Source organism: Rutidosis leptorrhynchoides, chromosome 3, assembly GCF_046630445.1.
Source record: "Rutidosis leptorrhynchoides isolate AG116_Rl617_1_P2 chromosome 3, CSIRO_AGI_Rlap_v1, whole genome shotgun sequence".
In the NCBI taxonomy this organism is placed as follows: domain Eukaryota; kingdom Viridiplantae; phylum Streptophyta; class Magnoliopsida; order Asterales; family Asteraceae; genus Rutidosis; species Rutidosis leptorrhynchoides.
In genome coordinates, this window is record NC_092335.1 from 589,722,148 (window position 1) to 589,794,236 (window position 72,089).

At 33.1% G+C, this 72,089-nt stretch overlaps 3 protein-coding genes and 1 long non-coding RNA gene across 8 annotated transcripts; 2 read left to right on the forward strand and 2 right to left on the reverse strand.

Moving 5' to 3' along the window:
- The first annotated feature begins 6,521 nt into the window (after window positions 1-6,521).
- LOC139898753 (uncharacterized) lies at window positions 6,522-18,955 on the forward strand. The gene is made up of 8 exons (XM_071881521.1): window positions 6,522-6,700; window positions 8,629-8,739; window positions 9,242-9,489; window positions 12,958-13,116; window positions 13,207-13,354; window positions 14,041-14,180; window positions 14,536-14,571; window positions 18,029-18,955. Exons 2-8 carry the CDS (start codon window positions 8,661-8,663, stop codon window positions 18,704-18,706), a joined length of 1,488 nt encoding a protein of 495 aa, XP_071737622.1. The 5' UTR covers window positions 6,522-6,700; window positions 8,629-8,660; the 3' UTR covers window positions 18,707-18,955.
- A 3,579-nt stretch (window positions 18,956-22,534) lies between these two features.
- On the forward strand, window positions 22,535-24,415 carry LOC139898754 (LIM domain-containing protein WLIM1). The gene is made up of 5 exons (XM_071881522.1): window positions 22,535-22,815; window positions 23,087-23,183; window positions 23,274-23,317; window positions 23,426-23,515; window positions 24,002-24,415. Exons 1-5 carry the CDS (start codon window positions 22,681-22,683, stop codon window positions 24,203-24,205), a joined length of 570 nt encoding a protein of 189 aa, XP_071737623.1. The 5' UTR covers window positions 22,535-22,680; the 3' UTR covers window positions 24,206-24,415.
- Window positions 24,416-24,955: 540 nt separating this feature from the next.
- On the reverse strand, window positions 24,956-27,173 carry LOC139898755 (F-box protein At3g12350). The gene is made up of 2 exons (XM_071881523.1): window positions 26,207-27,173; window positions 24,956-25,633 (listed from the first exon to the last, which is right to left on the reverse strand). Exons 1-2 carry the CDS (start codon window positions 27,092-27,094, stop codon window positions 25,184-25,186), a joined length of 1,338 nt encoding a protein of 445 aa, XP_071737624.1. The 5' UTR covers window positions 27,095-27,173; the 3' UTR covers window positions 24,956-25,183.
- Window positions 27,174-27,452: 279 nt separating this feature from the next.
- Window positions 27,453-30,289, reverse strand: LOC139898756 (uncharacterized). Of its 5 annotated transcripts, none has more exons than XR_011777129.1 (6): window positions 29,843-30,289; window positions 28,672-29,245; window positions 28,383-28,582; window positions 28,138-28,299; window positions 27,871-28,041; window positions 27,453-27,718 (listed from the first exon to the last, which is right to left on the reverse strand). It is a non-coding gene; the product is annotated as an uncharacterized lncRNA (long non-coding RNA). The 5 variants fall into 5 exon arrangements; XR_011777131.1 differs by having other exon boundaries at window positions 27,454-27,718; window positions 27,871-28,000; XR_011777132.1 differs by having other exon boundaries at window positions 27,871-28,299; window positions 28,672-29,230.
- Between the last annotated feature and the right edge of the window lie 41,800 nt (window positions 30,290-72,089).

Below are 72,089 nucleotides of genomic sequence, written 5' to 3' on the forward strand. Positions count from 1 at the left end.
TGAATTAGTAAAAAGAAAATAATACTTATCATGTAGTAAATGTAAAAAATAATAATAGTAATAATAGTAATAATAATGAGACTAAAGAATCTTAAACAATTACATCCTTATGTTGACTAAAAATTAAAATAATATATATATAAACTAGTACCACCTATTGTTGACTAAAAATTATAAAATAAAATAAAATCATTAATTAGAACATCCTTATGTTGACTAACACTCTAATACTTGCACTATATAAACTCCTAGTTTCTCATTCACAAATCACACCAAAATCCTCTCTCAAAAACAATCTCTCCCTCTCCCTCTCTTGTGGTATTCGGATCTTCAAGCTTGTTCTTCGTGTTCTTCAAGAATCTTCAAGGAGTTCTTCAAGATTTTCAAGGCTTTGATCTTCCATCTTCATCGTGTTCATCTTTTCTTTGTTAATTATCTTGAATCTTCAAAGGTATAACATAAACCCTAAACTATTTACATAAACTTTAATCTTTGTTAATTCATATTCATATTATAAACTTGTTATCCATAAACACACCTAGATTTATATATACATATATACATGTAAAAAAAAATATATATATATTTTTATATATACATATACATATTAAAACCTTAAACCCTAATACTACTTATACTAGTACTTAACATGTATATACTATTACTATTACTAGCACCTATAACCTACTACTTATATTGTAGCACACAAACATTTTGGGATATGTATTAGAGATGTATAGATCTTCGAACTTTCTTGACGAATGGTTTCTACGAGATTCTAGGCAGAGGGTTTGGACTTCCGATTTAAAGGGTCCTATGGCTCAAGCCCCTAGATCTAAATTAGCCATTCGAAGGGAAAGGGGTGATTGGAAGCTTATCTAATACGGCAAGTATCCTAAAATGGAAACACTCATAAAAGTAGAAACTCTCTAGTCATAGAAACTTAGTAAAATAAGAAACTTTCTAAAAATAGAAACTTTATAAAAATAGTAACTTACTAGGAATAGAAACTTAGTAAAACAAACTATACTTAAACACATACTTAAACTTAAACATGGGCAAAACACTTAACTACTCTTAAATGTCAATAGGTTGACTTTCCTGCTCACTCGTTCAACTCTCTATTCTGAGGAATAACTCTCTCTCTACTTACTAAGGTGATTTTTATAGCCCCACTTTACTTGAGCTCAATTTACTTTTTATACTTATTGGGGTGAGACACATGCTGCTTTTACTATTTACAATTTAGACACAAGTACCAACTAAAACTATGCTATACCCGGCTATGTCCGACTAAGTCCCTACAGTGATATTTTTAGGTGCTGCGGCATGCTTAGTTATTGGGGGTAGGCCTATCGGGAGTAACGTCCCCGATACATTTGATGTTATCTTTGTATTGCTTGATAATGAAATTAAACCGACAAGTAGAACTAACTTGTCATGGGGCAAACTTGAACGTTTAGTCTAAATATCACGCACTGGCATAAATTTTTGATCCTGCGGGAGATCAACCTTACAAATTAAATCTTGTGGTCTAAAACAAACGGTCAAACTTATTTGTTAAACCTATGAACTTCACTCAACCTTTTGGTTGACACTTTAGCATGTTTTGTCTCAGGTGCTGTTTGATTCAAGCTCTTATACTTACTGCTTATGTGATGCTACTTGGACATAGGATCAAGAGATATCGCATTTATTACTTCTGCATGTGAACATTTCCATTATTGTTATTCCTATCATTGTAACTACGTTTCATTTTCCGCTGCGTGCTCAATAAAGTTTGTTTTATCATTTAGTATTGTTCTCGTATATTATAATATGTTGGTTGATTTGATATTAAGTCACATTTCACCCAGGCCCTAACTGGGGGTGTGACAGATTGGTATCAGAGCATAACCAGGCTGTTATAGAGAACCAGGATTGCAATTTTATGTGTGCCTTACTTGCTAGCTAGGGTGCCTTAGCAATCTAGGAAACTATAACCTTTCCTGCCTTACACTTAAAGCACTTAGGATTGCCTTATAATCTTAACAATCATGCTTTACCAAACTTGACTTAAAGATTCTAATCAAAGTCTCTTTCCTAATGTAGGACTACAACTTTTCTTGACCATAGTGCCTTTAATTGTTGCCTTTATCTGTTAAATGCTACACTATACTTTAGAAACTTTACTTATCTTAGAATGATGAGCTAATCTAAGAACTCTGCTCACTTTCCTGAGTACTATCCAATTACACCACCGCATCTAAATGCGACACAATGATTTCAGAAATTCTTGACATTCATAAGTCATCTATCATGGTTATGTGTATTACATATGTATTACATGAAATATTATCCATGATTTTGAAACTTTTATAATTGTTACTACTCACACACAAACGTATATAACTCCCTGTTATATCACGTACCTATATGCCTTATGCCTTTATGCATCGGTTTATGAATCGAAAAATGTCATTGGGTTATCACAGTATACGAATTGAAAGTCTTTAATCAAAAGATTATTAGATTACATACTTATCACTTTATGATCTCGACACGTCATACTGCCATTATTAAAGTATAGACACATCATATCTTATTATATCTTATCGTATCTATCCCAATAGATTTTGTCTAACACTTTTCCTAAATTCCCTCCATAAATTACGGAAATCTTTTTGCTAAATACACGTATTCGAGGAGACGAATATATCATCCAGTATTCAACACTAATCTCATATCAAAAACCCTAATTCCAAACACATAATATGGATTCCTCGAACTCTTCGAGCTCCAATGGCAGCGTAACCGGAATGAACCAACCAATCAGCCATCATCTATTTTGGATGAATTGGGGATGGGTTCGTAGTAAACTTAATCAATGGAGACAAGAAGAAGGTGATCCCTTCCACCAACCGAATTCACCTCTTGGTGAAGAACCTGAAGCACTTACTGGCGAACCCGTTCGGAACACTATTTTCACCCTCATTTCCAGGATATCCAGTCACGAATATATAATATCTAAAATTTTAGATCTTATTCATCCACTTGTCCGAACCGCCAATCATCCCGGAATAATAGAAGAAGTCAACGAGCTTCGCGCTCGAGTAGTGGCTCTGGAGAATATGGTGCGAAACCTACGAACACCAGCAGCAGCACCAGCAGCATAACCAGTACCATCGGCATCACCACCAACATCACCAGCTTCACCAACGACAACATCCGCATTTCACGCCTCAACATCGCACTCAGTACCTCAAACATCAACATCATACGCCCCATAGATACCAAGGAATATTATTAATAATGAGTTAAGATGTATTGACTCATTCTTCCTGAAGAATTACATATGTATACTTTATATATATGGATTGGAACAATAATAAATCTTTTCGTACTAAGCTATTACGTGTGAATCTTAACTAGTATGTACTACATGGTTAATTCATATCACAATATGCTATGATGTACATCTTTTGTTAATAACTTAACAATCGTTAATCATTGCTTCAATACAATAAACTCCATTTCGTAATAAACCAAGTGTATTACTCAAATATATGATTGATTGTATACTTTAATTTTCGATGTACTCGAAACTTTCTAGAAAATATCATTAGTGCCTTATGAATTTCACAAGAATTCCAAGAGCACCAACATCATATACCGAAGTATATCAATAACAATGAACGATGAAGTATTAATTCATAACTTCATTAGCGAAATATTTCACGACAATTATGAAATCTCTAAGGTTTTGGAGATTATTTATTCTCGTTTCAACAGCAAATCAAATGAGTTTAATATTATATTAGCTCATTAAAACCATGATTACATCTGAAGAATACATATATGAACGTATATCTTCTCTTTTGTACAAACTGTTAATTGTAAAAAATATTTTAACGGGTAGGTAAAACCCGAGAGATATTCATATCTCATATAAATATGTTACATTGTACATTCTTCCATTCTGATTCAGCAGTTGTTAACTATACTACTTACATTCACATGATATATGTATATGTTCACCAAAGAAAAACCATTTTCATACAAATTCAGTTACATACTCTGATTTTGACATATCGGAACTTAAGTAAAGCTTTAGCAAGTGTTATCTTCCTAAAGATCACTACATTCATGAATTATATTCATTCGTATTCTATGATGAATTATCAAATCAAACCACCGAACTTACCATTCCTTACTTTTGAAAATCACAACATTTCTTCGTCAACCGTTAGATCCATTGATGGATGCATCTTACGCTTAAACACTTCAAATTTAAAATTCTTGAAAACATCCTTTGAATCTATCGCAATCAGCGTTTAATCATCTAAAAATGAAATTTCTTGAAACCATTTCGGATTGATAACCGATGATTCAAATATGGCTGCATTAAATGCAGAGGAAACAGAAAAATTGTAGATGGTCTTAAGGGCCAACAGTTTGATAATAAAGAATGGTACGTTGGAAAAGCTCAAAAGAAAATTTGGAACTGAAAAACGGATTGAGCTAACCATGGAGGAGACCAAGGACAAACACAAGGGCCAAACCCTATATTCAAAGAATCCAAGTAATTTTGGATCCGGTGAAATCTTTAGAGAATATCTTGCTCCGAAGTCATGTTAAAAGCTTGCGGAAAATTTTTCTTCATCAACTTTCGAACTTAGAAATTCCAAAATATCATCATAAATATCCTCTATATTTCGAAAGATATCTTCATAACGATTCATGTCGGCAATTAAGTATCTCTTTGCGATATCTTTATAAAGGAAACTGTTTTAGTTTCTATATTCTGTAAAATTCGAGTTTAAATTATAAATGCTTTGAAGAAGTGTTGGGAATTGAAGCATGAGTTAGTATAATATAATGACGTCAGGCCAACGTGATTATATTACAGTAAGTCATGCTAAGTTTTTAATGGAAGATGATGATTCATAGATTTTATAATCATCATTTTCCATGTTACACGACTCTTACATTCTATTTAACCTCTAAATATATCAAGAACATATTTTTCTTGATGATTCGGTCTTTTCCGGATATTCTGGTAATATGACAAATCAAATCGTGCTATTACCTTTCCTTTCTACTTTATATATTATGATCATTCGAAACTTCATACCTATGAATTCTGGACCATTACTCGCTTGACTTGAAGTCGGGAAGAAGAAACAAAAGCATAAAGCTCCGACATATAAGGGAAAATATAAAGCCCGATAACGACTCCGAAATTACAAACCGTGTATATCAATGCGTATAGCAATATAAAGACACGGGATAATTAAAAACACTATAACCCCAAGAGCATAGTAGAAGTAAACAGATTCCTCTGGCGGTAAAAGAAAAAGAAGAATGACTGCATAGATGGTCAATATAATAACCAGGATCAGAACTGGATTAAGCATTTTCTTAATCTTTTGGAAGTTTGAATTGAGAAAGAAAGTATAGAAGTGGTGAAGATAATGAAACGAAAGAAGCTAATTTATAGCAAAATTCCAAACACATCAATCGAGGCAAATCACCGCATTTAATCAAACAAATCTCAAAATTTCGTAAATACCGGAGAATCAAATCTTATAGATTACGAAGATTTCCTTTAATTCTTTGAATTTCGGAAATCAATCGTGACTACGTCAAAAGTTAAGGCGAACATTTAATTTTCTCATTTCACTCTTTTATGATAGCTTTATTTATACTCTTCCTATAAACGAATCGTTTTATCCATATTATTCAATAGTGGTAAAACTTTATTTTTCAACTTATATTCATCATTAAAATATTCTTGTTGTAAACAATGAAGATCTCTATCAAATTTCATGACTGTGATTTTCACGAACTCCTCTTTGTTTGTCTGCCCTAATATTGTGGCATAAAATGCTCAAGGTTTTAAATGAGCTCAATACTATTCATAACACATTTCATGTATCCAATTTACTGAAATGACTTGTATAACATCATCATTTTGAATGATCTTCGCATTAATGATAAAATGCACTTCGTTGAATAACCTATAGAAATCATGGAAGGAGAGGTCAAACAAACGCGTAAAAGCAATATACCTATCGTTAAAGTCCGTTGGAATTCGCGTAGAGGCCCCGAATATACCTGGGAACCCAAAGACCATATGAAACGGAAATATCCCCATCTCTTCTCAACTGCTGATGCAAACGAGGAAACTACCTAAAAACTTCGGGACGAAGTTTTCAATAACGGGGAGGTACTATAACGACCCTCATTTTTCCATTCTATATTTTTCCAATATTAAAAGCCCAAACAATATAATTAATTTGTTAAATGGAAAAATAGAATTATGTGGACAATATTACCTTCACATGCGTGGCACATGTGAAGGGTTAACTGATGTAGACTAACGGACGTTAGCTATGGGTACCAACTACGTACACTAAGCCAAGTATAGGTACCAATCATGCAAAAAAATAAAGTATAGGTTTTGTGATGCAAATTTATACAAACCACATCTACCAAAGACTTAATTTTTTCAAACATAAACATATAAACATATCCAACAAGGAAAATCACAAACTAGCCCTAATTTTATCAGCTTCTTCGGTCTTTTTATTTCCCCTTTTTTCATTTAATTTGGTCGCGTCTTCTTCATTTGAAGCCCTAACTCAGCTTATTCTTCTTCTTCTTCTTCTGCCATTGACGAAAGCAAGCCCTCGTATTTCAATCTTGTTACATCTCGTATGTGCGCTCTCTCTCTCTCTCTCTCTCTCTCTCTCTCTCTCTCTCTCTCTCTCTCTCTCTTATGCAAATATATTAAATTCACCTGCTTGTTAATTTTTCTCACACTTTGCTACTTCATTTGTACAATTTCCACTGTATATGTGTTAATAACATTAAACAGTATATAAACATAACCTAACACTGTACCTGAGCTGATTTTAGGCATTTATATACTTGTAGACTTGTAGGACCTCTGTATACTGGATTTTGAGGTCTATTACTACGATTCTATATTATTTATTTAAATTTAATAAAATAAATGTCAGAATTTGTCGTTTGATGTAATAAACTCTTAAAGCATAACTTGTTATGTAATGAAATTACATTAAAAGATTAAGTTTTGGAGTTCAGTATATATTATATTTAAAGGTGAATTTTTTTGGAGTGCGATACATACAAAATTAAAACATGGGTTGTTGCTACCTATGACTCTAATGGATTTATAGATGTTAGCAATACATTTTGTAAAGTATATTATGCATTATGTGAAACTGATATGAGTTTTTAAGCAGTATTAATTGGTAGGTGTGTATAAGTAAGTTCTTTAATATGAATAACATACACACATTACTTGCCTAGTCGTTTAAGGAAATGTTTGCTGATAGACTTTTGTTGTTGCAAGCACACCGATACTCGGATACTAGCAAACATGTTATACGCAATTTTTTTCCCTAGATTTGAACACTGTATATGAATTCATATTAAAATGTTATTTACATACTCGCTTCTATTGCAAACATAAGCATCTGCTTGTCTTTTTTTTTTTTTCCTTTCATTAAGTAAGGTTTTCCTGTTCACGCTACCCGGGGGATGGGGGAAGGGAGTGTATTTTTCTCAAATGTGCGAGACCTATTTGGATAGTCAGTGACCGTTTCCGACCCTTTTTCTAAGCCTCCCCAAGATGAAACATTAACATTTACATGTCTTCAACCTGTGTAAAAAGAGAATATCGGTTATTCAAGAAAGAAATTATCTATTTGGTAGAATTCTATAGTAGAGTTGGATATCGCTCATCATGTGCTTATATACTTGTAAATGACCTAGTTTAAAAATCCAGTGTGAATGTATGATCTCAAGGATACGAAAAGCCATATTTTTTTTCAAAAAGGAGAAGACTGACACTAACACAACTGTTATACATCAACATACGCGTGAACTGAGACTTCAACCCACAAACTTATTGTTTTTTTATCTGAAAACTAGGCCAAAGGTTATTCCTTATAAAAAAAGTTCACAAATTGAAAATTTAATCTGGATGAAGTAGGATTAGTTAAAATGCCGAGACCCCTTACACAAGCATATAAACTAGGGGAGTCCATTTATGTGGAATGAGTAGAATAAGCATTCCCTGCACTTCGAGAGTAAGAAAGATCAAGAATATTGTGGAATGAGACCTTTATTAGAATGGTTAATTCCATTGCAAGTGCTTGAACATATGGCATTTTCAGTTGTTTCGAAATGTTTTTACCCCAAATTTTACTGTATCTTACCAAAATTCATCTGGTGCATATATACATCTGGGTCCATTGTTAGTGTGTGACTAGTTTGGATAGAAGACTTCTTTTGGCTTCAAGTTGTCATACATTTTTTGGTTTCATTGTGATGGTAGTACACACCCGTGACCTTTTTCTCGGGTAAGGCAATTTTGTAACTTTGTCAAATGCTTCTACTCTTAGTGTGCTTCATGAGACTGAATGTAACTGAATCTGCAGTGTTTTACAACCCTAGGTTATCTTCTTTTAGTGTTTGACAAGCTTCTTAATCAGTAGAGATTGTTATATTAATGTGTAGAGATTGTTATCTGTTTGTGTTGATGTTGTCATTGGCGTTGCTTAAATTAAGATAAAATTTTTTTATTTTTTTTTTTACTATTATATTTATGTTTTACAGGGATCCTAGAATCTAATTACATAGTAAGCAGGATGAGTGATGATGTTTTTGATGGAAAAGTGTTGGCAGACAAGCTGTCTAAACTCAACAGTTCTCAACAATGTATAGAGTGTATCCTTTTTCCTATTATATTTATGCCTTTTTAAGGTCTTACTGAGCCTGATGGTGATAATTATTATTTTAAGATTTACTCATTTTGTCGATAGGGTTGGAAAAAACTCTACTGTCGTAAGCTATTATCTTTGAACAAATGCAAGAATACACTGCACTAACAACTTCCTAATGAGTGAGTGCACGTTTATATAATTATGTGCCTCTATATGATATATGTTTGTCGCTATTGAGTATATTCGATGACGAGTTATTATATGTTTTACACTATAAGAGTAAGAGCCCTTTCTACATTTTATGCAGCCAATAATAGTGCTTTCACTGTAAAAAAAAACACACAAAACTACAGATTTTTAAGTAAGGAACAACTTTATATGTCCACCTCTTTGTGTTTATTACTCATATACCTCTACTTTGAGTCACACCACATATGCTTGTGTCAATTCTTTGATGTAACACCTTTATGATTTGGCCCATTGGTTTTTCCTTAATATTATTTTAGCAAGTTCTCGTTTGTGTATGTCACATAGAAAGAAAGCCAAAGAAATTGTTGACATATGGCATAAATCATTCAAATCTTCTCAACTGGATCAGCACGTTTCGTTTCTGTATTTAGCAAATGACATTTTGCAAAATAGTAGGCGAAAGGGAACTGAGTTTGTGAATGAATTTTGGAAGGTCATGCCATCAGCCCTTAAGCATGTCAACGAACATGGTAATGAAAATGGAAAGAAAGCAGCGTCAAGACTGGTAATCTCTGTTACTAGTCAATTTTTATTGTCTATTCTTCTTTCAAGTGTAATTGCTTTAACAAATACATAGCATAAGCATATTATACTGTGTCCAATTTGTTGTGTGTGAAGTTAGGGTCTAAATATGCCAAGGCATATTTAGAATACGCGTTCTTTCCTTTTTCAATTTAATATCTACTTTTGGGTTTAATCATCAAATCGTCGGTGGAGTTTGAGATAAGAAGTTTTATGCTTATATTTTTATTTTACACATGCAAATAAAGATTATTATCTTCCATGACTTCTGTATGTTTTTGCATCGCAAGTATATGATCCCATAGCCCTGTTGAGCATACCCCCTTGATAGAATGCATTTCTGACTTTAACAGCTATATATGTTTTTTTGGTAACACCTATAAATATTTGATTCATAATGTTATTCTCAGGATATTTTTGGCAGGCGGTTCTTGGCTCTTACAACCAATTATGCGAATAATTCCTTGCCATTGACCTTTTTAATTGGTGAAAAATCCTTTTAGCCACTTATTTTATAGGATTTTAAATGAGTTTGTGTAGCTAATCTGCTAGTTGGGAATGCTCAATATGTATCATATTATTATTACTATTATTATATTATTATATTATAGGATATACGATAAGTTTATTGTATTTATTAGTTAATTAGGGATATCATTAGTAGGGAGGTATTGTTATTATCTAGTTTAATTAGGGTAGTTTTAGGGATAAAGTTAAGTGAACTCTATAATTAGGGCTTTAGTATTGTAATTGGGATTATGCTGAATATTATTTGGCGATTTGATATCAAGTGAGAGAGTTGGTTTACCTTTCAAAAGTTAATCATAGGAGAACTTACCGACCTCTCGAAAGTCGGCTGTCTATATGATTTTACCATTTAATTCGTTATTATTAGTTGTTCCTATCAATCCGAACCCAATGCTCGTATCGTGGTAAAACTAACAAATAAATAACATAGATAGTCGACAAACTAGAGATTGATGAATTCTCCGATGATTTACTTTCGAGAGGCAAACCAACTCTCCAATGGGATTAAAATCATCAATCCTGATGAAATTACGAAAGTAATGCCCAATATATAGGTAATTGATGTTCCAAAAAAATGCCCTATATATAGGTAATCCCTAACTTGGTTCCTAAGAAATACCTAATTAAAATATAAACCAATAATACTTCTCTAATACTCCAATAAACCTTGTTAGAAACCTAGAAATCTAGAATAATAAATAATAGACCTTATATAATTTCTCAATAATTAATCTGAATCGTAACATTACTCCCGTCCCCAAAAACACCTTGTCCTCTAGGTGTTTCTTTGAACATTCATGATTCCGGGATCCCAAACTTTACCCTCGTAAGCATCACAATTATTTCGAAAACAGGTGCAAAGTCATAGCTTATATGCCAAGTATATGACATGCTCTTCTAGGTTCTCAAAACTTGCTCTAACAGTACGCCTATATAGTTGGTCATATTTTGCGTAACACATGGTCCCATGAATTAGAATTTTTGAATGATTCAATCGACTCTCTTTGTTGAGTATTCCAGGGCCTAATATTGGTACATTATTGGACCATAATCATGTTTTATAACTGCCCAGCTAGAGTCTAAACCAAGCAACTCGTGAGCGCCAAAGGACAAATCGTCTGTGTTGTGCTCGCAGCTTACCTGCTGTACCAATTTATGTCAGCTCTATCTGGTATTACTCTTTTTTGTATATACTTTGGCAATATAGATTTGGTAGCTTCATCACTGCCAACATTGTCATCTTTCTCTTCCTTTATTTTAATTTCTATTGATTCCATCAACATCTTCAAATTTCTCATGCCGCCTATTTGATATAACTTGATATTCTGCTGGAGGAGAACTAAGCTTGCCCTTTCAAAGTCTTGAAGCCTAACTTCTACATTATTTTGAAATTTATCAAGAACCGTGTCAACATCAGCATTCCTTCTTGTATCATGTCAAAACTAACAAAACAGTAAATAAGATAGATAATTGATATTCGAGAGACCGATGAACCCTCTAGCGGTTTACTTTTAAGAGGTAAACATGGTTATAAAAATCCCAATTAGTTCAATAAATCCCTGATTTGGCGATTAATTGCTACAAGATTCTGACTGATTAGACGCTGATTAGCGATTTTACAACCTTCAATCTCCATTAATATTATTCTAGGCACAAGAGTTGGTATTTTCTAGCTAATGGTGCACCCTATGGTTTGCGCGCATAAAGACGCATAAAGAGCTCAACATAAGACGGAAAAGACATTCAAAAGACATGAAAATAACATAAAAAGCAATTTTTTAGTATATCGTCATCAAGCGTTCTCCGTCTAGAAAAGCATTCTTAAACATAAAGCAGGCCTCCCAATGTTTTGCGTAAGCTTTGCAGGCCACTACTTATGCTTAAGCCCTAAAAAGTGCACGTGAGTAGCACACATGCCACATCAGCGTAAAGCACAAAGTCGGTTACACACTTTTCGCATAAATCAATCAATCAATGATAGCGTGACACGTGTCTCCGAACATTACGGAACACTCACGCCTATAAATAGGCCACTTGGGCTAACACTTTTTAGACACTTGAACACTTGAACTTGTGGCTGAGAACTCACTTTCTCACTCTCACATAGTATTTTTTCACTCTAGAACCTGAAGACTTAGCCACAAAGCGCTGAATGGACCAATTCTCAGTTTGGCTGTGTAAGATTGATAAAGCCACCCCACGGTACTAGACCGTGAACCGGGTCTGCAGGGTACTATCCGAGGGTAAACATCAATCGGCAATCCACTCCATCACGCTCCATCACGCGCTAAGGAGTTCTAGTAGATACTTATAAGCCGCTCACCAGAAATAGGTATCAACACTAGCCGTGCTGAAGTGGCTTATATATTGTACAGATTAGCATTGAACGAATTTACAAATTGGTGTTATTTATTTTACAGATAAGTAAATATTAAGATATCAAACGAACGTTTGACGTTTATGTTGGTAAGTTTCTGTTCTATTAGACAACACTTAACGCTTTACGTTCCAGTGGAGATACCTCACCCAAGCATTTGATTCCTTCACATCCCAAGAATCAGGTGTTTTATGAGTGTGTCATATATATGTATTCTTTCTGAACGAGTGGTTCTTCGATTCTTGTGAGCCTTCTCCCATTTGGGTAATTTGAATGTGGTTGCTAATATCTTAATCAATATTCCCTAGGATTTTGGTTTTATGTTTCAAGTTGGCTCTTTCCAAAGTTATGCTCGAACCTGAGAAGTTTTAGATACAATTGATACTTGGTATTTATATATTGAAGGTTTTTTTTTTTTGTTTGCTTCTGTTGCATACATTGTAAATCTTCAATATTAATATCTGATGTTGCTGACTGAGTGACCGTTATTCTACAACTTCTTTTAACAAATGTTATACTGAAATGTTGTTGGTTTTACTTTGCAAGGTTGGTATATGGGATGAAAGGCGGGTTTTTGGATCCCGTGGTCAGAACTTGAAAGATGGAATGCTCGGTAAAAGTCCTCTTCCTCAAACTCCTAACAACGGGAAGACTTCATCTAACCCTATCAAGATAGTGAAGAGGGATGCCAACTCATTAAGACTTGTGAGTATTGGAGTTTGCGTCGTTTATATACGCTCAATTCTGAAATCTCATCTTCCTAAGTTGACCTTTCTTTATATTCTTGGCATTCAGAAATTGGCAGTTGGTTGTACCCCAGAAAAGATAATTACTGCTTTCCATTCGGTACATGATGAGAATGCTACTGAAGATTCTGCCATAAATAATTGTGAAGGTGCAGTTAGACGAGTTGGAGACTTGGAGCGAGAGATTAAAAGTCAAGGTAGAGCGTGTATTTTATACATGTTTTTCTTTGTTGTTTTATGTCTCGGTGAAATTTTTTTTTTATCTAAGTAGAATTCTTAGGGGATGTTTTTATCATCTACCATAAAAAAATTTAGCTAGTAATTCAGTAATTCCTCAAAATAGAGACTGTATATGGCACAAGCTGTCTTATACTAAGTTCCTTACAGTTTTATATACTATAGAGGGCCACAATTTAACAAGTGGCTTTATTTTCTCCATGTTTCCCTGCATTCAGTTCCTTATTGTTTGTTTCAGTTGCTCCATATTATCACTTAAATAAAATTCGTTCTATAATACTCTGTTTTCTTTAGCTCTTTTATAATCTTTAAAGACATGTTGATGTTTTGTTTACATGAACACAAGCTACATATATTAAGTTAATGCCATTGTATAAGTTCTTGAATTGGTAGGGTAAGTTCGTTGTTTATCTTTACATGTCTATGCATAATACTATCACTTATCTAAGTTCGTCTAGTTTGTGATCTAGACTGTCCAGTTTTTTTAAATGATATGGAGTATTGTGCAATCATCTACATAAACATTTAAATCTCAACACCTATAGTAATTTTTTTTTAAACATAAAATTGTGACTTTCTTTTGGAATTAAAATGTATGTATGCTGACTTAGTTATATTTTTAAATCTTGTGTTTTATGTTTTTCAGGAGCTGTACCGGGTTCTTCATTACTGGATGAAATTCAGGAGCAAGAAACTGTACTTCAAGAATGTGTCAACCAACTTGAAAATGCTGAAAGGGCTCGAACATCATTAATTTCCCTACTTAAAGAAGCCCTCCAGGAACAAGTATGATCACATTACTTCTTCGTACCATAACAGATTTCTGATCTAAACCTCCTGCTTCGAATGACTTACTTCATACTTAATCAACTTCTTTGAGACTTTCTTTACAATAGATAAAAGTTTTGTTTACATGAAACAAATCATAGGGTTAGTGTATTACAATAGATAGCAAATTGAAATTCAAAAATCTAAAATGTCTATATCAATTTCAAATTAGAAATGTAGAAAGTTAACATTAACAAAACTTTAATGTTTACTTCTATTTTTGTGGTGGAAGGAGCTTTAGCATAGATCACATTTTCATGTAGTGCCTGTATGCTATAAATGATGAGTTAGTTTTTTATAATTTATATTTCAGGAATTGAAGCAGGATGCTATCCGTACTCAGTTGCAGGTACTTGTTAGCTCTATCTCTCATTAAGCATGATTTGATGTCGGAGCGTGAACATGATTTTTCATTAAAACCATTATGATAATACTTGAAATGGGCTTATCAACAACCACAAATAAATATAAGTCACCAGTTTTAAACGTTCTTTTTATAAGTAAATGCTAAACTATCTTAGTCGTCTTTAATTACTATAGAAAGAGTACCATATCTGTAGTTATCAAATCTGGATAATCTGTAGTTTTTTATGTTCAGAGACAATTGTTACCCCTAGTTTGTTTTTAGTGTCCGGTTGTATTGGTTCACCTAGCACTAGTGATTGATTTAAATCCTTTTTTAGCGCATATCATTAGCGTCGTTTATCAATACAAAATGAGCACCCAAGTTGAATGAATAGGTTATTATTAGAGAGACTATTAATGAGTTGTATGTGTGAATCCTAATTTTGCGTGAATATAATAGGATTAGGACGTTATCACTAAAATGAGGCCCCGTCTTTCATTAGATGTGAAGGGGCTCATGTTGTAATGAGACTGTTACAGTAGTGTTGTTCATAGATTGCTCATGATATATGTAGAAGATAAGTCAATTTTGTAGATTATCCTACACCGTAGTATGAGTGTCTTTTCATGATTTTCATCTAAAATGTTTGATGTTCCAATACTATCTCTAATTTGGTGAGCATTGTTGATATATTTTAATTATAATAAGATTAAAATATAAGTGGATTATATAACTATATTACTATCATATTACAATTGTGTATTAGAGAAGATAAAGGAAAGATATTAAAATTGTTATTTGGACCGGGTTTTTATTTGTTCAGCGTAACCAAAGTCATACCGACTGCTATTGTCTTTTTTTTTTTTTTTTTTTTTTTTTTTTTTTTTTTCATGACTGTAAGTCTGTAATAAAAGAACTGACACTTTTTTAACGTTTATAAAACATATAAAAAACTTTTTTTTGTACATGTAAATTTTACAATCAATAACATTCTAAATAATGAACATGTAATGTTAATTTAATAATCAAGAAAATACCAATTGGTACAAGGTTATAGTCGGTGAATCAAATTAGGGTCATAGGTGGTGCATTGAATTATTAATATTATTTTTTATTATATATTTAATTAAATGTAAATAAACTATAATTATATATACACACACTTAAAGATTCACCTGGCACCTGTAACTTCTACAAGAGGTACAAGATCACTAGAGTCACTAGACGTGTCACTATTCCCTGAAGATGGGAGTGAATGGATCCTAAATTATAATTCAAACTCTTAACTTGCTTAAATCCTTAAGTGTGTGTATTTATAATTAGAGTTTACATTTAATTAAATATATAATAAACAAATAATATTAATTATTACGTTGTTATATGTAGAAGATAGAATAGTTACGTTGATTTGTTGCAGGATGTAATATCTCAAATAATAGAAAATATGACCCACAAGGAATCATGAATTGGCAAATAAGTAAGAATAATAGTCATGTAGGGAGTCTTTTAATTTGATGTTTATCATTAATCATCAAGTTGTCTTGTTAGATTTGCATTAATACTAGTATTAGTAGCCAAACTGGTTTAGTACGTCTCTAGTATTTGAATGTTTAGGATTTCATTTGGTTGATTGTCTTAACATAATGTGATATATAAAAAGAGTCGTTATCTCAACCCTCATGGGTTTTATGACTTTTATCTTCATCCGGTATATGATAATCCTCCTTTTCCGTCTAGTAGCATGTTACTTATTATATCTATTACGCGTGACAATACGTGAACTGTCTAGTTTGTAGCTTCGTGCTACTTCAGTTGGTATCAAAGCCTTACAGGAATTTTCTAATTTATAGCTTTGTGCTACATCAAGAAAATACTGACCATCTTGTATCTAGAGCGTATATTAATCTATGACGATACAATACGATACTACCTATAAATCGGTGACTACTCTCGTATGTGATGATAAGATTAGTTCATTAGTTATATATTTGTCGATATTACTTTCAGATATCTTTAAACCGTATCTTAAATCATGTGTTATTCTCTGTTGTCAAATAGAGGGAAAAAAACGTTTTGAGTAAATTAACTCTGGAGGGCAAGTTAGTCACTTGTCCCTACAATACTTTGTATGTTTTCTGTTATAGATAGGGATTTAGGCTTATATTTTTACTAAGCTTAGCTTCATATAGTGACTTCATGTCATTGGGAGAGTTGGTATGTTACTCGAATACAGACCATCATATTTAGTTATATTTACTTGTTTTATTTTATTTTTTGGTTAATCTACATATTATTATCAAGACGTGTCTTATCAAATCAGTATCAGAGTGGTTTAATGAGAGAGAGGTAGCCAGTATTAGCGAATTAATACTTCAAACTTGTACCGCAAACTTGGTATTGAAGAGGTAAGGTGGGGAAATGAGTGACAAACTGAAAAAAAAAAAAAACTGCAGAAATTGTTCGTCGGGGTCTACTGCAGCCCATGGCTTCAAAAAAAGTATGGCGAAGACGGTAGTTTTCAGGAAAAATATACTAGACGAACCTTCAGCGAATGAAAGGAGGGTAAGCTCACGATTAGGGCAATGGCCAACATGCTTCAGAAGAAGCGTGTAGTAGGGCACAAACGTAATAGTCGGTCATAGTGCAAAGTGAAAAGTAAAGGTTCAAAGAGGAGCTTGTTTGTAGGTATAAGAATTAGTAGCCTCGGGACAAAGCTTCACATGAATGTGTATGGACCCAATAAATGTGCTTGATTTTTTAATAATTAAGCATAATTAAGTATAAATGTGGATGATTTTAAGAAGATACTAGATATAAATATAGTTATAGTTACCCCAAGGGGTTGGGTGCTTGGTAATCTTCAAACAAGACCAAGGTTCAATCCCACTAGCTGCACTTTAGGCCTTGTCTTTAAAGAAAAGGTTATAGTTGTGGTTATAGTTATAGTTATTACATGTTTAGATGTCCTTAGAGAATCTGAAGTCAATACCTAATTTTGAACATTATATATTGTAAAATTGCAATACATTTATAAAAAGGATGATTAATATGTGTTACTGTATAACTTATTTTGAGTGACACTACATTTTTTGAAATCACCTTAAATTTTATGTTCATGTATGTATTTTGTTTAGGGCTGTGTGAATGTGGGCTTTGAAAGTGGTTATGTCAAATTTGAAAGTCATAATTGAGAGTTGTAAATAAGCATAGTATTATAACATGCTGAGTAGATGGTCTTTGGATGTGCTTCTGTCACTTTTTTGTGTGTGTGTGTTGTGTGTGTAGCATTGGGGCAAGTGTTTTTGAAGTTCTAGATGACGCTATTGGATGATGCATGCATCGAAACATAGTCATGTCTTTTTCAATCTTCTATTTGAGTGAGAAATTATTTTATTGGTTTGGGGATAATATAAAACTTTTTTGCTCAACTATAACCCTAAAGTTACTAATAATATTGCAGGTTGCTCGTAATCAAATCGATCATACTGCAAATTTGAAGAAGAAATTTGAATCACCAAGTGAAGTCAAAAGTGTTGAAAATGTACCACCAACTCAATCAGTATCTATTGAAACTACAACACACGTTACCGATGAAGAAAACACAAAGACCGCTGCCGCTGCTATTGCCGCCAAGCTTGCCGCCTCAGCATCATCAGCACAAATGCTTACATCCGTTCTCTCGTCTCTAGTAGCTGAAGAAGCCGCCTCAATCAGTAACGGCTTTAATTCATCTGCATTCAAAAGACCCAAACTCGAAACTCCCATGTCAACCTCAGATTTAGCGAATTCTAACGCTGTTAGTTCAGGTTATTTTACTACCAACCAGACATCGTATCCACAGCCGCCACTTCCACCATCATCTATTGGCGGCACAAGTTCTCCGGCGAACCAATTTGTGCAGCCAATGATGGGTGGCATGCCGTTTGCATACGGTGCTACCACCCTACCGCCGCCACCACCGCCGCCGCCACTCCCTTTGCCGTCACATATTGCAATGAGTATGATGAGGCCGCCGCTTCAGCAACCGCAACAGTCTCAGCCACAACAAACTGGAAATGGCGGGTATTACGGGCTGCCAGGTGTCGGATTTTATGGGCAAAACAATCAGCCGACCCCACCACCTGTTTCCCGCCAGTGATAATGATAAGTCGTTTTGTATATTAATAGGAATCTAGACATGATTGAAGCTTTAATACTGGCAGTTCATTTCCTCTCCTGACTTGTCTGTACTTTATTATGTTACCATATTATTTTGTTAAATGTAAGGTGAGGTTTAACTGCAAGTCAATCATGTCTTATAACTTATATAAGGTTGTATGTCTTACCTTTCATAAATTTGTTATTACTTCCATTTCATAGAAGTTGTAGCCTTACTTATTACTGTACTATGATGTCACTTAAATAAGTTTCAGTGTTGTGTTTATTATGTCAGTTTTGCTCTATGATATTCTCCAAATGCTTCCTTGTGAGGTTTTATTTATTTATTATTTTTTTTAAACAAAATCAAACTCCATATTCATTTTTGACACATATTCTGAATTTCATGTTAATAAATTATTACTGGTCTTTCTTTTCTTTTCTTTCTGAATCCAATTTAATAACATACAATACAATAATAGATCATAATAAAGTCAAATACACCTAATAAAATCAATCTTGACCACTTCATATCCTTGTGCTGATAGAAGGTCTTCATATTACCGTTTTTCACATTTCCACTTTATTGTATGAGATGCAAAACATGCACATAGAGATACTTATGTAATTCTAGATGTTCAAGCACAATGCGTCGTCATCATAGGAAACTTGAGATTTTGTTTTAAGATCTGGAAGCGATTTGCAAATTGGTAAAAGGAAAGCCGAGATTAGAAACTCGATTCTTGTTTAAATTACTGATTGATATGATAATTTGAATTGTTGAGTTATTTGCTAGTGCAGCCTAGCATTGATTTATAACACTAATTGACTAATACCAATTAGTTGAGGAAACCGTCCGATCCCGAATAAGATTGTGTATGTTGGAGATCAATTATTAAAACTTGCTAAAGAATAGTGAAAGGCTCTCTGCTAGGGGGATTAGCTTGTTATTCCTCTTGAGGGGAATAGTTCTTTTTTTAGATGAACCAAACCAAACAGAAATTATACAACTTCAAGTATAGGTACAGAAATTGAGCCAAAAAATAATCCAAACTGGGCCGACAACTTTGGATATCAAATTAGTTCTAGTTTTAATGGCGGTGGAGTTGCGTCCCAGAACTCTATTGGATCCATGAGAAACAACCAGAGTGGATCAACCGGTCCAAACGCTACAGACCTTGGTTCGATATTTGCATCGACCACGAGCCAGCAGGCACCACGATTGGCTCCACCTCCACACAATGCTGTTGGTAGAGGGAGAGGAAATAGAAATCAAGGGCAAAACCGTTAAACCCGTCCAAAACCATCATCTGAGCAACCACCACTACTGGATTTGCTCTAATCTGTATATCATTAATTAAATTAATAGCATTGTATATATGTTTTATGTGTTGTTTGTATTAGTACAGTAAGTAGTTTAGTTTAGGAATATTAGAATTCTTTATTAAAGTTTTAGTACAGTAATATTAGGAATATTAGTAAGCACTGTAGTAGTTTATGTTTTATGGTATGATACTGACTTCTTTGTCAAAGTAGAATCATAAAACACTGAGCTTTATTCTGTCACGTATTGGTCTTTACAATTGAGCTTTGCTGCTCTATAATTAATTTTATGATATTACCATTTTAACTTTTTTTACTTAAATTGCAAACTTATGGTACATCTCATACAATCACTAAAGTGAAAAAGAAAAGGTAGGTGGTTGCATCATGACCAAGTGTGTGTCGGCAACGTTTACTTATGTGCCTTTGTCCAAAATTACAAACAAGACAACATTCAATTCAACTACATTACTATTTTTAAACCAGATCTTGGTCTTGACCATGTATATGCACAAATATAAAATCCTTAACAAGAATTAGTCCAAGTATTTTAAATACTCAGTACTAAAGTTATTAATTCTATATCTACTTTTTTTTTTGTTTTTTTTGTAAAAGCAAAAGCAGAGGTTTTTTTTTTTGGGTGAGCGAGGAAACCCTCCTATGAACGAGCACATTGGCTCCCCCATAGAAGGTAAAACCTCGGGTAATCAAGCCCCCCGAGCGCGAGACCTGGTACCGGGTGAATTGCGCATTATGCGCACCCTCTAGTCACACTCCCTTTTTGAACAATTTGGCATAGCCAGGAATTTACTAAATAAAGTTCTTTATTCATGTGAGTTTGGGATTGCGCTTGATGAGATTATTATATTACTTATTTTGTAATAGTTACTACAAGGTGTAGGTACTACATCGTTTACAGGGGCGTCCTGTCAAATTTATGGGCCCTGTACGTTAAATAAAAGTGGGCCCTTATATACATAAAATTTTCAATTATATAATAATAAAGTTTAATAATACTAATAAAGTCATAATTACTACGATCAATCAAAATAACGGACGTAGAAAACGTAGTATCAAATCCAATAGAAAACGTAGCATGGTGTATTATTTTTTTTATTTAAATTCTTAATTATCAAATGGACTCATGCATGGATAATGAGTCAATGTATGTAACATTATACTATATTTTTGGGCCCCTAAAGATATTGGGCCCTGTACGGTTGCATGGCCCAATATCCGATCTTGATCGTTTACTCATTTTTTCTTGCCACCACAGACTTCAAAGAAAGTGAAGTTTGAACGATGGATGCATGAGATAAAAGTTTGTTGGACATAATGTACTTTACCTATTATATTACTATATACGTATTAGCTGCTCAAATTTATCACCCACCATCCTTAACTTTGAGTACATAGAAAATGGGTCTAGTGCTTACTTCCTTTTTACCTAATTAGTATCTTTAGTTATTACTATATTCGATAAATAATAATTGATAGATTAAAGATAGATCTAATTTTAAAAATGGTTATTTATTATTTACTTTAATAAAGTGACCATGACATTTCCAAAATCAAGTATGACCCTTAAACATATCTTTGTTTTCATTTTTGCTAAAATTATTTATGAAGTTCGTTTATAGTAAATGGTAAATGAACTCTTATTTACCGTTAACTTATATATGTTGTAAAAAAAGTACTATTAATTTAGTTATCACACCGTGAATAATTTTACTCGAACCAAGTCTATGGTGATAAACTCTACATGAAATTTTTTTTTATTAACGGCATAATAGTATATACTATATATTATATATATATATTTTATATATGAAAACGAAACATTTACAAGGAATTCCAATTACATAAAAGCACATACATCTATAGAACCAAAAACGAGAAAAATTATAGAGACCGAGATGAAAACACTCCACAGATGGCAGGAAAACGCCTTAGTCCGTTCATTATCATTAAGGGCGAGATTGGACTTTAAAAGAATTAACTTAACAAGCTAAAATGGTAACGGGTCACAGTGTTGGCAATTCAACGACAAAGCACCCCTAACCATCCCAAATTCTCTCGACCAAAACGACTACTCTCTACATTAATTTTCATCAAGTTGAAAACAAACTTACTTTGGTTTACCTAAACGATAGATTCTCACCGTTCAAACATTGAATAAACCTTGTTTTATTACTGAAAATATAAATCTGTAAATTAATAAGATTTTCATGTTCAGACTAAACGGACATATATACGTAGACTAACCGAGTTTTCTTTAATCATTTCAACCCTTTTCCCGATATTCTCAAAATATGCTTTTATTGGATTTAAACACGAGATCTCCTATGTTATATATAAAATACAAATTCGGATATTTTATTATTTATTGATGATGCAACTCCATAATAATGAGTGAGTATGACAGGTAGTTGCTTAGTTGGATTCATTTACAGAATGAGTGGTTACATAAGTGACAGGTTGTTGCTTCCTTAGAAATTCAGACAAAATAATTGTCATGGATCCCCTTCATACATATCATATGTTACCACTTTCATTATTTTCCTAACATTATCTCCTAAATTCCTCTACACCTTCCATTATTTACAACTTACTCACCTTTGTTTTTCTAAGCTAAAAACAACATCACCAAACATGGCATTTGCAGGCACAACCCAAAAATGTATGGCTTGTGACAAAACTGTCTACCTTGTCGATAAACTCACCGCCGATAACCGAGTTTTCCACAAAGCTTGTTTTAGATGCCACCATTGCAAAGGCACCCTCAAGGTTGTTTAGTTTCCTCCCACACTTTTTTTTTTCTGTTCATTTTTTATAGAACGAAAAAAAAAAAAAAAACGTTATCCGTTTACCAGTTAACGTAGCCTTGAACATACAACTTCTTGGTTGATGAGTTGGTTTCATATTGCTATACTCCAAATTTAAGGGTCTTTGGTCTTCTTACATATTTATAAATTTATTAGATCTAGTTGTTTGGTGGTCAAATGTTTGAATCTAAATCCAGGCTAACAAATCATGATCAAATTTTGGAATTTTGCAGCTTAGCAATTACAACTCTTTTGAGGGAGTTTTGTATTGCAGGCCACACTTTGATCAATTATTTAAGCAGACTGGTAGCTTAGACAAAAGCTTTGATGGTATCTCTTTAATTAGAGTTTTAATTGTAGTTATGTTTATAAGTTGTAACAACAATTTTAATTGACTAATTGGTATTGATGTTATTTCAGGCACACCTAAGATTGTGAAGCCACAGAAAACCATTGATGGTGAGGTAATAACAAGAATAAAAGGCAACCATAAATTGAATCTAGATCTGATTTATTTATTTGGAATTTAATGCTGCATTTTTAATAATAAACCTTTTGTATTTATCTAACAGAAGCCAATGGCTAATAAAGTGTCAAGTATGTTTGTGGGAACAAAAGATAAATGTTTGGGCTGTAGCAAGACTGTCTATCCAACCGAAAAGGTAACACTATAGTTCACATCTTACTAGTTTAAGGGTGCGTTTCATAAAACAGAATGATTAAGGTGTTGAATGATTCAAAGGTTGTGATTGAATTTAGTTCTAAACAACAATAATGCATTCTGAATGAACTCTATGATGTAGATTAATGTATTAACCTATTAAGTAAATACTTAAAAGAAGATAATTGTTTAATAAGTTTTCTAGATACGGAGTATAAGTTAAGGAAGATATTGAAGGAAATGGAGGCGTTGAATGGTTAAGAGAGTATTTCAAACCCTGAATGGTTCAACATAGATTGTCGAATGATTTAGCATCATCTGTCATTCAGATGTCACTAACATACACAATGAATGCTAAACGGTTTAACATTCAGCACTGAATCATTCTATTAAAAGACAATCAAACGCACCCTAAGTCATTATGTTAAAATATTAACACAGCATAAGATATTGAACTGCATTAGCTGATGCAACATTTGTAATACAGGTTTCAGTGAATGGAACTGCATACCATAAAAGCTGCTTCAAATGTAGCCATGGAGGGTGTACGATTAGCCCATCGAACTACATCGCACACGAAGGTCATCTATACTGCAGACACCATCACACTCAACTCATCAAAGAAAAGGGTAACTTGAGTCAGCTTGAGGGTGACCGTGCTACAAGGGCTGCTGGACATGTGGCACCTTGATCGATCGTAACCTGTTATTATCATCTTGTAACATTTTACAATTTATCTTTTTCGTATTGCTGTTGGGAATAGTTTATGCTTGATAAAGAGATCGAAGTCCGCTTTCCTATTTCATAATCGACTTTATGAGATTGTTCTGTCTGTTATTGTATTGATTTGGCTCATGTAACGGTTTATATGAAATCTATTGATACTAGAATACAAGCTTCATACTAATAGATTTCAAGCTATGTTAGCCTGTTTATTATACATAAAATATGATCCTGATACAACATCAAAGAGAACGTCGGGACTTTGAAACGGACTAGTCAGTCGAGCCGGACAGTGACTGACGTTGACTTTTAGTAACATATATATTTAACATGTATATATTTCACATAAATGTATCAAACATAAATATATCAAACGTAAATATTTCAAATATATGTATAGGGCAAAAATCTGAATATAAAGATATTAAAATTTTGACACCAACCTTTACTTTGACCGACTTAGACCGACTTTTTAGCATTGACCGACTCATTAGACGTTTTGGGCAAAACGGGATGGGCTAGTCACCGAACCGCCTAGTCAGTCGAGACGGCTTATGTTTAAAACACTCGACTGAGTACTTAAAAGATCTGAGTAGTAATAAGGGTGAAGACATCTATCAAGAAGTATGGATTTGTAACTCAGACACAAGAAAATCATCAAACAAGAGCATTTCGATAACTAACTAAAAACTACAATTCAATTACATGAATAGGCTTAACTAACACAATGTCATATCCCTGGACCTGGAGTCCTTAACAACAATTTTTTAACATCATACAATGAATATGAACAAATAAAGACAACTTTTACATAAACACTGAAATTGTACATAATGTTACAGACTTTATTATACAAACAAACTAATTTAAATCCATACAGATTGTATCCAAGATCTAATTTAGATCCATCAACTATTACACTAATAAAGAATAATCAAATCAAATACTACAAAGGTTGCATTGCATCTAACAAACATCCATCCACCACAATATGCTTCAGATCGATAATGTGATTATCACGAAGAAACCCAAATCCAAACGTTCCATCACCATATTGCCAAATCCTACCCTCGCAGTTATGAGGATTCACAGTAGTCGGACCCACCAATCCCGGTAACACAAGATCATAACTTGAATTAATGTAACAAATTCGTGACACAGGCTCCATCTCTGAGCGCAGTAGTTGTCCAGGTGGCAGAAGATGTTCACGCGTATCGTATATGTCTTTTTCTTCAGACGAAAAAGGAGATTCGAAAAACGTAGTATTTGAGGTCCAAAACACTGGTGCGTAGCTAGAAAAAGGTTTGCAAGAATCCCCAATTCTTCGGCACGCTATGCCACCAATGTCATCATATACCACAAGATAAAAGTCCAAATTTGCATCTTCACAAATGCCCTACAATAACAAATTATCAATCCCATTTCATTAAAGTCAAGTTCCATAATTTTGACAAATTCAACAGAAATCGTCGATTAATTTAGGGAAAACTTCAGAGATAGTAAACACAAGTTCATTCTGAAATTTCATGATGTAGGCAAAACAAATCGTTTCACGCATTAAAAGGAATAAAGGATTGTATGTTGAAAGTTGTCAGCAATGAAATTGTAATATCAACAAAAAGGATTGAACTTTCTCCATAATTTTGACGAAATCAACTAAAATCATCGATTAATTTAGGGAAATTTTCAGAGATAGTTAACACAATGTTCATTCTAAAATTTCTAGATGTAAGTAAAACAAATCGTTTCGCGCATCAAAAGGATTGTATGTTAAAATTTGTCAGCAATGAAATTGTATTAACAACAAAAAGAAATGAACTTTCTAATCTAGATAACCAAATTACCGGTTTATCTAACCTTTTAGATGATAAAATTGTACTTTCCATCCCATTCAGTAAATAAACAATGTTTGAATACCTACATTTTGGAGCTTATGTTACCTATTTTTGAAATGAACACATAAATTTACCTTCCAAAGACCCTGCAACGGCCTTAAATCCGTAGGACAGTAATTCACAATCTTAACAAAATGCTCAGATTCCCATTTCTTATTCCAATTTCTCTCTTTTTCTCTTCTCCTTTGTCGTCCAACGGGACTCGTTCTATTCGCGAAATACTGATAAACTTCTGTGGGTGGAGACCCACTTTCGAATCCAATCTCTTCATTTGCAACATTTAAATTACCAGATAAACCAAACCCAACCCTTTCTTCAATCACAATATGATACTCACCAATATGATTAACATTCACATTAACCAAATCGATCCCTTCAAGACTTGAAACCAACCCATTTTCGACAATCGAGATCAAACTAGAATCCAACTGAAACCCACAATAAGGTTCAAGATAATTAACAATTTCACCTTTTGGTGAAATACCCATCAATAAAAAAGGTGACTTTATGACGTCATAATTACCATTATTAGAAGGTGAAACCCTAGACCCGGTAATAAAACAAGAACCCCATTCAAAATACACCAAAGCAGGTGGCTTGCTTGAAATCAAATTAGGGGTAGTTCTAATTTGTGATTGTGTTTGGTTTCGAGAACTTAATCGCCAGAACCCAATTAGGTTTTCGTATTCATGTAACGTTTTGTAAAGATGTCTGTATGCAATCTTACCGGAGCCCCATTTCTTGATATGGGTCTTGGATCCCCACCGGCGATCGCACATTGAAAACCATAATTTGGAATCGGTACGGCAGAGGGAAAGATTGCGTTTTGATGTGCAGGCGAATGATGAAATTTCAGATGGTGTGAGAAATGATAAGATGCAGAGCTGAACGTCTTCTGGGAAATCGGAAAATTGTAGCAGCTCCGGCGACATGGGTGTATCGACGGCGGTGAGATTTGACATTTGTTAAGAAATTTGGTTGAACAGAATGATGTTTTCGTGCATAAATTGGTGTTTTCTGGAGAATGAGATGGGAGTTTGATACAGATGTACGGATCTCTGATTCTAAGGATGAAAAATAATTAAATTAAATTAAATTATTAATATTAAAATTAAAATTAAAATAATAATAATAATAAAAATAAAATAAAGTTGGCTGTTTGTTGGAGGCTAAACATTTTGGGCCGTTTGTTGGGCTTTTAAGCCTTAAAAATGGTGGATCTAAACACTAGTAATTTACACTTATTTAAAGACAAGTGAATTCACGGTCAAAAATATACATTAATAAAATAATAGAGAGTAGTTATATTTCTTTAGGACATTTTATCAAACAGCTTTTATGTACAAGCCTTGTGCCATAGGCCCATGATTTTTGATGCAACCTATTGCATAAATTTACATAAATATAACAATTTATCGCTTAATTATCTAACATGTTTTTTATAAATAAAGAGAGAAAAAATAAACATTCTTAACATGCTTTTAACCATTGAGAAGTAGGCATGTAGCCCATGAAAGTATTGAATAAAGACATGAAATCATGCTTGTTGAAACAAATAAACAATAACAGTCGTCTATGTAAGAGGCCTGCAACAAAAAACGAAAGTATGAGCAATTGAGCATCTCAACATGTGCATCGCTACACAAAATAAAATTAAAAAGAAAAAATTATAATTCAAACATGATAACATATACAATGAAAATATAACGAAAAAAATAGTCATCGACAATAAATTTACCTTGTACGCTTCCATAAGTTACCTTGATTCCCACACAAGATGTGTTTTGCTTAATCATAACCACGGCAAAACTACCACTGTACCACATATGATCTTGTATCTAAACAAGCAATTGGTCGACCGCGCGTTGCTGCGATTTTTTCCGTTGTCGAATGGTTTTAAGTTAACATACTGAGCAGACAATAATTTATTTACATAATACATAAAAGTTTATATACAAAAGTTAACATACATATAGTAATACAGATATAAGTAAACATTACATACATATTGCTTGCTACAAAAGAGGTTGCAAAAGATGATAGAAAGTACACAATGTATTGCTGGCTACGAAATAGGTTGCAAAAGATGATTGACATAAGGCCTATGTACAAAGTGGGCGTCTTATGCAACGTTACTCCTCTTTCTTTTGTTCCTTTGTAGGTGTATCTGTTTGGAGAAGTTTTTGTTAGGGTGTGATTGTTGGTATTATAGATTATTTTGATATGATGTGTATGAAAATCTGTATTTACCTGGCTCAAATGATAGTTGCCGTTTGGTTGGTGTGTCAGTTTCTTGTGGAGGATATGTAACGACTATTTAAACGTTTTGTGCGAGTGTAGATGTTTTTAGAAACTTTTGACTGAACAGCAGCAACAATAGGATTTAGCAGCAGTAGCAGTAGCACTCAGCAACAGATTAGCAGCAGTAGGGGTAGAAACAAAATGTATAACTACATAAAACAATAAAATTATATCAATTTAAACAAAAAAAGTAGCCCTATGTGTTAGAAGAAATAGCAAAAGTTTAACAAATGAATACCTGGGCATTATACTCTTCTTTCACCGACTTGAACAACTCATTTGTACGTTGTAGCCACTGGAATTCAAAATCATTAAATCGAAATCTAATTCTATGTATAAATCATTAACATCCACACAGCTGACTAACATAATCATTATTAACAATATCTAAATCATTAAAAGGTTGCAAATATTCAATAGTTCTAACGATATAGCTAACAGTACTATCGAGTGTTTATATTATAATCCTCAACTATAAATTTGTAAACCAAATTCAGCATGATCACAAAAAATCAAAGTTGGGCGTTAAAATTGTACGTTACACATCTATATGTTCTCCGTGTTGTGCAAGTTATCAATTAACCAACCGTAACCTTAAGTACATCATTTTTTTCATAAGAGTTGTAAGCATCATGGTGACAGGAAAACAAAACTGACAGTTACTAGTATCGAAAACTTCAAAACTTTTTGAACTAACCTTTTGTATATCTTTAAGCTGAAATAAAAACAAAAAGGCAACCCAACAGCAGTTGTCGTGACAGGAATGCACGCTTATGTCAACTCGTCACTTGAAGGGCCTTCCCTGTCAGACTCTAAGTATAAACAGTGAGTAAAATCTATAACCCGGATTATGATTTTACATGTAAATTAAACTTGACTAAATTAGAGCTGCTCTCAAGTTAAATACAGTGTTACACTCAGAAAAGTGTTTGATTCAAGCTTATGCAGTTGAACTTATTTGTAATTAGATGAAAGTTGTGCAAGAAAAGAAAACTGAATTCACTTTCCATGCATTTAGGATCACCCTTAATCCAAGAGGTCAATATATCCTTAAATTACTTATGCAGATCATCATTAATAAAATCACACATAAAACCCTAGTTCCAACAGTTAAATTTTACTAAATGTTACATTAATCCAAATTAGAGCTAACCTTTAATCTAAATTATCAGAAGAACATTATGAGCCAAACATGGTTAGCCCGTTTATTCAATTATTAAAATTACACAAACCCTAATCAATATTCTCACAATCAGCATCCAAAATCAACAAAACCTTAATTTAAAGATTACTAAAACCCACCGAAAATCAGAAACCCAAAAAAGTCCATGAGCTGATATCACAAACTCAACAATCCCTAAATTAAATTTAATATTCATACAAAAGAAAAAAAAAAAAAAAAAACTTACCACAGCTCTTGATTGAATCATTAGCATCAAACTCAACTTTCGCATGATAAAAATGGAAGATAAGACGATAGCGTGAAGAACACGATGGTGGTTGCGCCGTTGACCATGAAGGTATAGCGTAAATCAATAAATCCCTAAATCAAAGTTAAAAAAAATTAGCAGCGGCAGCGATGGTGGTAGGAGAAGCGACGAAGGTGGTGGTTGCAGTAACGAAGGTGGGCAGCGATGGTGGTAGCAGAGACGACAGAAATCCCTAAATCAACGTTAAAAAATAGCAGCTGCGGCGATGGTGGTAGGAGAGGCGACGGCGGTGGTGATTGCAGCAACGACGATGGGCGCCAATGGTGGTAGACAGACGACGGCGGTGGTGATTGAGGCAACGACGATGGGCATCTTTGGCGGTCTGTGGAAACTCCTGGAAACTTATATGGTATGTTGTTTGGTAGTTGAAGATAAAAATATGAAAGGAAAAAAATGCCTCTATTGTTGATGAATAGTAAAAAAATTTGCTCAAATGTTTTTTTTTTTTTTTTTTTGGGTAAAGGGTATCACCCGATGAATCTTATAAAAATAATGAAATAATCGTTACAATGAAGGACAACAATGACTATAGACGACGCTCTATAGCCTCTCAAACATCCAAACTAGAATTACACTAGCCAACATGAGCAACAAGCTCAACACAAAAAAGACATTGAAGTTAATAGATCTTCCAATCTGATTTTAGTTTCAATGATTGAGGCGTACTCTTCCATTTTAGACTCATAAGTTTCATCCGAACCGTAGAGTATATAGCTTCATAAACCTGAAGGTGTGATCTTCGTTTCTTCTTAAAAACTCTATTGTTACGCTCCTGCCACAACCCGTAAACAGAGGCTGCATATAGAAGCTTTACCACAAGAATCCTACCAACATTTCGATTTGCAAAAGGGGACACGAGCAACATGAAATCTTTCCAATGATCACTAAAAATAGGGAAATCCATATGCTTCTTTACACAAGACCACACTTGTTTAGAGAAAATGCAATTAAAGAACAAGTGCTCGTGTGAGTCGGGGACCTGATTACATAATGAACACACCAAAGGACTACCTGGTATTCTCTCCAATTGATTTAATTTATCCTGAGTTTTGAGTTTCTCACCCATAACAAGCCATAAGACAAAGGCATGCTTCGGGATACATTGGGAAAACCAAACAACCTGTGTCCACGGAAGAACAGGTGCTCTTGTTCGAACAAAATCCCAAACCATATGGACAGAAAAATCACGCAAGGATCCTGCAGTATCTTTCAACATGACAATATCCTTACCTTCTGAAAAATTAGGAGGTTCAATTGCACTTAACTGAGGGAACCGAGATACCCATTCCAAAGGCCACCCCCACTGTTGGTTATGAGTTATTTCATGCACAGAGCTAGCGATATTAAAACCTGCACCATAAATCATTCGAGAAGTTAAAAAAGAAGATAGAGGTCCAATATCAGACCATATATCAAACCATGCAGAAGTAGTATTGCCATTCCGAATGACATGGAAAAAGTTACCCTTTAACTCATCCCGAATACCCAAAATTTTCCGCCAACTCCAACTAGCATTTACCGGAATATCAATATCCCAGAAATTACGTCCAGCTAGTTTATAAGAGTGTATCCACGCCACCCAAAGAGATTCTTTATGAGCAAGAATACGCCAAATGTGAGTTGAGATAAGAGCAATATTCCACTCTCCCAACCTCTTTATACCAAGCCCACCTTCTTCTTTTGGGACACACACCTCTTTCCATTTGACTTTCGCCTTACCTTTCTTCATCGCTCCCTGACACCATAAAAACCCCCTCATCAAAGCTTCTATATCTTTTATAATGGCACTCGGGAGCATAAGGACAGATTGCCAGTAGACTTGCATTGACGAAAGAACTGAAGTAATAAGTTGAAGGCGACCTCCAAAGGATAAAAACTTGTTTTTCCAATTCTCAACCCTATTGCGCACATTGTCAACAAGGATCTTGCAATCCTTATGGTGCAAACGAGTTGAAATAAGGGGAACCCCAAGATATTTGACGGGAAAGGTGCCTTCTTCAAACGGGAGCATAGAAAAGATCTGGTCTTTTACAACTTGCGAGACATTTGCAAAGAATACCATACTTTTCGGCAAACTTGGAACCAACCCAGACCAATTTTTAAAATCTTCCAACGTAGCACTAATCACCTTTACAGAACAAACATCCGCATACGAGAAGATAAATAGATCATCTGCGAAACACAAGTTAATAATCTCATGTTCATCACATTTAGGATGGAATCGAAAATTATCCGACTCATGGGCATTACGAGCCAACATAAGAGTAAGCACCTCCATTACGAAAGTAAATAAATACGGGGATAGGGGATCTCCCTGTCTTAACCCACGCTTACCCTGAAAGAAACCATGAAGCTCTCCATTTATATTAATTGAGAAAGAAACAGTGGTGACACATTTCATAATCCAACGAATCATGACTCGGTGAAAGCCAAACTGTCTTAAAGTGTACTCAAGAAAATCCCAACTCACCGTGTCATAAGCTTTTTGAATGTCCACTTTAAAGGCACAACGAGGCGTACCTTTGTCTATATGATAATTTCTCATCAACTCTTGAGTAAGAAGGATATTATCCGAGATACGTCTACCAGGAACAAACGCCGACTGATTAATATTTATTACATCCTCCAGTCTACCTTTGATGCGGTTTGTGATAATTTTGCTAATGCATTTATAAAGGACATTGCAACAAGCTATAGGACGAAAGTCAGTTACTTTACTTGGAGATAGAACCTTTGGAACCAAAGTAATAATCGTGTGATTGAGGTCCTTCAGGAGTTGGCCATTCTTAAAGAAATCCTGGATTGCAACCGTCACCTCTTCCCCAATAATATCCCATGACGATTTAAAGAATTCTGCGGTGTAACCATCCGGCCCCGGAGATTTATTATTTCCAATATCAAACATTGCGTCCTTTACCTCCTTACACATCACAGGACGTATCATAAAAGTAGCTTGATCTGCACTTAATTTCCTTGTAAACATCTCATCAGGCATGTTCAAATTTGTAGTATCAGATGGTGTACCCAAAAACTTAGTATAATGCGATACAAATAAGGAAGGCACTGCATCACCTTCCACCAAGTTTCCCGTGTTGTCCTCAACAACAGTGATTCGATTTCTTTGCGTTTTGCCCTTTACAACTTTGTGAAAGTAGCTAGTATTTTGATCCCCTACTTTTAGCCAATTAATCTTAGCTTTTTGGTACAGGAAACGCTCTTCATCCAGAACCGCGGCATTGTATGCTCGCAACAACACACAATGATCTTCTCTTGCTTCTATCGAGAAAGGATTTTTATCCAAATTCTTCTGCACCTCTTCCAATTCAGTCTTTAATTTCTCAACCTTAGCATGTATATTTCCTTGCTGCCATACTAATTTTCTAAGCGGTCTCTTGAGGTCACGCAGTTTCTTAACCACCTGGAACATATTATACCCCACAAGAACTCTCTGCCACCCTTTCTTTACAATATCATCAAAACCTTCTTTATAGACAATAAAATTGGTGAACTTAAACGTTTTATGTCTCGTTAAACTAATCGAGGGAATCTTTAGGATAGCAGGACTATGATCAGAAATCCGGTAAGGCTGGAAGACAGCATATGCTTCAGGAAAATCATTAACAAACACATCGTTAGCCATTACCCTATCAATCTTTTTAAGAATACCATCTAAGGAGTTTGGACGCTGGTTCCAAGTATACTGTAAACCAGTGTGGTTTACATCAGTCATACACATTTGATTCACACAAGCACGAAACTCCCTCATAGCAATGGTAGGATATGAACCCCCTGTAGTAGAATCTTCAAGGTTTAGGGCTACATTAAAGTCACCCATCAATATCCAAGGATGATTACCCACAAAGGATGTGTGTAAACACAGATTATCCCATATAGTACGCCGATGGATATAGTAATTTTTGGCATACACAATAGAAACATATATCCTTTTACTGTCCCGAATCATATCAACAAGACAATGGATGACCTGGTCAGATGTATCAATGATCATTACATTTACAACCATCGGGTTCCATCCAATGATAATACGCGTACCACCATTACTCACGATGTGTTTGTTAATGATTACTCAAATGTAATATTATTAATATTAATTAGTTGACAACAAATATATGAAAAATTAAATAAATTACGGAGTAAATATTCTAGACACATGGAGAAACTTTTCACATATGAATCAAAATTAGTAAATTCAAAACTCTAAATTTAAAAAGATCTCGAGTGACGAAAGATGAAGATGAAATATGAGATGTGTGTGTTTAATTTTTAAAGAAAAGAAAGTGTTGTAATTCCCTAAGTTCAACCAACTTTCTTCTTGGACAAGTATATATTTTGTAATTAGTGTTTCTTGGACTTAAAGTCGTAGTAAATATTAACCATATCTACTAATAACAATCATGTTTTTGGCCGTTTCTTCTTTTGGTCAATGTAGTTTCGGCCAAGGGAAATTTTTGTCAGATGGATAACACATGAGAGTAGAAAATATAAATATTTAAGGGTAGAATTTTTAATTGTTTAGGGAAATGAAATGTAATTTTAGGGGTTAAAATTTAACTTTTTAAATTTAATATAATAATAATAATAATCATTAAATAAAACTCACTCAATACTTTAACGCGATTTTTTTTTCGCCGCGAGTTACGTTGTTTCGTCATCACCGTTCAACTCGAAATAATTTTATGAACAAAACGTAACTAATTATATTCGAAACAGAGTTCATTTTTTAAGGGAACATTATATATATAAACTCAACTAACTGTATCAAATAGGTGGCAAGAACAAGTGGTAAGTTAATGAGTTCTTAAGGGAAAAGACAAGAGTTCAAGTCCTCATGCCCCTTTTTTCTTTCTTTTTGTTCTTAATTTTTTTTTATCTCAGTTCTCCCCCAACAATAGTTTCATAAAAGACGTTAAAGTGTTCTACCGCAATGGGCGGACCATTAGGTACATTTGTTTTCCTTGGATAGAGTTAAGAAAACACTATAACCGATCATGTTGTTAGTATTTGCTTTTAATAAAAATAAAGAAAAGAAATAATCAACAAAACGAACGTTACTTTCGATATTATTTTTCTTTTCTTTAGATATTGTGTTCTCGAAATTTTAGGTACCAATCAACGTATATCCATATGTAACCGCAGCAACGCACGGTCAAAACTCTTTCTAGTTTACTACTAATATGCCGATTTTAAATATATCAATTATTTATTAATTTTTATTTTGTGTTTTTTAATAAGAATAATGACATCATGTTCAAGTAAAATTAAGGGTTAATTAGTTAAATGATTACATTATCATTTTAGAACTTTATATATTATATATGTATATAGATAGAAGTGCTACTCACATGTCTAAATCACAATGTTTGTGCAGGCATTAATCAAAAAGTAAAGAATCTTATTAGGTCTCATATTTTGATTTTTCCTGAACATTTTTACCGTAAACTATTTGTTTTCATTATTCAGCAGCATACAGACTTTTTGGTGACATAACGTGGCATCGGAGGATCCCTGGGTTCCAGATGTTCGAGGCTAACCTGTCATGGGAAGTTAATGTGCTCGTTCATAAGATGGTTCCTTGTTTAAAATAAAAAGACTTTTAGGTCAAATCTTTTTTACAGACATGGTTCGCAGATCTTCAGACAAAAAATGCCTTAAAAACAAAAACACCTTATACAAATACGTTTTCTATTATTTTATCGCGTTAATGAAAATCTTTAAATGTATTTCTTTTTTAGAAAAATTATTATTGTATTATTGTATTATTATCATTATTACAAATACTAATAATAATATATAAATGTATATGAATAAGGAAACCCGAAAGAGGGCTAAACTCGAAATGAATTCACGAAGTACAAATGCTAATACCATAGACTTCCGTGAGTCCGAATACGTTGGTCAACTCCTCGACATCATCGTCGTTCTCATATGAATTCTTCATCAGACCATCAATAATAACCCTCTCATACCAAGTACGTTCCACACAACACCACTTACGCTTTCAATGGCAGAACTTGGAGATCGTAACATGGGGGCGGATATTGAAACTTAGGGGCGAATAGTATATAAACAAATTACCTTCAAAAATTATAATAAAAAAAAAGGTTTTGTTATAATAACATGTTTTGAAAAAGGGTTTTTTGGTTAATATATCTATATAAACACCAAACAATGATTTATACAATCTTGGTTTATAAAGTATCAATATGGTAGAAATTTTGGCAATGTAAATAGCTGTGAATATAGAAATGACCAATAACTACTAGTATGATGCTAAATATAAATATTAAAAACATAACCATTGTTATAATATAGAATATATATTATATAAATGGATAGTCAATTATTGATACACAAAAGTAATATTATTGTATTACCTAAACTTGTGATATTTTTGCTATAAATAGCCAAGAATGCAAGCATTAAACTTGCACCATTTCTCACACTTACAAAGTGTTTCTTTCTTTCTCTCCATTATCATCTTTGTTCTTACACTTCATTATTAGTATTCTTAATCAAGAATCAAATCACTAAAGGTAGTTATAAGCCTACTGAACAATAACACGTTATCAGCACGATAATCTTAATACTAATTATGGTTGGCTCTGCCACCTAAATGATATATGGTCGGTTATACCACCTGAATAATATATGGTCGACACTGTCGCCTAATTATCATTTATGTTACTAACATTTATATTTCTATTATCTAACATTTATATGGTCGACACTGTCACCTAATTATCATTTATGTTATATAACATTTATTTATGATTGCTTACATATGGTCGACAATGTCGCCTACTTATCATTTATGTTATATTAAATTTATGTTTAATGTTTATATACTTATGAATATAAATTGACTCTAATTTATCATGTTGTTTGTTTTAATTTTTGATAATAGAAAATGTCGAATCTGGAAAAGCTTAAATTTACTCCTTTAGAATCAACGGGAAACAACTACATGCCATGGGTTATAAAAGTAAAAATGCATCTTAAATCAATGGGCATTCTTGAAACCATAAATGAAAACAACACTTGTTCTGAAAAAGAACAAGCAACGGCATGTTGTTTTATTCATCAACATATTGATGAATGCTTACAAAATAATTATATGACTGTAGAAGATCCCCATGTTTTATGGGAAGGTCTCAAAAGCAGATTCAATAATCAAAGAGAAATTTTACTTCCAGCTGCTATGGATCAATGGAGAACATTAAGGTTCCAAGACTTTAAGAAAGTAAATGAATACAGCTCAGCTCTGTATAATACAGTCTCACAACTTAAATTTTGTGGACATGAAATAAGTGATGCAGACATGTTAGAGAAAACTTTCTCCACAATGAATGCTGCCAACATCACAGTGCAAAGAAATTTGAGAATGCTAAAGTTCAACACATATCCTGAACTTAATTCATATCTCTTGGTTGCAGAGCAAAATGATGAGCTATTAATGAAAATTCAGCAATCCCGTCCTACTGGTACACTTGCAATCCCTGAAGCAAATACTGCAAATAATTATAAACAGGGACAAGGACGCGGGCAAGGTCGTGGTTATAATAACCATCGCCATCATCATGCCAAAAGCCATAACTATTGTAGAAATCATCCTTATGGTAATGGGAATGGGCGTGGACGTGGCCGTGGTCGTAGCCGTGGTGGTCAAAGAAATAATAATCCACGAAAATATAAATATCAACCACAAAACAAGCCCACTAAACAAGATGTTGAAGAAAATTCTTCTAAAAATTCTGAAGAATCTTGTTACAGATATGGTAGAATGGGCCACTGGGCTAATACTTGCCGAACATCTAAACATCTTGTTAAGATGTATCAGGATTCGCTGAAAGGTAAAGAAAAAGAAGTAAATTTTGTGGATAATATTGATCCAACAGTCACTGAGCAACCATCTGATTTATATGAAGATTTCTTAAATTAAATTAACATGTTTCTTTTATAAATAAAACGATTTAACCTTTGTCATCATTTTTTTCTCAAATGTTTCAGTTCTATATGTTTTATCAAATGTTCCAGTTCTATGTTTGATGTTTCAATTCTATGTATGTCAAATGTTTCAGTTTTATTTATTTGTGTGTAATAAATATTTTGTGTAACATTTATATACTTACTGTTTGTTTGTTTCTTATATATGAAGTTTAATATGAATTCTTGATAGTTAAAGCTAAGGGGTATAAAATACTATTAAATTTTACAAGGAAATACTATTAAATACGATACAATTTTATACAAGATATTTATTTATTTATAGAATGGATATACTTAAACCTTGCTACAACACTTATAGGCAGTGTACCTAATCGTACAGTAGTGTAGTTTTTAGTAAGTCCGGTTCGTTCCACAGGGAAAATCTTTAAACAAAGCTTAACGCTATATTAGTTTACATTTATAAAAATACAAATGTATATATAAGTAATATTATTATTATAAAGGGGGGTTTTTTACCGTTTAATGACCGGTTTGTCGATTTTAAAACTTTAGTCGCAGTTAAAACCAAATGTAAAATATTAAAAATAAATACAAGACTTAAATTAAAGCGTAAAGTAAATAACGATAATGAAATTGCGATAAATAAAAGTGCGATAAAATAAACTTGCGATAATTAAAAAGTACGAAAATTAAAGTGCAATTAAATACAATAACAATAAATAAAATGCGATAATTAGAAGTGCAATTAAATATAAAATAAAGGAAATAAAATATGAAATAAAATAATTATGCTTATTTAAACTTCCGTAATCATGATGTTTGACGTGTTGATTTTAGTTTTATGCCCATGGGTTAATTGTCCTTTGTCCTGGATTATTTAATATGTCCATACGGATTTGTCCATAATAGTCCATCAGTCATAAATATAAAGAGCGAAAGCCTTCGTCAAATTATTCTTATTCCCAAAGTCAAATATTCCAACTAATTGGGGATTCGAATTGTAACAAGGTTTTAATACTTTGTTTAATGAATACACCAGGTTATCGACTGCGTGTAAACCAAGGTTTTACTACTTTGTTAACAATTACACCAATTACCCTTGAATGTAATTCACCCCTGTTTCAACAAGTCTATTAACTATTAATCCAGTTCCGTGTCCGGTAAAATGAATAATTATTGGTATTTATAGATATCCCGCCCACCGTACCCAGTCAAGCGTATGTGGTTATATATAAATACGTCGAATTATAAGTTTGTATATTAAATTAACAAGGTATTGTTTAGTTAATATAAAACCCATTAATAGCCCATAGTCTAATTTCCACAAGTGTCGTTCTTTTATCCAAACCCCAATTATGGTACAAAGCCCAATTACCCAATTTTAGTAATTAGCCTAACATCATGATTACTTCGGATTAAATAAGCATAATAATAACTTAGCTACGAGACATTAATGTAAAAAGGTTGAACATAACTTACAATGATTAAAAATAGCGTAGCGTTACACGGACAGAATTTCGACTTACACCCTTACAACATTCGCTAACATACCCTTATTATTAGGATTAAAATTAAAATTAAAATTAAAATATAAATTATAAATATAAATATTACGTATATAGATAGAGAGATGGATATATATTGGATGAAAAATTGATCAGAATTCGTTGGGCTTTATAGGGAGTTTCAGTTTTTGGGGCTCCGCGACTCGCGGCCCATTCCTTCTTCAAACTTCGCGAGTCGCGGAGTTTGTAATTACAGCTCACTCCATTTTGGCTCTTTGTTTACCGACGCTTTATTATATAAATATAATATATATATAATTTATATAATTAATTATATATTATATTATATTTATATACATAGTTAACTTGTAATTTTTAGTCCGTTGCGTCGAGCGTTGAGAGTTGACTCTGGTCTCGGTTCCGGATTTTCGAACGTCCTTGCGTACAATTTAATATCTTGTACTTTGCGTTTTGAATCTTGTACTCTTGTAATTTCGAGATGTTTCTTATCAATAATTGGAACCTCTTTGATGTCTTTTGTACTTTTGAGCTTTTTGGTCGTTTGCGTCTTCAATTCGTCGAATCTGTCTTTTGTCTTCACCTTTTATTATTTAAACGAATATCACTTTTAAATAGAACAATTGCAACTAAAAGCTTGTCTTTCTTGAGGAATAATGCTATGAAATATATGTTCGTTTTTAGCATTATCAAATATTCCCACACTTGAGCGTTGCTTGTCCTCAAGCAATATCGTCTTGAAATACTAGAATCACTTCTTTATTCTTCACACTTTGTACATCAGTGATTTCTATACGGCGGTATAAACAATGGTACTAACGATATGGTTTACAGTCCCACATGACTATAAAAATTTAGATCCATTAAGGAAATTGGATCTTTATGAAAACATTTGATCTTTTGAAAATTAAATCTAGTTTTTACCCTAGATAAGTTTTCCGGAATAACCCTTCACCGGTGTTTGCAAAATATTTTTGTGGGTTTGGTGGGTTTCAGATTTGAAAATTTTAGCTCAAAACTTATGGTTTTGTGTCACCCACTTGCTAACCTTGTATTTGGAAAGCAACACGTCCAGTTTACTTGTCCCGTATATTACCTTTCAGTAAACTACCGTCCGGTTGTAAAGGAAAGCGTTGAACAAGCAACTGTTAAGGCAATGTCCCCTGACATGCTTTTAATTATGGTCTATAACGTGTCAGACGCAATTACTATCCTTGGTAGGAGCAATAGTAAAGCTCTCCCTTGTAATTTGTAGGTTTGGCACAAGGTCCTGTCTTTGACCACTATGCAACCACCGTTCTTACGGTTGACACCCGATTTGGTTCAGGTGACCTAATGAATTCCAGGTGAATTCCTAGGATTTTACGTTCAATGGTAATGAACGCATTGAAAATGAGTTTTTAGAAAACAAATCGGTTTGTAATTTTGATCAAAATATTTTCTCGTTCAGGCTCGAGTTTAGATATCATTGAATTCCATGAGTTTGTAATTCTCAATCTTTAAGGTCAATCTCAAGGATTGAGTAATATCAGGCTTAAAAGCTGATTTTTGATCTTTTAAGGAGATTATCCTTTCTGGGGATTTGATTCATTAGTCTTATCCAGCTAATTTGCATGGTGCCCCCCCCCATTGTACGAGATAAATCCTTCTCATGGTTAGGATAAATCTGACCACTTGGCGACCCTGTTTAATGCTGAGGTCCGTGGATTTCCTGCTGATTTTAGTGATGACTTTTCTAGGTTTTTCGTCAACCTACAGTTGGTCTGGACGACAACTTCCTGACCTAAATCAAGAAGCGCGTTTCTTTTTCGGAAGACTTTACTTCCTTTTAATGATGGAATTGATTCATCGTGTAGATCCATCTCTTCTTTTCTTTCATCGGGTAAAACAGTTTAGTTTGGTCCAAAGCAAAAGTATTTTCAGTTATTTGTACAAAAATATGTGACATATGTTTTGAATAACTTGAAGAATTTTCCCACACTTGGCTTTTATTTTCCTTTTTATTGTCCTCTATTCCATTTTAAATGAATTTTAACATTTTGGTTTGTTTATCAATTTATGTCCTTTCCGAGGTAACAATAATTTCGGTGTTAAAACCTAGTTTTATCATTCATAAATATGTATAAACATGATTTTGAGTTCATTTAATTGAAAATTTTGAAAATTTTTACTAGAATTGGGTAGTCAGTATATAAGACTAGGGCTGTTCTTTATTATCAGAGAGCACTAGATTCTAATACAACTACTACTTTACTAGTATTTCTAATGGTAACCAAGTGTATAAAGTAAAAATTTTAAAATCCGAAAGAATTTAACCCCTTCCCACACTTAAGATCTTGCAATGCCCTCATTTGCAAGAAATCAGTAACAATTTAAATTATTGTGGGTGATTTGTGTGAAAATGATTAAATTTTACCAAAGTTTCCAAACATATTTGTGTTTGCTTGCTGAATGATAAATGGTGCATATCATTTGTTCATTCCGTCTTGTTGTTATTTCACATATATTTTGCATCTTGTCGTCAAAATTAGTTGCTTTTGCTGAACTTAATGCCAGTCTTTGAAAATGCGTTGTTTTACCCTGTTGTGTACATAAGATAAACTGCAAACATATATACATATTTTTGAAGTTTGGTATATTACCCCACATTCAAAAATTATTAAAATTTAAGAATAAAAGTTAGAAAATTATAAAAACTATTACAATATTAACATAAGTATTAAACGTATCAACATTACAAATTACAAAATAAATAAAACTAAGTAGACTAGGGATGATACTGATACTAGTAGGGGTTCCATGCATAACCATAGGTGCTATAAAATGCTTCGGCTGGGTTATACGTAGGATACGGTGGTTGAATCTCTATAGACCAGGGAGGGAATATGGGCTTTGGAGTAGGAATATAGTTTCTACCTATATGTTGGCAATAAGCTATGATTTGGTTTTGATGAACTTGCCAATCTTCAAATGCTCTATGTCTAGCATTTTCGTACTCCTGTGAAGCTATAAACCTTTGCATTTCTTGCATTTTATTTCCCCCTCCTACATTACCTTGCTGTTGGTTTCTCTCAACCTGTGGATGTCTACCATGGTATTGTACTGCAGCGTTATTTCGCCTCTTCAAAACTTTCGCACCATGGTATACATTTAAACCTATTGTATCGCGGGGTTCTGGTTCTTTGACTAATAATCCCCCCCGACTTATATCCACACCGAGATATTCAGCAATCAAAGTAATAAATATACCACCTCCTATTATGCTATGCGGTCTCATCCCCCTAACCATAGCTGATAAATAATAACCCACACAATAAGGTATACTTACAGCGCTTTGTGGGTCTCGAATACACATATGGTAAAACAAATCCTGTTCATTTACCTTTTCCTTGTTCTTACCTCTTTGTGTAATCGAATTAGGTAAAAACCTATGAATTACTCTTAATTCAGCCCTATCTATATCCAAATAAGAGTAATTTCTCCCTTTGAATCGGTGATGGCTTGTCATTTGACTCCATACACCATGTGTATCAAAATTTTCATCTATCTTTCTACCATTTAGTATCAACCCTCTACAATCGGCAGATGCTAACTCCTCAGGCGTATATATACGTAAAGCCTGAGCCATGTCTAGTAAAGACATGTGGCGCATCAAACCTCCTAACAAAAATCTAATAAAAGATCGATCAATTAAACTAGCTACCCGATCATTTAATTCTATACTACACAACAATTCTTCACACCATACTTTATATACAGGTCTACGCATGGTGAATAAACGTACCCAGTCGTTAAAAGTAGAATTACCATACCTCTGTGCAAGTAATTCCCTAATTGGCCCGGCCAATTCTACAGCTTCTAATGGTCCCCATTCTATGACCCTAGGTACCTCAACAACCTTAGAATGAAGAGTATGCAAACCTCTTTGGTATTTTGGATAATCTATCCAAAGTCTGTCAAATCTCAGGTTCGGGTGCAAATCTTCCAAGTGCATATCAGAAAATGTCATGACTGGATGAGGTATATCTTGTTTGTAGTAGTTATCCACCTCCTGTTGTTCCGCATTCTCAGCAGGAGCATTGCGAGCTTGGGATGAAGATTCACCCCTTTCAGTCTGCAAAACACATCAAACACAATTTTTGTGCATCCAAATATGCATTAGTGTCAGCAAAATTATCAATCAAAATAATTACAATGACATGATCAATTTATATCAAACTTAAGCTCATTTTCATATTTTTATCAAATCTACACTTTTTCAAATAAGCATATACGAAAATGTTCGCCAAGTTCATAAGCATTTAACTCAAATAACATGTCAAAATAATCATTACTAGCAATTAAACAAGTTTCAAATGGCATTATCTTTCAAAAATCAAGTTCATGAATTTTAGACTTGAAAAAGTCCACTTTAATTCTCAAAATCATGTTTAGGCTCAAAGTTTGGATCATTTAACTACCTAAACATGTTACACTACTTAATTTAGCAACAATTCATGACAAAAATCGGCCATAACCTGTTTATATCAAAAGCCCCAAATTTGCTCAAGAACACAAACCCTAGATTACTCAAAATTTGAAGTTTAAGGCTTCTAATCATGTTAAATATCATCAATCTAGTTAAAGCTAAGGGGTATAAAATACTATTAAATTTTACAAAGAAATACTATTAAATACGATACAATTTTATACAAGATATTTATTTATTTATAGAATGGATATACTTAAACCTTGCTACAACACTTATAGGTAGTGTACCTAATCGTACAGTAGTGTAGTTTTTAGTAAGTCCGGTTCGTTCCACAGGAAAAATCTTTAAACAAAGCTTAACGCTATATTAGTTTACTTTTATAAAAATACAAATGTATATATAAGTAATATTATTATTATAAAGGGGGGTTTTTTACCGTTTAATGAACGGTTTGTCGATTTTAAAACTTTAGTCGCAGTTAAAACCAAATGTAAAATATTAAAAATAAATACAAGACTTAAATTAAAGCGTAAAGTAAATAACGATAATGAAATTGCGATAAATAAAAGTGCGATAAAATAAACTTGCGATAATTAAAAAGTACGAAAATTAAAGTGCAATTAAATACAATAACAATAAATAAAATGCGATAATTAGAAGTGCAATTAAATATAAAATAAAGGAAATAAAATATGAAATAAAATAATTATGCTTATTTAAACTTCCGTAATCATGATGTTTGACGTGTTGATTTTAGTTTTATGCCCATGGGTTAATTGTCCTTTGTCCTGGATTATTTAATATGTCCATACGAATTTGTCCATAATAGTCCATCAGTCATAAATATAAAGAGCGAAAGCCTTCGTCAAATTATTCTTATTCCCGAAGTCAAATATTCCAACTAATTGGGGATTCGAATTGTAACAAGGTTTTAATACTTTGTTTAATGAATACACCAGGTTATCGACTGCGTGTAAACCAAAGTTTTACTACTTTGTTAACAATTACACCAATTACCCTTGAATGTAATTCACCCCTGTTTCAACAAGTCTATTAACTATTAATCCAGTTCCGTGTCCGGTAAAATGAATAATTATTGGTATTTATAGATATCCCGCCCACCGTACCCAGTCAAGCGTATGTGGTTATATATAAATACGTCGAATTATAAGTTTGTATATTAAATTAACAAGGTATTGTTTAGTTAATATAAAACCCATTAATAGCCCATAGTCTAATTTCCACAAGTGTCGTTCTTTTATCCAAACCCCAATTATGGTACAAAGCCCAATTACCCAATTTTAGTAATTAGCCCAACATCATGATTACTTCGGATTAAATAAGCATAATAATAACTTAGCTACGAGACATTAATGTAAAAAGGTTGAACATAACTTACAATGATTAAAAATAGCGTAGCGTTACACGGACAGAATTTTGACTTACACCCTTACAACATTCGCTAACATACCCTTATTATTAGGATTAAAATTAAAATTAAAATTAAAATTAAAATATAAATTATAAATATAAATATTACGTATATAGATAGAGAGATGGATATATATTGGATGAAAAATTGATCAGAATTGGGCTTTATAGGGAGTTTCAGTTTTTGGGGCTCCGCGACTCGCGGCCCATTCCTTCTTCAAACTCCGCGAGTCGCGGAGTTTGTAATTACAGCTCACTCCATTTTGGCTCTTTGTTTACCGACGGTTTATTATATAAATATAATATATATATAATTTATATAATTAATTATATATTATATTATATTTATATACATAGTTAACTTGTAATTTTTAGTCCGTTGCGTCGAGCGTTGAGAGTTGACTCTGGTCTCGGTTTCGGATTTTCGAACGTCCTTGCGTACAAATTAATATCTTGTACTTTGCGTTTTGAATCTTGTACTCTTGTAATTTCGAGACGTTTCTTATCAATAATTGGAACCTCTTTGATTGTCTTTTGTACTTTTGAGCTTTTTGGTCGTTTGCGTCTTCAATTCGTCGAATCTGTCTTTTGTCTTCACCTTTTATTATTTAAACGAATATCACTTTTAAATAGAACAATTGCAACTAAAAGCTTGTCTTTCTTGAGGAATAATGCTATGAAATATATGTTCGTTTTTAGCATTATCAATTCTGCTGGAACACAACATCAATCAAGTAGTGGAGATCTCTGTATAGCAGATAATGGTACTACACACACTATACTTAAATCTGAAAAATATTTCATTGATTTGAAACCAACAGAAGGAACTATACATACAATATCAGGTGCTGCTAACTTGATAGAAGGGATAGGAAAGGCAAAATTCATATTACCAAATGGTACAACATTTTTAATTAATAATGCCTTATTCTCTCCTAAGTCAAGCAGAAATTTATTGAGTTTTTCTGACATATACCTTAATGGATATGATTATCAGTCAGTAACGGCAGAAAATGAGAAATATTTAAGTATCACTAACAAAAATCACGTGATTGAAAAACTGCCAAGACTTAATTCTGGATTACATTATACACATATAAATGTACCAGAAGCACATATGGTGATTAAAGAAAAGTATATTGATCCTGGTGTATTTAATTTATGGCATAACAGATTGGGCCATCCATGATCAACAATGATGAAAAGAATTATTGAATGTACACATGGACATCCACTGAAGGATAGAAAAATCCTTCATGATACAATGGTTCCATGTATATCTTGCTCTCTTGGAAAATTGATAACTAGACCCTCACCACTTAAGGTTGAGAAAGAATCACCAATGTTTCTTGAAAGAATTCAAGGTGATATTTGTGGACCAATTCATCCACCATGTGGACCATTTAGATATTTCATGGTCCTAATAGACGCATCTAGTAGATGGTCTCATGTTTGTCTGTTATCAAGCCGTAATGAGGCATTTGCAAAATTTCTTGCCGAAATTATTAAATTGAGAGCACATTTTCCTGATTACATCATTAAAAAGGTGAGACTTGATAATGCTGGTGAGTTTACATCTCAAGCATTTAATGACTAATGCATGTCTATAGGAATTGTTGTTGAACATTCTGTTGCTCATGTGCATACACAAAATGGTTTAGCCGAGTCACTGATTAAACATTTAAAGTTAATCGCTAGACCATTGATAATGAGAACAAAACTCCCTGTATCTATATGGGGTCATGCAATTTTACATGCTGCTGCATTGATTCGCATCAGACCAAGTGCAAGTCATAAATATTCCCCCCTACAACTTGCTTTTGGTCAAGAGCCAAATATTTCCCACCTTAGAACATTTGGTTGTGCAGTATATGTTCCAATTGCGCCACCACAACGTACAAAAATGGGTCCTCAAAGGAGGTTGGGAATATATGTTGGATATGAAACATCTTCAATCATAAGGTATATTGAACCTATGACAGGTGATGTTTTTACAGCACGTTTTGCTGATTGTCATTTTAATGAAACATTGTTTCCTAGATTAGGGGGAGAAATAAAAAATAAAGAAAATGATGTTTCATGGTGTGAACCTCAATTAAAGTATCTTGATCCTCGCACAAAAGAATGCGAGATAGAAGTTCAAAAGATAATGCATATACAAGAACTTGCAAATCAATTGCCTGATGCATTCACAGATACAAAAAGGGTGACTAAATCATATATACCAGCGGTTAATACTCCAGCTCGAGTTGAGATTCCAAATCGGAAAACTGATAATGTAGTCACTCAAGAATCTATGCCACGTCTGAAACGTGGGAGATCAGTTGGTTCCAAAGATAAAAATCCTCGAAAAAGAAAATTAGCTGATAATAAGGTAAAAGAAAGTGTTCAAAAAGAACCACAAATCAGTACTTCTACTGCAGAGGAGATTGATGATGTCAATACAGAAATTGCAATCAATTATGCACATTCAAAAATATTATGGAACCGAAATGAAATGAAAAATCTTGATGAGAAATTTTCATTTAATGTTGCATATGACATCATGAATAATGATGATGATCCAGAACCAACATCTATGGTTGAATGTCAAAATAGACATGATTGGGCTCAATGGAAAGAAGCAATACGAGCTGAATTAGAATCACTCAATAAAAGAAAAGTTTTCGGATCCATCATTCTCACTCCTAAAGATGTGAAACCTGTAAGATACAGATGGATTTTTGTCCGAAAAAGAAATGAGAAAAATGAAGTTACAAGGTATAAAGCTAGACTTGTAGCTCAAGGTTTTTCTCAAAGACCGGGAATTGATTATGAAGAAACTTATTCCCCTGTTATGGATGCAATTACTTTTAGATACTTAATTAGCCTGGCAGTTTCTAAAAATTTATAAATGCATCTCATGGATGTTGTGACTGCTTATCTATATGGATCACTTGATAGAGATATATATATATATATGAAGATACCTGAAGGATTTAAGGTACCAGAAGCATCAAATGCAAAATCCAAAGAAATGTATTCGATTAAATTACAAAGATCTTTATATGGGTTAAAACAATCGAGACGTATGTGGTATAACCGATTAAGTGATTACTTGATAAGCAAAGGGTATACAAATAACCTTACTTGTCCTTGTGTTTTCATTAAGGAAACAACATCCGGATATGTGTGACGATCGCTCCAAATCTATATGGACAATACGTCATTCATTGATTTCATTGCGAGGTATTTGACCTCTATATGATACACTTTGTAAACATTGCATTCTTTTGAAAAGGCACACCATAAATGAATATTTAAATCAAAGGTTTTCGACATCTGATGATTTCTACATATATACAATCACCGTAAATAATAGTTTACAATAGTACTTCCGTTGACAATGCAGTCAAAATAAGATACATGGTGATGATTTGGTGAATGCAACGTTTCCTTGAAAAGTATGTCATGTAAGACTCCATGCACATAGCTTGTCTAACATATAAGCAACAGCGGAAGACTTCTAGTAAACCTGAGAATAAACATGCTAACAAGTGTCAACACAAAGGTTGGTGAGTTCATAGTTTTAGTGTTATGCATAATCTGTTTATAAAGGTGAATCACAAGTTTTCAGTTGTTTCATCCAGAAACGTTTATCAAAATATTCTACAAGATTGAGCACCCTGGTAACTAAACTTAACGTTTAATAATTTGTACCCTTTGTATAATCATCTTAATAGTACACGCAAACCAATGTGTACGCTTCTCAAATAGCATACGTCCGTTAAAAGGCTAGTGCTCTAGCTCGGACGGGGATATCAAGCCCTATGGATCCATATACTACTACTCGCGCCCACCAGTTCTTATAACCGGCAGTTACTAGTTACCAAAGCTAAGGGATTTTCGGTTCAAACTCAGTGTAGAATTTAGTATGTACTTATATCCATTGTATTTAAAATAAAGTGCATGTATTCTCAGCCCAAAAATATATATTGCAAAATCATTTAAAAAAGGGAGCAAATGAAACTCACGCATATAATTATTGTAAAACAGTTAATAAAGCATTTGCATTTATTCTCAGCCCAAAAATGTAAAGGGTAAAAGGGATCATATGAAACTCACCTTAGCAGCATATAAATTTGTTCATCGTAATGTGACCGAAACTCGGATTATCAAATAATCGTAGATCTCAACATATCAATATTGAGATTCAATATTGTAGGAAAGTACATAGACGTAACGGAGATAATAAACATTAGGTTTGATTCATAAATATATCCCCGAATATTACCCATAACCTCCTTGGCAATAACTCATAGTTTCCTTAGTTATAATCGGTTTGTAACCCGAATTAAAATACCCGTGTATCACTTGTTACAGTACCATACTACTAATTTAAAAATTTAAGCTAGAAAATATACAGAGTGATTTATTTATGTGAGTGTGTGCGTGTTTTTTTTAAGTTCCTAATAAGTACTTCGTTCATATATATATATGTAAAATAATAATATAATAATATAATATATAATATAATAATAATAAAAAGGTAAGCCGCCATCACTTTTTATGTCGATAAACATTACGCGTTTCGCGTAGATAGGTACGCGTTCCGCGTATGGTGTCTTCACGAAAGTTGTATATTTTTGAGTTACGGACGTCTGGACACCAGAATCACCCTTTTTCGAGTCAGTATGATTTAGTTATGATTTTTCTCGTGCAAGTGCGCAGGTTTAGTGATTTCCATCATTTTAACTTGAAATCTTGAGATGAAATGTTGTAGTCTTTTAGTGCTCATTAGAAATCTTTATTTTATATTTATTTTCATTTTCATATCATTGAAAATCCATAAAAAGATTTTAACAATCAAATTCTATTATATCGAAAAACGTGTCCATACTAAATCGAATAACTATAGTTCTCTAAAACTAATTACATTCACATCTTTTTATCGAAACGTTATAATAATTAAAAATCTATTATTTCAAAGAACGCTTTCATATATTTGAACTAAATCGAATAAATATAATTTAGTTTTTTCAGAATTAGTTATATTCAAAATTATTCTTTAAAAGGTTTCATCTATGTAGTAAAACGTTTTCAATATTAAGAAAACTAAATAATTAACTTTATCAAGAGATACGAGACAATCATTGTGTTGAAAGTTAATCTCTACTAACCTTTGTCCAGTAATCGTTAATTGACATATTTGTTCTTACTTGTAGGTCACTTTACCATTTATTCCGAATATCGTTAAAAAGGAAAGGTTTCCTAAATCAAAGTGGACCTCTCAATAGAGACTCACGATCATACAATGTATCTGATAAATCAATCATTTGATATTATCTTTTAATTTCGTTGATAATTATATTAAACCTATATCGAAACAAATACGTTCGTGTAAAGTATTATACGTCTAATACTTTGTTAACGTTTTCAAGTTATAATATATACACATATACATATATAATCATGTCCGTTCATATAATGGTTCGTGAATCATTGGAATTTGGTCGAGGTTAAATGAATATATGAACATAGTTTAAAATTTTTGAGATTCAACTTAACAAACTTTGCTTATCGTGTCGGAATAATATAAAGATTAAAGTTTAAATTTGTTCAAAAATTTCCGGGTCATCACAGTACCTACCCGTTAAAGAAATTTCGTCCCGAAATTTGAGTGAGGTCGTCATGGCTAACAATAAAAATGTTTTTATGACGAATATGAGTCGATAAATAAAGTTTTATCACCGTTGAATAATATGGATAAAACAATACAATTACTCGAAGCGTATAAGGGAAGTTATTGTAATAAAGTGAAATAGAGAATAAAGATGCGTCTTATCTCTTGACGTAGTAATGATTGATTTCCGAAATTTAAGGAATAGAAAATCTTCATAATAAGATTTGATTCTTCGAAATTTAAGGAAATTAAGACTTCCTTTGATTAAATGCGTAATCTGCCTCGATTGCTATGTCTGATATTTCGCTATAAATTGACCTCTTCCGTTTCATTTATTTTCACCACTCCTATAATCTTCTTCTTTATTTCAAACATCCCAATAGATTGTGAAAATGTTTAATCCAGTTCTGATTATTGATATTTTCTTGGCTATCGTATCCTTCATTCTTCTTTTTCATCTGCCACCAGAGGAAGTTATTTTCTTCTACTATTACCTTGGGGTTATAGTGTTTTTCGTTCTCCCGTGTCTTTATATTGCTATACGCATTGATATACACGGTTTGTAATTTCGGGGTTGTTATCGGGCTTTATATTCTCCATTATATTTCGGAGCTTCATGCTTTCGTTTTCTCTTCCCGACCTTAAGTCAAGCGGATAATGGTCCAGAATTCGTAGGTATGGATTTTGAAATGAACATAGTTAATGTTCTAAGAAGGGAATTGTAATGGCACGATCTTGATTTATCAAATTACCATAATATCCGGAAAAGACCGAATCATCAAGAAATATATTTTCTTGATATATTTAGAGATTATATAGAATGAAAGAGTTATGTAACATGGTTCATGATGAGGGTGGAATCTGTGAACCTTTATCACGTTCCATTAGAAACTCAGCATGACTTACTGTAATATAATCACGTTGATCAAGTGTCATTATATTATACTAATTCATGCTTCAGTTCCCAACATTACTTCAAAACATTTATTTTTCGAATTTTTCAGATTTTAGAAACTAAAATAGTTTCTTTTATGATGTAACAAAGATAGCGTGAAGAGATAAATGATTTCAGATAAGAATAGTTATGAAAATATCTTCAGAAATATGGAGGATATTTATAATGGAAGATACGATGATATCTTAGAATTTCTAATATTAGAGGATGATGCGGAAAATCAATCTGTGAAGGTTTAGAATAAGAAGTAAGGTTCTTACTAATGGTTTCAGCAGACACTGAATCATTTGGATTCTTTGAAGGTAGATTTCGTCTTTGTGATTTGTCCACAGCCTCCTTCATGGTCTGCTCAATCCGTTTTCCGGTTCCAAACCTTCTCTTTTTTCTCAGCTTTACCACCATACTATTCTTTATCATTAAACTTTTGACTGTTAAGGTCGTTTACAGTTTTTGCTGCTTCATCAACATTTTTCCAAAATTCGGAGAACTAGTTTCGTAGTTTGGGGTGTTTTTCGGAAACTTCACATTCGAAGTATGTAAGTCCAGGAGGTAAACGTTATATGTACACATATAACTGTTGGCGTAGACGTGCTACAAGATTTCAAAATACTGATTGCTAATTCCCGATAGTTGGTATGTCAATTGCCGTTACAAGATGTGGATGAGTACATGATACGGTTTCAATGAGTATAAGGATTTTTCGGAAGGTCAAAGATCAATGAAGTTGTTGGTAAATTTACTGCTAATGTGGTGGAACATGAAAGGTTCCCCAGTAACAAAAATGTATATATCAATGTTATAATAAGGCTAATCTGAAAAGTAGAAGTTGACTGGTTAGAAGTGTGGTAAAACTGGATACTTTGAACAGGGATTGCAAGATTATTTTCGGTAATAATAATGCTAAAGGATCTTTCGCCGTTTTGAAGTCAAAGTATAGCTTTGAAAGATGTAGAGATCTAAGAATGATGTCACCCGTTAAATCTTGGCTTGGATTCTGATCCGTCAATATCAGAATATGTAATTGAATTTGTATGGAAACGATTGTATATCGCTGTGAGCATAGTTAATAATTTTTGAATCAAAGTTGAAGAATGTACAGTATAACATATTAATTGTGAACTTATATATTTCTCGAGTATTACCTACCCGTTAAAGATTTCACAATTAATACTTTGTACAAAAGAATTTTTATTACCGTTTTTATGAGAATATATGTATGTATATTTTCTTCAGATGTAATACAGATTTAATGAGTTAATATCATATTAAGCTTATTTGATTTTTGGCTGGAATTAGAAATGAATAATCTCTAAAATATTAAAGATTACTTAATCTTTGCGGAGTATTTCGCTAGTGAAATCAATACTTCATTATTTATTCTTATTGATATTCCTTGGTGAAGGATGTTGATGCTCGTGAAATTCTTGTGAACCTTACAAGGCACAGATGATGTTTTCTGGATAGTTTCGAGTACATCGAAAATGAAAATGTAAAATCAATTATGTAATTGAATAATACACTTGGTTTATTATGAAATGAAATTCATTGGATTGAAACAGAGATTGTAGTTAACGATGGTTAAGTTGTTAAGGAATGATGTACATCATTGCATATTAGTAATATGAACTAACCGGGTAGTACCTACCAGTTAAGATTCACACGTAATAGCTTAGTACGAAAAGATTTATTTTGATTTTAAAATTCATATATATTAAATATACATAAAATTTCTTCAGGGGAAATGAGTTAATACTTCATCGATTATTGTTGCTGGTATTTCTTGGTACCTACGGTGCGTATGACGTTGATGCTCGTGGAACAGATTGTAAAGTTGAGGTTTGCGATACGGATGTTGTTGGTGGTGATAATGGTACTGTTGGTGTTGTTGTCGGTGGTACTGTTGATGCCGGTGATGCTGCTGGTACTTGTAACCTTTGCACCGTATTCTCCAAAGCCACTACCCGAGCGCGAAGCTCGTTGACTTCTTCTACTACACCGGGATGATTGGTAGTTCGGAAGAGCGGATGAATAAGATCCAGAATTTGAGATAGTATGTTATCGTGACGAGATACTCTGGAAATGAGAGAGAAAATGGTGTCTCGAACAGGTTCACCGGTAAGTGCTTCAGGTTCTTCGCCAAGAGGACAATGTGGTGGATGGAAGGGATCACCTTCTTCTTGTCTCCAATGATTAAGTAGACTACGAACCCATCCCCAATTCATCCAGAATAGATGATGGCTAATTGGTTGATCCATTCCGGTTACACTATCTTCGGAATTCAGGTGAATATCCATATCGGAATAGCTGTCGGAGTTTAAGGAATTTGAACTAGATACGGGATCCATCTTGTATAATTAGGGAGATGATTTTTGATATGAATTAGATTATAGAATTAAGTTTGGTATTCTTCAATACATAATTTACATATGTATATATAATACCAAATTCCATAAATCACGGAGAAATTTTCGGAAGATGTCAGGAAAAGTTTACAATAACAGATACGCTAAGATATGAAATTTGGTCTATACACTATCTATGCAATCAATGCAATAAGACGCGTTTAGACTTAAGATGATAGACAGGTAATTTTCGATAAGAAATGATAAGCAAAACTTTTAACATGCAGACACGGTCGAAGTCCAGACTTACTAATGCATCTTAACAACTATCAGTTAGACACATTCATGCAAGACCTGGTTCGCTAGGACCAACGCTCTGATACAAACTGTGACGATCGCTCCAAATCTATATGGACAATACGTCATTCATTGATTTCATTGCGAGGTATTTGACCTCTATATGATACACTTTGTAAACATTGCATTCTTTTGAAAAGGCACACCATAAATGAATATTTAAATCAAAGGTTTTCGACATCTGATGATTTCTACATATAGACAATCACCGTAAATAATAGTTTACAATAGTACTTCCGTTGACAATGCAGTCAAAATAAGATACATGGTGATGATTTGGTGAATGCAACGTTTCCTTGAAAAGTATGTCATGTAAGACTCCATGCACATAGCTTGTCTAACATATAAGCAACAGCGGAAGACTTCTAGTAAACCTGAGAATAAACATGCTAACAAGTGTCAACACAAAGGTTGGTGAGTTCATAGTTTTAGTGTTATGCATAATCTGTTTATAAAGGTGAATCACAAGTTTTCAGTTGTTTCATCCAGAAACGTTTATCAAAATATTCTACAAGATTGAGCACCCTGGTAACTAAACTTAACGTTTAATAATTTGTACCCTTTGTATAATCATCTTAATAGTACACGCAAACCAATGTGTACGCTTCTCAAATAGCATACGTCCGTTAAAAGGCTAGTGCTCTAGCTCGGACGGGGATATCAAGCCCTATGGATCCATATACTACTACTCGCGCCCACCAGTTCTTATAACCGGCAGTTACTAGTTACCAAAGCTAAGAGATTTTCGGTTCAAACTCAGTGTAGAATTTAGTATGTACTTATATCCATTGTATTTAAAATAAAGTGCATGTATTCTCAGCCCAAAAATATATATTGCAAAATCATTTAAAAAAGGGAGCAAATGAAACTCACGCATATAATTATTGTAAAACAGTTAATAAAGCATTTGCATGTATTCTCAGCCCAAAAATGTAAAGGGTAAAAGGGATCATATGAAACTCACCTTAGCAGCATATAAAGTTGTTCATCGTAATGTGATCGAAACTCGGATTATCAAATAATCGTAGATCTCAACATATCAATATTGAGATTCAATATTGTAGGAAAGTACGTAGACGTAACGGAGATGATAAACATTAGGTTTGATTCATAAATATATCCCCGAATATTACCCATAACCTCCTTGGCAATAACTCATAGTTTCCTTAGTTATAATCGGTTTGTAACCCGAATTAAAATACCCGTGTATCACTTGTTACAGTACCATACTACTAATTTAAAAATTTAAGCTAGAAAATATACAGAGTGATTTATTTATGTGAGTGTGTGCGTGTTTTTTTTAAGTTCCTAATAAGTACTTCGTTCATATATATATATGTAAAATAATAATATAATAATATAATATATAATATAATAATAATAAAAAGGTAAGCCGCCATCATTTTTTATGTCGACAAACTTTTTATGTCGACAAACATTACGCGTTTCGCGTAGATAGCTACGCGTTCCGCGTATGGTGTCTTCACGAAAGTTGTAGATTTTTGAGTTACGGACGTCTGGACACCAGAATCACCCTTTTTCGAGTCAGTATGATTTAGTTATGATTTTTCTCGTGCAAGTGCGCAGGTTTAGTGATTTCCATCATTTTAACTTGAAATCTTGAGATGAAATGTTGTAGTCTTTTAGTGCTCATTAGAAATCTTTATTTTATATTTATTTTCATTTTCATATCATTGAAAATCCATAAAAAGATTTTAACAATCAAATTCTATTATATCGAAAAACGTGTCCATACTAAATCGAATAACTATAGTTCTCTAAAACTAATTACATTCACATCTTTTTATCGAAACGTTATAATAATTAAAAATCTATTATTTCAAAGAACGCTTTCATATATTTGAACTAAATCGAATAAATATAATTTAGTTTTTCCAGAATTAGTTATATTCAAAATTATTCTTTAAAAGGTTTCATCTATGTCGTAAAACGTTTTCAATATTAAGAAAACTAAATAATTAACTTTATCAAGAGACACGAGACAATCATTGTGTTGAAAGTTAATCTCTACTAACCTTTGTCCAGTAATCGTTAATTGACATATTTGTTCTTACTTGTAGGTCACTTTACCATTTATTCCGAATATCGTTAAAAAGGAAAGGTTTCCTAAATCAAAGTGGACCTCTCAATAGAGACTCACGATCATACAATGTATCTGATAAATCAATCATTTGATATTATCTTTTAATTCCGTTGATAATTATATTAAACCTATATCGAAACAAATACGTTCGTGTAAAGTATTATACGTCTAATACTTTGTTAACGTTTTCAAGTTATAATATATACACATATACATATATAATCATGTCCGTTCATATAATGGTTCGTGAATCATTGGAATTTGGTCGAGGTTAAATGAATATATGAACATAGTTTAAAATTTTTGAGATTCAACTTAACAAACTTTGCTTATCGTGTCGGAATAATATAAAGATTAAAGTTTAAATTTGTTCAAAAATTTCCGGGTCATCACAATATGTGATCATAGCTGTTTATGTTGATGATCTTAACATCATAGGTACAAATAAAGAGATCCATGAAGCCATTCAACTTCTAAAGAAAGAATTTGAAATGAAAGATCTCGGAAAAACCAAGTATTGCCTTGGTTTACAAATTGAGCATATGCCTAATGGTTTACTTGTACATCAAACAACATATACTGAAAAGATTCTGAAACGTTTCAATATGGACAAGGCAAAACCATTAAGTACTCCTATGGTTGTTAGATCACTCAATGTTGAAACTGATCCATTTCGTCCATGTGAAGATCATGAAGATATTCTTGGACCAGAAGTACCATATCTTAGTGCAATTGGAGCTCTTATGTATCTTACAAATTGTATAAGACCTGACACTTCTTTTGCAGTTAATTTGTTGGCAAGGTTCGGCTCTGCTCCTACCAAAAGACACTGGAATGGGATCAAACACGTATTTCGATACCTTCGAGGAATTACTGATTTAGGATTATTTTATTCTAACGAATCAAAACAAGATTTGGTTGGTTATGCTGATGCAGGTTATTTATCTGATCCACATAAAGCTAAATCTCAAACTGGATATGTATTCCTAAATGGAGGTACTGTAATATCATGGCGTTCTAAAAAACAAACACTTGTTGCTACATCATCAAATCATGCCGAAGTGATTGCATTACATGAAGCTACTCGGGAATGTTTTTGGTTGAGATCAATGACACAAATCATTACTGATTCTTGTGGACTATAACGCGATAAAAGTCCAACAATTATCTATGAAGATAATGCAGCTTGCATAGCACAGATGAAAGAAGGGTATATCAAAAGTGACCGAATCAAACACATACCTCCTAGATTCTTCTCATACACTCAAAATCTCATTAAGGACAACGAGATTGAAATGAGATATGTTCAATCCAGCAAAAACTCTGTTGATCTTTTCACGAAAGCACTTCCAACTGCTATTTTCAGAACACACGTTCATAACATTGGTATGAGACATGTTCAAAAGATGTAACAACTGAAGCGATGTCTACTTGAGGGGGAGTCAACTCCATGCTGCACTCTTTTTTCCTTAGCTAAAGTTTTTTTTTCCCACTGGGTTTTCTTTAGCAAGGTTTTTAACAAGGCAGTAACTTACAGTTGATCTTCAACAAACAAAATTGATATCCAAGGGGGAGTGTTATAATATAGAATATATATTATATAAATGGATAGTCAATTATTGATACACAAAAGTAATATTATTGTATTACCTAAACTTGTGATATTTTTGCTATAAATAGCCAAGAATGCAAGCATTAAACTTGCACCATTTCTCACACTTACAAAGTGTTTCTTTCTTTCTCTTCATTATCATCTTTGTTCTTACACTTCATTATTAGTATTCTTAATCAAGAATCAAATCACTAAAGGTAGTTATAAGCTTACTGAATTATAACAACCATATCACAAAAATAACTCTCGCCGCAGCAACGCGCTGCTAGACCATCCTGTCATTTATACTATCATCACATATAAATGACTTGTTTACTTTAGTAGGCCCATAAACACATGAGTCGACATCCACTTATGGCCCATCACAAATATCACGTAGGCTCTTTCGCTTGTCAACCTGAATATTATTTGAACATCCACTATCTTTAAAACTTTATTAACGAAGATTCCATCATCAATAATCCCCTCAAATCTCACAAAACCAAAATTTTATTAACGCGATAATATTCAAAATGTACTTCTGTTCACCATGTTCTACCATTGTATGGCCAAAATCATAGTCAAGGAGAGGGAAATGTGAAAAAAAAAAAAAAAAATTAAAAAAAAAAAAAACTATTTAGGGAGAATCAAATCTGGAATATATAATATATTCATAATTTTGCTACAGATTATTCAAAACAAATCTTTTTTAAGGCAAGTAGTCGGCATCGAATACTCTCATTTGCCAAGCACGCACGCGCTTTCGGGAGGAAACCCGAATCACATTGCAGAAACCCGATCCTTAAACCATCCCGAGGGACAGGCGGACCGGGTTTGAATTCTGAATGGATCCGGAAGAAAAACCCCCTGAGATTGATCCTGAAAGGAATCCTTTTATTGGCTCAAAATTGCTATGTCGTTGCATTCAATATTTTTGTTCTGACAATCGTATGAACAATGGATGTGAGACAAATATTCTAATTTCTAGTATCTTATTTATTTTAGTTTATTTTTATTGAAAGTGGTTAATTGTTATGATCATAATTTCAAATAATGACTTTATATCTTTACTGGGCCTTCAATTTTAATTCTTGCACACTTTTCTCGAGCATAGATCTGTTCACTTTCAGAATCTATTCGTCAATTCCTAACTTTAAAATCTTATCCAAAATATTGAGTGAGAATGTTACCAAGAACTCCCAATTTTCTAGTAAATTCAACCCTTTTCATCATTTCTTTGAGTCTTTCTAGCCCTCATGAACATCAATCTTTTCCTAACGTATTAAAGGGCCTCCAAACTGAGGAGAATATATCAGATCGCGCTAATGTTAAACCATTTCCTTCCATTTTTTTCCTTTTCCAAGGCAATGATTATACAGATCACTCTATGTAGTGGTCGACTTTTTAGAAGCTTCGCCAATCAACCTTGTGATAGTCAGTCAATCTCGAGGTCCATTTTAGACACTAAAAATGGACACCGAAATGAACTACAGACACCCTGTGCTCTAACCGAGCCATATTGATCGAATAATCTCTAACAATCGGCTGAGTCTAGTCTTTTGAAAAATTCAAAAACATAAATGATATAACTCGATTACCATGAAACGGGATTTGATGCCTCATTCTCCTTCAACTTGTGAGGTATTATCGAGGTATTATGGGATTAACGATCATGATGAGAAAGAACTACCAAAGGGCTTATAGCTTAGCGGTGTTAAGGTAACTCATTACCTTTGAGATTGTGAGTTCGAATTTAGTCATGAATAACATAAAGGGGGTGTTTGTCCTTTCAAGAAAATAAAATAAAATAAAATAAAAAAAGATGAGAAAGAAATGCACACGTTTCATTTTTTCTACTCTTAGAAGTTTAGGTATAATGTGGACGCATCATTTTTCTAAATTGATCCATCAAAATTGATTTGTTGAAAACATGGCGGTGAAAATGTCTTTTGACCAATTATACGTCCCAACAATCTTTAACTACATTTTCTACCAAATCAAAGCTAAAATTATGAAGTTTTCCTTAGAAAAGTTTTACAAATCTATAGTATATTTAATTAGGGTGATATTTCCACACACAAATCTGATAATTCCACTATTATAAATAACTTCCTAAATTACCCTTTATCATTATTAATTTTTTTTCTTATTTCACGTGACTTTCCCTTAGCTGCATGTCCTGCACTTCTTACTCATCATCTTTCAATTCATTCATAAAAAATAGTACAACACCTACATAATGCAGGCTACATTGAATCTTTCTTTTTTTTTTTCTTTTTTTTTTTTGGCAAAAAACATGAATTGAATTAAAATGGTATTTCACCCCAAAGTGAACTACCATAACAATACAAAAGAGCGATTGTGATGGATTTACATCTGAAGTCATATCCATACAATACACATGAAGATCCCAAAAAAAACAAAAATACATTTTAATGCAACCTCAACATAAAAACACTAGACACCATTTCAGTAGCTTCTGTGGTGACCCAAGTTATTTTTATGACCAGAACCAAAACCAAAAAAACTGCCACCTCTTTAGAGCTCACATAGCAACCATGGTTGTGACTCCCAAATATAAAAATGATGACTTGGGCACATCTTTGCATTGACTAGCCATTCAAAAACCTTAAACTTTATACGTGACGCTAAGGATGCCCAACAAGTATACTTGATATTGAACACTACATCATTCCTTGCTATCCAAATCGCCCATATGATTGCCGGCCCAATGAGAGACCAAAAAGCGTTTGCCTTTATGCCCATGCCGCCACACCAATCCACCGAAAATTTCTCAACGGAGGCGGGAATAATCCAATTAATGTTCCACCAATTAAACAAAATGGTCCATATTTTGTGAGAATACGAACAATGAATTAAAAGATGATCTACGGATTCGATATAATTAGCGCACCATAAACACTTGAATACAAAATAATTGATAGTATAAAGGTTGAATCCTTATATCTCTACAACACACCCATTTCCTAAAATTAATTTTCTTGTTGAAGAAATGGAAAAAATTGTTGTGAATATGACAGCGTCGGAATGAAAACACACATCCGGATCCGAAATTAAAAATAGAGAAAATTACTGGAAGAGACGAAGTCAAAATGAAATTTCGAATCTAGACATCTCAATTGCCGGAAGTTGACACCCGGCGGTGACCGTTGGAATTCAATAATCGACCGGCGGCGGTCCAATAAGGGTCTAGACAATAGGTACACTAATAAATAAAACGATTTATATCAAATAAATTATGATAAAAGGGTAAGGGTATTTTGGAAAGTATAACAAAAGAATATTGGATCTATAAAAAGAGAGTGTGGATTTATCATCTCCCATTTAATAAAGCTCTAATTTAATGATGTCATAAAAAACAATTCTCAATCTTAAAAATAAATCAAAAATAAAAAAATTTATAAGATATCAATGATGATGTCATTAAAGTAATTATTTATATTTAATAAAAATTATAAAATATGAAACAAATGTACAATATGAGAAACATTATGTACAACTTTATTGTAAAACATTATCATTACCATATGTATAATATTTGAAACATTATGTACAACTTTATGGTAAAACATCTCCATGATCATATGTACAATATTTGAAGCATTATGTACAACCTTATGATATGTAGTGACCCGACAAATCGACGTTGACGGCGCCGCTAACTTAGGTCCAGTTACGTGGTCGTAGTCCCTATATGAGACTCGTTGACCAAAATTATGTCGCATTCATTTAAAACGTATAAGACTTGCAAAGTTTAGTTCACCAAACGAATCGACAACAAGTTTAAGTTTACAAAAGGTAGTAAAGTATAAATGAAATAAACTTGCGACATAATGTAAGTTTGAAAATCACGGTTGCTATAAATATCGTAAGTATGTAAACAATATGTTTGAATCCAAAGGTGCTATCACTAGCGTATGTATGTATGTATGCTTGACTCCAAGCAAGTAATCAGAGTGTATGCATGTATGGTTGACCCCAAGCAAGTATGAGTGAACGCGGAAGCATGTATCAAATAGCCATGTATGAACCTGAGAAACATATAGGAAACTGTCAACGCAAAAACGTTGGTGAAATCATAGGTGTTTGTAAACGTTGTTTTTGAACCACAAAATTTTGTATAGTTGATTATCTGAATCGTTTGTATTCCAAAAGTTTGTTCGCGAGCACCCAATTATCAAACTTAACTGTTTTGCACCCTGTTGCGTAGTGTTAGAACATACACTAAACTCGAAAATATATTTCATCCGCTAACGGTAGCGAACCATCCGAATGAGGCTCGTCAAGCCCATGTGATCACATAATATAAGTTCACGTTTACACCCTGCAAGTGTAACTAATGATAATTAAATTGAGGCTTTTTCGTTCTAACCCGCTGTGGAATGTTTATTTCCGTACTTGTGTTCAAAGTATAAAGTATGTAGTATAAAACTGTATATGTTTCTCATCCCATAATTTAAAAGTATAAAAGTTGTTGAAAGATGGGACTATGATCTCACCTCGAGTGCACGAGTATAAATGTACTTCACAAAGTAAACGTGTGCATGAAAGTTGTTTAGCCTTGACCTAAACAAGCAAGTTGTATCAATTAACCGGTTACGACATATGGTCGGGTGAAGTGTGTTCAATTAGTCCTATGGCTCGTTACGACTCGATTATATAGCATGTGAATCACATTGTAAAGTTTCATGCAAGATACAAGTATAAAAGCACGTTAGAATGATTGCATAAGTGTTTGGTTAAGTTTGACTAAAAGTCAAACTTGGTCAAAGTCAAAGTCAAAGTCAACGGGGTCGGGTCGGGTATCCGACAATTTTTCCATGATGAGAAATCATATATAAGCATGTTGGCCAAGTTTCATGTTAATCGGAGGTGCGTACCATAGTTAGAATTAAACGTAAATGAGACTTTTTGGACAACAGGCAAATGGCGCTCCGCTCAGATAAGTGGCGCGCCGCTCCGTTTCAAGGCAAAAGTCTCGGCACCACTTTTTAGGCATTCGGCGCTCCGCTCAAAAATCGGCGCGCCGCTCCGTATGCCTGACAGAAATTCTGGGCTGTTTTCATGTGTAGGCTCGAACCAAAATTCAAACAAACGTAACTTATGAACCGTAAATATTCGAAACACATGTCTTATATCGTTGGAAAGGTATTTAACGAGGAATACAAATAAACACATTTCATCAAGCAAAAACATCATTTACAATAACCAAAATCTCGCCAAATGATCGTTATTTAACGTTTCAAGCTCAAAAATGCAAATGGTGATTCGGGAATCCAATTTACACATACGATATGCCGTTTCGAAGGTAATTAAACATACAATACAACTAAACACTTAATAACAACGTTTTATGGCATTCAAGGCATCAAAAGTTCATTTTAAAAGCTATCAAACCCTAACCAAGAATCACAAAATCAATAATCATGTTAGTGATGTTTCCAAATCAACCTACACATCAAATTGAAGCTAATGATGCTAGTAACACTTTTAATACATAAACTTTAGCATTTAAACAACATTTAATCAACCAAAATCAAGGATTAAGCACACCCATTTCAAGTGTTCATGTTAGTTACTCAAAACAACAAATCGAGCAAACAAAACATATATTCATGTTATACTTGAGCCATAGACACTAATTAACACCATTTTAAGTATATAAAACGAATTTAGAGAAATCTATTGTTTTTAGAAAGTTACCCAAACTTGATGAAATTAGTACCAAAATGTAGAGGATGAAGAGAGGATCACGAAAATGTAATTTGTTTTGATGTTTGCCTCTTGATCCGGATTTAGATGATGATTTTGTGAGTTGGGTGTTTGAGTTCATAAAATGGAAGTAGAGATAAAATGGAGAGGTGGAGGGTGGAGTGAATGAATGGTGGAGAGTGGGGTTTGACTAGTTGACCTAGTCAACTAGTTTGGCCCCTTTGCAACTTTGGTCCCTCAAGTTTCAAAGCGGGTGCGGGAATTAGCCAAACGAATATTTTAAAAAAACGCTCGAGTAAACGAGTGATGTTATAATTAAATAACGGGAATATTATGAACGTTAGTCAACGAAAACTACGAATTTAAATAACGAAAGATATTATTTAAAAAAAAACAGTGTTAAAAATAAATTTAACGGAAAAATGCGGGATGTTACATTACCCACACCTTAAAAGAAATTTCGTCCCAAATTTTAGTTGGAAGTAGTAGTTGTTGTTTCTTCTTCGAAACTTTGCGTTGCTAATTCTACGAATAGGTGAAGGTACTTCTTTGGGCATTTCAACGAACTTCGACAGTCGGAATCTTTACGTTGTTTTAGAGTTGGGTTTCGCGATTCATAGTTTCAACCGGTTCTCCTAGGAAGTGAAGTTTATCATCAATGGTAAGCTCATCGAAAAGGATAACAAGTTCTTGTTTCGCAAGACACGTCTTTAAGCTTAATACATAGAATATAGGATGAACGGAATTCGATTGAGTTGGGAGTTCAAAACGGTAAGCAACGGGTACAATACGGTCCAAGATTTCAAAAGGAATTAGATATCGCGAATTTAGCTTTCTACGTTTCCCGAAACAGATTACACCTTTTCAAGGTACGACTTTTAACGTTACGCGGTTTCCCACTTGGAATTCGAAAGGTTTACGTCTAACATCGGCGTAGCTCTTTTGGTGACTACAAGTCGTGTTAGGTCCCTATTGGATTTGAATGATCTTAACGGTTATTTCATGAATGAGTTCGGGTCCGGTGGTTTGCTTGTCACTTACTTCAGTTCAACAATTTAGAAAACGACAATTGCGGATATTAAGGTTTTCAAAAGGTGTGGCGTCAATACTCGTGTGATAACTATTGTTGTAAGAGAATTCGGTTTAAGTTAAATACTTTTCTCAAGTAAATTTGAAGTTGATAACACAAACTCGTATTATGTTTTCCAAGGTTTGAATCGCGTGTTTGTTTGGTCCGTAGGGTTGTGGTTGATGCGCGGTACTCATGTCTAAACGTGGTCCTGAAGCTCTTTGTAAGGCACCCCGAAATCTAGAAGTGCAACGAGGATCTCGATCCGAGACGAGGTACATTTACTTAAGGTATATTTGAACAAGCTTGTTATGACCTGAAAACATTTGTTGGAACAAGTTTCCGTTTCTCAAGAATTTTGCGCCGCGGAAGATTTATCGGTTTTCGAAAACGTTCGTTAGGACTATTCGCCCTCGTGGCGAATACTAGTATAATGTGAAGAGTCTCTCTCTCCATTGAAATTAAATAAAAGATTTCCTTATACGGAAGTACGAGTGTGAGGCGAGAGAAGCTTCCGCCTCGATGTGAGGATATCAAGCATATTTATAGTTCGTCGATAAGACTGTACGAAAACGAGATAGTATACACGTGTAACATATGTTTGAAGTCGAAAGGATTTTTCATTCATTCGGAAGCATAGATATGATTCGACAATAATCGAAGGTGTGTCCCTGGAATGGTTGTTATCAGTATTCTCGGAGTTTTTGGATGTTCAAACAAGAAAAATAAAGTCATGTACATGGCACATGGTGGTGATTAGGTTGATCGAGTCCAATCACCATCACGAGTCATTAGAACTTTGGTATGACTTACCGTAATATAACTGTGAAGACCCATCCTAATCCATCCGGACGAAGTCCATATCGATTATAAACGATTCACAACAATTGATTACATCGCGAGGTACTTGACCTCTATATGATACATTTTACAAACATTGCATTCGTTTTTGAAAAGACAATCTTTCATTACATCGAAAATTGACGTCATGCATATCATTTCATAATATATCTATCTATAATTGACTTTATAATAATCTTGATGAACTCGACGACTCGAATGCAACGTCTTTTGAAATATGCCATGAATGACTCCAAGTAATGTTTCTAAAATGAGCAAATGCACAGCGGAAGATTTCTTTCGTACCTGAGAATAAACATGCTTTAAAGTGTCAACCAAAAGGTTGGTGAGTTCATTAGTTTATCATAAACAATCATTTCATAATTTTAATAGACCACAAGATTTCATATTTCCATTTCTCATAAACATACGTCCCATGCATAGAGACAAAAATATCATTCATATGGATTGAACACCTGGTAACCGACATTCACAATATGTATATAAGAATATTCCCATCATTCCGGGATCCTCCTTCGGACATGATATAAATTTCAAAGTACTAAAGCATCCGGTACTTTGGATGGGGCTTGTTGGGCCAGATAGATCTATCTTTAGAGTTCGCGTCAATTAGGGTGTCTGTTCCCTAATTCTTAGATTACCAGACTTAATAAAAAAAGGGCATATTCGATTTTGATAATCCAACCATAGAATGTAGTTTAGATCACTTGTGTCCATTTCGTAAAATATTTATAAAAGCAGCGCATGCATTCTCAGTCCCAAAAATATATATTGCAAAAGCATTTAAAAAGGGAGTAATGAAACTCACCTAATGTATTTTGTAGTAAAAATACATATGACTATATTGAACAACTGAACAATGCAGGGTTGGCCTCGGATTCACGAACCTATATCATTCATATGTATATTAATACATATAATCGTAATCGAATATTTTTTATATTATATCCTAAATTATATATCTTATATATTTAATTTGTATATATCTAATATAGTTAATGTTTATATAGTTTTATATATACATATGTTTAATATTGTATCAAATATCAACAATTTGTTATATGTAGCTGTTATATAAATAATCTTAATATGTATACAATTAGATGTATTGAGGTAGTTGTACATAATATACTCTTATATAGAAAGTATTTATTTGTTATAATAAATTTGTTAATATGAAAGTAATAATGATAATAATAATAATAATATAGTTATAAAAATAATAATCTTTAATAATAACAATACTAATGAGGATAATAATAATGTTATTAATAATAATAATACTTAATACTTAATAATAACAGTAATAGTAATATAATATAAATAATAATAATAATAGTAATTGTAACTCTAATCATAATAATAATAATAATAATAATAATAATAATAATAATAATAATAATAATAATAATAATAATAATAATAATAATTGATACTTAATACTTGTATAAATAATAATAATAATAATAATAATAGTTATAATACCTAATACTAATAATAATAAATATAACAATAACATTAACAATAACCATAATAATAATAATAATAATAATAATAATAATAATAATAATAATAATAATAATAATAATAATAATAATAATAATAATAATAATAATAAGAATAATAATAATAATTTTTAAGAATTGAAAACTACCTCATAATGCTTTTCTAAAAAGAAATGTCCCAGACCAGAATCGAACCCACGACCTCTCGCAAATCCGTCAACAACCCTAACCATCCATCTATCTTCTACTTTTATGACATCAATTCCTAATCTGATTATACTTAACTCGTTTATATTTCTTCTAGCATCACCCTCCTAAATCATTATCATCGTGGCATCATTTATAATCATCATGAATCATCATCGACCTCTCATCATACCTCATAAATATGTAAAATCGAAAAAAAAATCAACAGCAACCAAGAACCGATGTATTTGCAAGTATTGGACCAATTTGTGTTAAGTCCATTTAAGTGAAAGAAACCCAATAACCATAGTCACTCATTAACAGGCCCAAAGGTTTAGTTCATATACAATCGGTGTAGGGTTTAATTGAATAAAATATCATAATGGCAGACACAATCGGGGCAGGAGCTTCAATCAGTAGGACACTGAAACAACAACACGTTATATTCATCATCAATCATCGTTAATTACTGTATCATCATCATTTATTTTAACAACATCATCCTCTTTTTAATTGAACCGTAAACAGGAACACATGGGTGTAACAGACATTAATCATCATCGATTGTAATCATCATCATCAATCGTTCTTCACTGTTTTCCCTCTCCTTCATCATCAAATCTTATCATCACTGTACGTCTTCATCATTAACCCTGCTGTTACTATTCATCGTCATCTTCATTAATTACTATCACATCGTTTTACTTCGTTCGCAGTTTAAAGGATACAAAATCTGTAGCAGTAGTCGTGGGTTTTTGTGGTTGTTGATCGAAAACAGAAGAAAAGGGAGGGATAGTGAGAGATGAGAGAGAGATATAGAGAAGTCGTGAAGTGGTGTTTGATTTGCATGTGACGATTTGGGTTTCGGGTTACAAACAAAAATAACGGTCAAGGAGAAAGGAGGTGTGTGGTTTAGTGTTTAGATAAAAGAAAAATATATAACGTAATAGTATTAAACGATAATCAGGATGATGATTGGGGTGTGGGTTTAACACGATTTGAAACAGAACAATATGGTTGCAACTTGTCGACATAAATGGTAACAGTAAAGGTTTTGAATTCGGTTTCTTGTGCTGGCTGGACAGGAATGGTAGTAACCCAGTTGCAACAGTAACAGTGGCAATGGTGGTGGTTTGGTTTAGTTAAACTTGACAGAAAAGAATTAGGATTAAAGAGAGTGTTCGGTTTATGAAATGGCGAGGTGGGTGACGGATTATTCAAGGTGGTGTGGGTTGTGATGATGAAGGTTCCCGATGGTTTTAGAAGGATATAGATGGTTCCGGTGATGGAAGAGGGTGGTCAAAGGTGATGGTGTTTGAAGATTATCAAGGAGAAGAAGATGTATGTTTATGTATATCGTGTATGTATACACATATATGAGATGTTTGTGTAAAAGTTAGAAATAATATCCCCATTAAAATCACATATCATTAGCATTGTTATCTGTTGCTATCTATCTATGTATATTATATAACTATAATAATTATGACAATGATAGTAGTATAATAATAATATTCATAAGTCCACATGAAACGAAAACAGAAACAGTATTTAAAAGTTAAGATTCTCAATCACAGAAAACATAACAATAATTATAATATAAATTAATAATAAGAACGTGTGAATTGAATATATCATCCACCATTTTGAAATCTTGTGCCGACAGTTTTCACTTACTACTATTTCGTGTGCCGTTGTTGACTCAGTGGTGAGTAAAAAGTCTTCAAAAAATTTCCATATTTTTATAATAATTATATTTATTTATTTCAGTCATTATGGTATAAAATTCGATCATTAACTATTAAATAAAAAAATTACATCAACTGTCGCTCTCAAATCTGGGTAAAATATAAAAAGTATTAAAATTAAATAACTAGGTCCTAAATACATTTTTAGTAAGCCTAAAATTTATAGAACTCATTTCCGGATCACCGTTTATTTTATAATTACATAAGTTTAAATTTAGCTTCCTTAATATCAATCGAAATATCAAACGAGTATTACCATCATTAAATATTTATTTTTAATATACTTTATTTATATATAGAGATATATTTTAAATAATAATTATTATAATATCATATTTTTATTTTATTAATCTTTAATAACAATAACATATAATACTTCAAATTATATTTCGAATTTATTATTTATATATACATACACACATATATGTATCTATTTACAAATAGTTGTTCGTGAATCGTCAGGCATGGTAAAAGAGTAATTGATGACATGAATATTGTTTTCAAAACTTTCGAGACTCAACATTACAGATTTTTGCTTATCGTGTCGGAAACATATAAAGATTAAGTTTAAATTTGGTCGGAAATTCCCGGGTCATCACAGTACCTACCCGTTAAAGAAATTTCGTCCCGAAATTTGAGTGAGGTGGTCATGGTTAACAATAAAAATGTTTTCATGACGAATATGAGTTGATAAATAGAGTTTCATCATCTTTGAGTAATATGGGTAAAAATAACTCGATTATTCGAAGAGTACGAATGAAGCTATCACCCAAGAGTGAAATAGGAAAATAAAGATTCATCTTAACTTTTGACAGAGTCAGTGTTGAATTCCGGAATTCAAGGAATTTAAAGAAAATTTTCGAAATCTAAAAGATTTGATTCTTCGGTGAGTAAGGAAATTAAGATATCTATAATTAATGCGGAAATCTGCCTTGATTTCTTTGTCTGGTATTTTTACTATAAATGAACTTCTTCTGTTCCATTACTTTCACCATTCCTATACTTTCTTCCTCTATTCCTACTTTTAAAATATTGGGGAAATGCTCCATCCAGTTCTGATTCTTGATATTTTCCTATCTATGTATCCGTCATCCTTCTTTTCAATCTTCCACCAGAAAATATGTTTACTTCTACTATTACCTTGGGGGGATACTATTCTTAATTATACCGTGTCTTTATATTGCTAATCATATTAATATCCACGGTTTGTAACTTCTGTGTTGTTATTTGGTTTTATATCTTCCCTTATATTTCAATGTCCATGCTTCTGTCTCCTATAATTATTGTCATCCACAGTTAATGCGCTCTCTTATTTGCTGCGATATATACCCCCTTTATATTTCGAAGCTTCATGCTTTGGTTTACTTTTCGCAAGTAACGGTCCAGAATTCATAGGTATGGAGTTTTGAATTATCATAATATACCAGGTAGAAAAGAATAATAGTAGTACGATTTGTTTTGTCAAATTACCTGAATCACTGAGAATAGAACTATCAAGAATATTATCTTGATATGTTCAGAAGTTAAGCAGAATGAAAAAGTTATGTAACATGGCACATGATGACGTTATAATCTGTGAATCATCATGTTCCATTTAGAAACTCAGCATGACTTACTGTAATATAATCACGTTGATCAAGTGTCATTATATTATACTAACTCATGCATCAGTTCCCAACATTACTTCAGTAACATTCATACTTTAAGCTCGAAAGTTTACAGAATATAGAAACTAACAGTTTCTATATGATGTAACACTGATATTAGGAAGAGATTAATGATTTTAGATAAGAATAGTTATGAAAATATATTTTCAGAAATATGGAGTATATTTATAATGAAAGATACGATGATATCTTGAAATTTCTAATATCGATGGATGAAGAAGAAGATTTATCCGTAAGGGTTTAGATTCGAAAGCAAGGTATTCGCTAAAGATGTCATCAGAAATAGAATCATTTGGATTCTTTGAAGTCAAACTTATTCTTTGTGATTTATTCACGGCTTTCTTCATAGTTTCGCATAATCTGCTTTTCGGCACTAAATTTTCTATTGAATATTTCCAATATAATGATACACAGAAAGCACGAAGAGGTATATAATTTCGGACGAGAATATTTATGAAAATATCCTCAGAAATATCGAAGATATTGATGATGATATTTTGAAATTCCTAAGTTCGATGGTTGATGGAGAAAGATTTTCTGCAAGATTTTTAACATGACATCGGAGCAAGATATTCTTTGAAGGTTTCATCGGATCCAGAATTACCTGGATTCTTTGAATATATGGTATGGTCCTTGTATTTATCCTCGGTCTCCTTCGTGGTTAGCTCAATCCGTTTTCCAGTTCCAACTTTTCTGAGCTTTTCCAACATACTATTCTTTATCATCAAACTTTCGATGATTATGGTCGTTTACGGTTGTTTATGGTTTCTACTGCTTCATTCAGCTTTTTCAACATTCAGAGTATTGATTTGTGACTGAGTGCTTTTCAGAATTCCAGAAGGAGAGATCATAATTCTAAGAGATAAATGTCATACATATAACTGTTGATGTAGATATGCTGTGAGTTTTCAAAGTACTGATTGCTGATTCCCGGTAATTGGTATGGTAGTTCTAGTTACAAGATGCGGATGAGTATATGATAGGGTTTCAATG

What these genes read in the sequence shown, in the direction of transcription:
- LOC139898755 (XM_071881523.1), bottom strand. Translation starts at nt 27,094, where the DNA reads ATGTCAAATCTCACCGCCGTCGATACACCCATGTCGCCGGAGCTGCTA. An exon ending in CGTTGCAGGGTCTTTGGAAG is followed by an intron (nt 25,634 to 26,206) that starts GTAAATTTATGT and finishes TTGTTATTGTAG; the next exon opens with GGCATTTGTGAAGATGCAAA.
- LOC139898754 (XM_071881522.1), top strand. Translation starts at nt 22,681, where the DNA reads ATGGCATTTGCAGGCACAACCCAAAAATGTATGGCTTGTGACAAAACT. An exon ending in CTTAGACAAAAGCTTTGATG is followed by an intron (nt 23,184 to 23,273) that starts GTATCTCTTTAA and finishes ATGTTATTTCAG; the next exon opens with GCACACCTAAGATTGTGAAG. An exon ending in CTGTCTATCCAACCGAAAAG is followed by an intron (nt 23,516 to 24,001) that starts GTAACACTATAG and finishes TTTGTAATACAG; the next exon opens with GTTTCAGTGAATGGAACTGC.
- LOC139898753 (XM_071881521.1), top strand. Translation starts at nt 8,661, where the DNA reads ATGAGTGATGATGTTTTTGATGGAAAAGTGTTGGCAGACAAGCTGTCT. An exon ending in TTCTCAACAATGTATAGAGT is followed by an intron (nt 8,740 to 9,241) that starts GTATCCTTTTTC and finishes ATATTATTTTAG; the next exon opens with CAAGTTCTCGTTTGTGTATG. An exon ending in ATGCCAACTCATTAAGACTT is followed by an intron (nt 13,117 to 13,206) that starts GTGAGTATTGGA and finishes CTTGGCATTCAG; the next exon opens with AAATTGGCAGTTGGTTGTAC.